General features: G+C 37.7%; 5 protein-coding genes across 5 annotated transcripts in view; 3 read left to right on the top strand and 2 right to left on the bottom strand.

Moving 5' to 3' along the window:
* Window positions 1-4,373: 4,373 nt before the first annotated feature.
* LOC131003179 (secreted RxLR effector protein 161-like) lies at window positions 4,374-5,102 on the top strand. The gene has a single exon (XM_057929661.1). It carries the CDS (start codon window positions 4,374-4,376, stop codon window positions 5,100-5,102), a length of 729 nt encoding a protein of 242 aa, XP_057785644.1.
* A 22,416-nt stretch (window positions 5,103-27,518) lies between these two features.
* On the top strand, window positions 27,519-30,168 carry LOC131003178 (pectinesterase-like). Its single transcript, XM_057929660.1, has 4 exons — window positions 27,519-27,951; window positions 28,108-28,512; window positions 28,931-29,263; window positions 29,804-30,168. Exons 1-4 carry the CDS (start codon window positions 27,519-27,521, stop codon window positions 30,166-30,168), a joined length of 1,536 nt encoding a protein of 511 aa, XP_057785643.1.
* A 13,561-nt stretch (window positions 30,169-43,729) lies between these two features.
* Window positions 43,730-47,824, bottom strand: LOC131003187 (uncharacterized; the record flags this gene model as incomplete). Its single annotated transcript, XM_057929668.1, has 3 exons — window positions 46,052-47,824; window positions 44,430-46,000; window positions 43,730-44,069 (listed from the first exon to the last, which is right to left on the bottom strand). Coding segments are annotated over exons 1-3 (3,675 nt in total), but the record flags the coding sequence as incomplete, so codon positions are not given.
* A 4,017-nt stretch (window positions 47,825-51,841) lies between these two features.
* LOC131003197 (uncharacterized) lies at window positions 51,842-58,076 on the bottom strand. The gene is made up of 5 exons (XM_057929675.1): window positions 57,647-58,076; window positions 57,151-57,346; window positions 54,860-55,510; window positions 53,393-53,585; window positions 51,842-52,462 (listed from the first exon to the last, which is right to left on the bottom strand). Exons 1-4 carry the CDS (start codon window positions 57,802-57,804, stop codon window positions 53,394-53,396), a joined length of 1,197 nt encoding a protein of 398 aa, XP_057785658.1. The 5' UTR covers window positions 57,805-58,076; the 3' UTR covers window positions 51,842-52,462; window position 53,393.
* A 12,241-nt stretch (window positions 58,077-70,317) lies between these two features.
* Window positions 70,318-72,089, top strand: part of LOC131003177 (uncharacterized) — a 2,524-nt gene continuing 752 nt past the window's right edge. Inside the window, exon 1 of the mRNA XM_057929659.1 lies at window positions 70,318-72,059. Within this exon, the coding sequence (XP_057785642.1) occupies window positions 70,318-72,059 (1,742 nt within the window). The remainder of the gene's footprint in view (window positions 72,060-72,089) is intronic.

Raw genomic sequence — 72,089 nt, 5'->3', positions numbered from 1 at the left:
GTTCTGTGTGAGAGACGAGAGAGAGGGAAAAAGGGACGGGTGAGAGAGAGATGAGAGATGAGAGAGGAGAGAGGAGAGAAGGGAAAAGTGACGGAAGAGAGAGAGAGGAGAGAGGAGAGAGGGATGTGAGTAATTTAAGGGATACTAATATTTGCTTTTAATCTCAGCCCTTGATTAAAATCGATCTAACGAACGATATTATGACTCTAGACTTTGCAAATATTTATGTTCTTGCTGAACTCTTTCCTATATATATATATATATATATATATATATATAGGGTTGGGTTCCGGTGGATCCCAATGCTTATAATAGATCCGTAGATCCAAATCTAGACCACACATTTATGACATGTGGCGCATCAAGATGGTGACACGTGGCAAGGCATTTCAAGGCAAAATCTGGAGAGGGGTAAAATTGGAATGTAATTTTTGAAATTGAAAAAAAAAATAGATTTTCTCAAAATAGGTATATTTTAGATGCATAAAGTTTCATACGAGAATGCATGAACTTTCATATAAAAATGCATAAAGTTTCATATAAAAATGAATAAGATTTCACCCCACCCCCCACACCCCTGAACCCCACCCCACCCCAGAACCCCACCCCACCCACCCCTACCCCCCCACCCTGTTGGAATAATAAATTATTAAACTTGATTTGTAGAAGGAAAAATCTAGAATCAAATAAAATAAAAGAAAGAAAAAGAAAAATATAGAGTATTCTAGAAAAACCTACTAAGTGAAGGAAATTAGAAGAAAATTCTAGAGACTATTTTAAACCATAAGTTAAGTCGGTCATTGAAGAAATAACCGACATTGTACACTATAAATATGTATTGTATCATTTCAATTTGTGATGTGAAGAAAAAGTGATTAGTGGAGAAATAAAATATTTCCTTGCTTTTCCTAACACACACGTCCACATTTCCAAACACTATTATACCTTTAATATAAAGTCATCCATCCAATCAATCCCTCCAAATTAATTAATTCTCCCACATATATATTTTCCATATTTCCAACAAAGTGGTATCAGAGCCACAAGATTCTGCTTGTGGTATGGCGAATTTACAATCGTTTCAAGTCCCCATGCTCAACAAGAGCAACTTCGACAATTGGAGTATCAAGATGAAGGCGCTATTGGGAGCCCACGACGTTTGGGAGATTGTGGAGAACGGCTACGAGGAGCCGCAGGACGAGGCCGCACTATCCCAACAACAAAAGGATAGATTGCGAGACGCGAGAAAGAGAGACAAGAAGGCTCTCTGTCTCATTTATCAAGCGCTGGGGGACGACGATTTCGAGAAAATCTCAAACGCGAGCACCGCCAAAGAAGCATGGGAGAAGCTCCAGAACGCGTGCAAAGGAGCGGAGCAAGTAAAAAAGGTACGACTTCAAACTTTAAGAGGAGAGTTTGAGTCTTTACATATGAAAGAGTCCGAATCGATATCGGATTATTTTTCAAGAGTCTTGGCGGTGTCTAATCAAATGAAAAGAAATGGTGAAAAATTGGAGGATGTAAGAATTATGGAGAAAATATTGCGCTCACTAACCCCAAAGTTTGAGCACATTGTGGTGACGATCGAAGAAACTAAAAATTTGGAGGAGATGACGATCGATCTCTTGTTGGGGTCGCTGCAAGCATATGAGGAGAAGCAAAAGAAGAAGCAAGAAATTTCAGAGCAACTTTTAAAGTTGCAAGTAAGCCCGAAAGAAAAAGAAGAAGGTTCGAGCAATGGCCATGGACAATTCGGGAGAGGACGTGGTCAAAGACAAGATCGAGGCAGAGGCCGTGGACGTGGACGAGGACGAGGAGGCTTCGTCAACAGTGGTGAAAGAAATGAGTTTACAAGTGGTCGGGGGAGGAGCAACCCGCAGTCGAGGTACGATAAGTCTTCAATAAAGTGTTATAATTGCCATAAATTTGGGCACTATGCTTCCGAGTGCAGAAGTGAAAAAGTAAGGATTGAAGAAATGGCCAATTATGCCGAGAACACGAGTGAAGCAAATGGTAGTGTGCTTCTGGCATATAAAGGAGAAGCTGGAAGAGATGACACGTGGTACCTCGACACTGGTGCTAGCAATCATATGTGCGGGAAAAGAAATATGTTTGTGGAGCTCGATGAGTCGGTAAGTGGCAACGTTTCCTTTGGTGATGAATCTAAAATTCCAGTTAAAGGAAAAGGGAAAATTTTAATTCGCTTGAAGAATGGAAATCACGAATTTATTTCCAATGTTTATTACGTGCCCAATATGAAAAATAATATTTTGAGTTTGGGACAACTCTTAGAGAAAGGTTATGATATTCACATGAGAGATTATAACCTTTCAATAAGAGATGGCAAAAATAATCTTATTGCCAAGGTGCCAATGTCTGAAAATAGAATGTTCTTATTGAATATTCGAAATGACATGGCAAAATGCCTGAAAGCGTGTTACCAAGATAAGTCTTGGTTGTGGCATCTTCGGTTTGGGCACTTAAATTTTGGCGGTTTGGAGTTGCTGTCAAAGAAGGAGATGGTGAGAGGTTTACCATCCATCAAGCATCCCGATCAACTCTGCGAAGGTTGTCTACTCGGGAAGCAGTTCAGAAAGCCATTCCCAAAGGAGTCAAGCTCAAGAGCTCAAAAGCCACTGGAGTTGATTCATGCTGATGTGTGTGGGCCGATAAATCCAAGCTCCCTGGGTAAAAATAATTATTTTCTGCTATTCATTGATGATTTTTCTAGAAAAACGTGGGTATATTTCTTGAAGCAGAAGTCAGAAGTATTTGATGCATTCAAGAAATTTAAAGCTGTCGTCGAGAAGGAGAGCGGACAACAAATCAAGGCCCTGAGGTCCGATCGAGGCGGAGAATTCACGTCAAGGGAGTTTCTAGAATTTTGCGAAGTAAATGGAATTCGACGGCCCCTGACAGTTCCGAGATCCCCCCAACAAAATGGAGTGGCAGAAAGAAAGAACAGAACAATCATGGAGATGGCGAGGAGCATGCTAAAGACGAAGAATTTGCCTAAGGAGTTCTGGGCAGAAGCAGTGGCGTGCGCAGTGTACCTATCCAACCGATCGCCGACAAGGAGCGTGTGGGGAATGACTCCACAAGAAGCCTGGAGCGGGAGAAAGCCAGGAATTTCCCACCTAAAGGTATTTGGGAGCAAAGCCTACGTGCATGTACCAGATGAGAGAAGGAAGAAGCTCGATGACAAAAGTGAAGCATTCATCTTTATCGGGTACGACTGTAACTCTAAAGGCTATAAGTTATACAATCCAAATACCAAGAAAACAGTGATAAGTCGGGATGTGGAGTTCGACGAAGAAGGAGTCTGGGATTTCAGCTCCAGCGGTGACTTCACCTATATCCCACAGTTAGAAGAACAAAAAACAGAAGAGCAAGTTGGAGAAGTCCAACAAGAGCCAGTGACTCCACCAGCTTCACCAGTGCCAGTCACTGAAGACTCGCCACCATCTTTCTTAAATGAAAGAGCCACACCACGAGCAAGGAGTTTGGGCGAGATATATGAGGATACTGAAAGGTTAGAAGATCTTACCTTATTTTGCCTATTTGCTGACTGTGAACCTGTTAGCTTTGAAGAAGCAGCAGATAGTGAAAATTGGCGAGTTGCGATGGATGAAGAGATCAAAGCCATAAAGAAGAATGATACATGGGAGCTCGTGACATTACCAAAAGGGCACAAGGCCATTGGAGTCAAGTGGGTGTATAAAACTAAGAAGAATTCCAAGGGTGAAGTGGAAAGATATAAAGCGAGGCTCGTCGTGAAAGGATATAGTCAAAGAGCTGGAATTGATTATGATGAGGTATTTGCTCCCGTCGCTCGCTTAGAAACTATTAGACTAATACTCTCTCTTGCAGCCCAAAATAGATGGAAGATTTATCAAATGGATGTCAAGTCAGCCTTCTTGAATGGGTATATAGACAAAGAAGTCTATATCAAGCAACCAATGGGCTACGAGGTAAAAGGGCAAGAAGATAAAGTCTTGAAGTTAAAGAAGGCCCTATATGGATTAAAGCAAGCACCAAGGGCATGGAATAGCAGGATCGATAAGTACTTGGAGGAGAATGGTTTCACCAAATGCCCTCACGAGCATGCTCTCTACGTGAAAGCCAACGGAAGAGATGTCTTAATTGTGTGCTTGTATGTAGATGATTTGATTTTCACAGGAAATAATCCAAAGATGATTGAGGAGTTCAAGAAGGCCATGTCAAAGGAGTTTGAGATGACAGACATTGGGCTGATGGCGTACTACCTCGGCGTGGAAGTCAAGCAACTCGAAGATGGGATCTTCATCACACAAGAAGGATATGCCAAGGAAATTCTCAAGAAGTTCAAGATGGAGGACTGAAAAGCAATCAACATGCCAGTGGAATGCGGGATAAAATTATCCAAGAATGATGGAGGAGAAAAGGTGGACCCGACATTGTTCAAGAGCTTGGTTGGAAGTTTACGGTACTTAACTTGCACAAGGCCAGACATTCTTTATGCGACAGGACTCGTGAGTCGCTATATGGAGAATCCAACCACTACGCATTTTAAGGCGGCAAAGAGAATTCTTCGCTACCTCAAAGGTACGCTCAACTACGGCCTATTCTATTCAAATACTCATGATTATAAGCTTGTTGGCTATAGTGATAGTGACTGGGCCGGAGACAATGACGATCGGAAGAGTACGAGCGGGTTCGTATTTTTTATGGGAGACACCGCTTTCACCTGGATGTCCAAGAAGCAACCCATAGTCACGCTATCAACGTGTGAAGCTGAATATGTGGCTGCTACATCCAGTGTTTGCCATGCAGTTTGGCTACGGAGTTTACTGGAAGAGCTTGGATGGCCACAAAAGGAGCCAACAACGATTTGCGTGGATAATAAGTCAGCAATCGCGCTCTCAAAGAATCCGGTTTTTCATAATCGAAGTAAGCATATTGACACCCGCTTCCACTACATCAGAGAATGCATCGCAAAGAAAGAAGTTCAAGTGGAATACGTGAAATCACAAGATCAAGTTGCAGACATCTTCACAAAGCCACTCAAGTATGAAGACTTTATCAAGTTCAGAAGTTTGCTCGGAATGACAAATCAAGTTTAAGGGGGAGTGTTGGAATAATAAATTATTAAACTTGATTTGTAGAAGGAAAAATCTAGAATCAAATAAAATAAAAGAAAGAAAAAGAAAAATATAGAGTATTCTAGAAAAACCTACTAAGTGAAGGAAATTAGAAGAAAATTCTAGAGACTATTTTAAACCATAAGTTAAGTCGGTCATTGAAGAAATAACCGACATTGTACACTATAAATATGTATTGTATCATTTCAATTTGTGATGTGAAGAAAAAGTGATTAGTGGAGAAATAAAATATTTCCTTGCTTTTCCTAACACACACGTCCACATTTCCAAACACTATTATACCTTTAATATAAAGTCATCCATCCAATCAATCCCTCCAAATTAATTAATTCTCCCACATATATATTTTCCATATTTCCAACACACCCCCCCACCCCCAAAAAAAAAAAATTTATTTTTTTAAAAACTGATTTTCTGACCACTGACCCACCCCTACCCCCCACCCACCCACCCCCCCCCCCACAAAATTTTTTTTTATTATTTTTTATTTTCTCAAAAACTGATTTTCTGACCACTGACCCCCCCACCCCCCACCCCCCACACCCTACCCCCAAAATTTTTTTTTTTTTTGAAAATCAGTTTTGAAAAAAATAAAAAAATAAAAAAAATTTTGGGGGGGGGGTGGGGGGTGGGGGGTGGGTGGGTGGATGGGGGTGGGGGTAGGCCAGCAATCAGAAAATCAGTTTTTGAAAAAAAAAAAAATTTTTTTGGGGGGGAGGGTGGGGGTGGGGGGTGGGGGGGTGGGGGGGGCAGGGGTGGGGTGGCGAAACTACCAGATTTATTAAAATGAAATGCATTTTTTGTATAATTTAATGCATTTTTATGTGAAAACTTTATGCATTTTTGTTTGATTTTATATGCATGTGAAACATGCCTATTTTTGGGGGTGGTAATGGGGAGGGTTGGGGGGTGGTGTGGGCTGGATTGGGGGGTGGTATGGGGTGGGGTGGTGAAAATACCAAAATTGGAAAAATTAAATGCATTTTTCTGTTCAAAGTTATGCATTTCATGTGAAAACTTTATGCATCTTTGTGTGAAACTATATGCATCTAAAATATATCTATTTTGAGAAAATCTAAAAAAAATATATATTTTTTTAATTATTAAATCCAAAAATTACATTCCAATTTTACCCCTTCAGATTTTGCCTTGGAATCCTTGCCACGTGTCACCATCTTGATGCGCCACATGTCATAAATGTGTGATCAAGATTTGGATCTAGGGATCTATTATAAGCATTGGGATCTATATGATCCCATTCCTATATATATATATATATATATATATATATATATATATATATATATATATATATATATACATTTTTTATTTTACTCTTTCTTTTTCTTCAAAATTTCATTTACATAAGATAGCAAAATCGCAATAGAAATAAAATTAAAATGTAATATATTCTATTTCATTTTGACTTGAGTTTTTTATTCTATGTAGACAAATATTTTTTATTCAATGTACACAAATATTATTTTCAATATTCTTTTCACTTCACTTTTACTTTCAACTATCAATTAAATTCTAATTTCATTAAGTGAAACTCACGTGAAAATTACAAAAAAAAAAAAACAAAAAAAAAACCTCATGTATTTTTTTTATTAAATTGAAAGTTCATGTAAAAATAGCAACTTTTTAAAAAGTTCATGTATTTGTTTTTTGCCATAATCCCTTTACAATAGCCAATATACAAAATAACAAAAATACTATATACATCTCAGTTTGCAATTCTTTTCACACTTTTATGTGTATAAAACTCGTACCTATGTATCAGTTGTTTATTTCATTCTATATCTTATATCTTGTAATTCACAATTAAAAAAACTATTTATTTATTTAAAGATAAATAATATGTTATTTTAGTTTTTTTCTAACTAAGAACAATAATTGAAAGCGACTAAAAACTAAAGAGTTAATAGTACATACAATTTATTAACTAATGTCGGCTCGAGAAAGGCGAGATCATATGAACTATATATATATATTTTTATCATGTAAATATTACAATATATACTGAGTTTATTAAATAATTTCTTCACTGATAAGTGCTACCGTCACCATCTGACAAAATTTATAGAAATAAATTAACTTTCCACCTCTTTCTTATCACATAGATCAATTTATCCATTCCTGTTATATAAATAAGAGTGGATTTTTAAAATGACCACTTTCATATTGTAAAATTAAAAATTATCCATTAAGATAAAAATATTAAAAAATATCCAGTGTTACTAAAATATCCTTCACATTAAAAATTATAAAAATGTCCACTTTACATCACCCCTTTAAAAAATCCCACAATTCACAACCAGTGTGAATTCACAACCAAAAATTTTTGGTTGTGAATTCACATTCACAACCAGAATTTTTTGTTTGTGAATTCACAACCAGTTGAATTCACAATCAAAATTTAATTCACAATCAATTTTTTTTGGTTGTGAATTCACAACCCAAATTTAATTCACAATAAGAATTTTTTGGTTGTGAATACAAAACCAGTCGAATTCACAACGAAAATTTAATTCACAACCATAAATCCTAAACTCTAAACCTTAAACCCTAAACTTACTATAAACCATAAACCCTAAACCCTGAACCTTAAACAGTCGAACTCAAAACAAGAATTTTTTTATTGTGAATTCACAAGCCTAAGGCCACTCTAAATCCTAAACCCTAAATCCACTCTAAACCCTAAACCCTAAAACCTAAACTCTAAATCTTAAATCCACTCTAAACCCTAAACCCTAAACCCTAAAATTTAATTCACAACCAGAATTTTTTATTTGTGAATTCACAATCAAAATTTAATTCACAACCAGATTTTTTTGGTTGTGAATTCACAACCTAAATTTAATTCACAATAAAAAAATTGGTTGTGAATTCAACACCAAACGAATTCACAACGAAAATTTAATTCACAACCGTAAACCCTAAACCCTAAATCCTATCTACACCCTTAACCCTAAACCATAAACCCTAAACCCTGAACCTTAAACAATCGAATTCACAACAAGAATTTTTTGATTGTGAATTCACAAGCCTAAGCCCTAAACCCTAAATCCACTCTAAACCTTAAACCGTAAACCCACTCTAAACCCTAAACCCTAAACCCTAAACCCACTCTAAACCCTAAACCCTAAACCAAAATTTATTTGTTGTGAATTCATAACCAGTCGAATTCATAACTAGAATTTAATTCACAGCCATAATTTATTTTGGTTGTGAATTCAAGTAGTTGTGAATTTGGGGTTTTAAAATTTGAATTCACAACTAAAACTAGAATTTATTTTAGTTGTGAATTCGAGTTTTAGTTGTGAATTCATAGATTTGGTTGTGAATTCAAGATTATTAAGTTGTGAATTCAAAGAGCTGGTTGTGAATTTAAGAACTTTAAGTTGTGAATTCATCGAGCTGGTTGTGAATTCATAGATCTAGTTGTGAATTTATGAACATTTAGTTGTGAATTCATAGATCTGGTTGTGAATTTAAGAACATTACGTTGTGAATTCAAAATATTTGTACAAAATTGTGTGATTTTCATCAATTTCTTCACTACTTATAATTTTTTTTATTAAATTCAAATTGAATTTAACTCTTCCTCAAATTTCTCTTTAAAACAAAATTCTTCTCAGATTTCTTCATACAAGCGCACAACTCTCAATTTCTAAAAACTCCAATTTAGAAACCACTCTGTATATCATATTTCTCTGTAAAATATCAACATATTTCTAGAAGCTAGAAACTAAACTACAATTCTAAATCATATCCCATGAGCTTTGAGTTTCACCTATGGTACAACACCCTATCAGTTTCATAATCCAATACATATGGTAACACTTGTTCTGCTAATATAAAAGAAGAAGAAAAAAAAAGGGCAAGAAAATCCATAGTTCGTTGAATACAACAAATCATTCTCAACAGCAGCAGGCAACCAAGATTGAATCTATAGTAAACTTACAAACAAACATATCGCAAACATCAAGCTTTGACAAAAAGCAATGCAAAATATATGCAGTCTTATTCCCTCGATGGGAAATCACAAGAAAACAAAGCACAACATGCCCTTGGAGTTTCACAGCTCTAGGCAACACTCACAGTTTGAGTAGGAACCTCTCTCATGCTTTTGCACCTATTACATTGTTCTCGTGAGGCATAATTGTGATTATTGCAATTTGAACACATCCAATCCCCATCACGCCATTGCTTTGCTCCTTTCCCAACAAGTGCAGAATTAATATACTGTAATACATACGCCGCCTACTCTCCAGATCTGGAGCAAAATGTCGAAGACAACACCCCAGCCGCCGACTCTTCCCTTTCCACTTCAACCACCCCAAGGCCACCAGGTCTATGTGAAGGAATATTAAATTGAATTAACGTTCCGTTTGCCCGATGATCGTTTCTTGGATTATTATTAATTCATCATACAACGATTAATCCTAACATGCTCCTATGAATTAACAGCTGCACACAGGTGTTAGGATTTACTTACTTGTGAATCGGATGCACAGATGATTGATGATCGTATCGAACAGCTCCAGTTCTGATCTTCTGAACTGTATCCCGCTCAAGTCTCACCGTTGGATGGACAACGAACTGTGAGAAATCCCAAGACAGAAAGCTCCCACGTGTTTCCTGCGCCTACTCTCAGTTCTCAAACCCTAATAATTATCAGTGTGTTTTTCCTGAGAGCTGACAGTTGTATTAAATAATACAGAAGGGGGGAGGCGCCACTTTTAGGGTGTGGGGCGTTTTCTGGCTCTATCTGGCTGGGAGACTTTGGGCCAGTCCAGGGACCAGATACAAGGAATAAAGATGGGTCTCAAATAAATTAATTATCTATGGTCAGCCCAGACCATAATTAATTTATAAATATTAGTTCATTCCACTAGAGAACCAATATTGACTTACCCCTTTATTGCCGGTGATGAGTCGGGGCTTGTATTTAGACTTATTAAATCCTCGGATTTAAAATATCCGACATCCATTAATTAATTAGAGCTCTGACAGCCTAAATTAATTAATCTCTTTGTAATCCTTAAGCAGTACCACTCAAACCTTATTATTGCGTCTGAACTAAATCAACCTGCAGGGTTTAGCGCAATAAACATTATTGAGCTCCTTAAGGGGATGTCATTATCCTATACGGATACGAGTACCAATACAGATAATCAGATATCATATATTAACCGCTATCACCCAAGATACAGAGTACTCAAGTTACTATATAACTCTTGCTCATAGTAAGTCAAAGTGATAGACGAATCAATATATATATATCTGACATCTTATTAGTATTAAGATCTTATAAGTCACCGAGATCTCTAATTCTTCACTTAAGTCAGATAGAAGAATATATCTCACTGTGGTCCTATCAATACGTATTACGTACCAGTATAGATAAGTAGTCAAGACAAACTACTTCCATCTATACCGCAACCTAAACCAATAACTTGTCCTAGAGTTATTTCGGTTGTGATCATATTATATCTCTTAAGGTTAATCCAATTATATGGTTTTATGTGATCTACAACACACCATATAATCTACTTATATAGAGATAAAGAACATACATATGCAATCATGAACCCAATCAGATAGGAGATTAAAAAGTGAAAACAGGAATCATTGTATACAAGCATAAAACGTTCTTGCTTTCAGTATACAAATCCAACAATCTCCCACTTATACTAAAGCAAAACTTTTAGTATACAATGTGTCTAAATACTAGCTATTACAACATCCACTTCACTCTTTGTTTCTTCTCCCACTTATACTGAAAGTTTTCTCTCTAAGTGGGTGGCATCAACCGCAGCCCCATCCCTCGAGCATGCTTCTCGTAGGCCTTTTGCGGTAAGCTCTTCGTGAAAGGATCAACTAAGTTCTCCAAGGTGTTAATCTTCTCAACTAGCACATCTCCTCTACTTACGATTTCTCGTATGATGTGGTACTTTCTCTCTATGTGTTTGGTCGCCTTGTGGCTCCTGGGTTCCTTAGAATTTGCCACTGCACCCGAGTTATCACAATAAATTATGATACTCTTAGGCAAATTAGGTACCACTCCTAGATCCAAGAGGTAGTTCCGGAACCATACAACCTCTTTAGCAGCTTCGGAAGCAGCTACATACTCGGCTTCCATGGTGGAGTCTGCAATGCACTTCTGCTTTGCACTCCGCCATGATACGGCTCCACCTTCCAAGGTAAACACATATCCAGAGGTAGATCTCTTCTCATCCCGGTCAGCCTGGAAATCCGAATCGATGTAACCCAAAGGAGATAGACTGTCTGACTGGTAAACTAGCCTATAATCTCGAGTCCTCTTCAGGTACTTGAGAATATGCTTTACCACAGTCCAGTGTCCTGGTCCAGGGTTCGACTGATATCTTGCAACCATGCCAACGACATAGCAAATATCAGGTCTCGTGCAAAGCATTGCATACATGAGGCTACCTACGGCGGAAGCATAGGGTATCTTTCTCATCTCCTCAACCTCACTAGGCGTCTTAGGACACATGTCCTTAGACAGAGGAATGCCATGTCTAAAAGGTAGCAAGCCTTTCTTGGCATTTTGCATGCTAAAATGAGCAATCACAGTATCAATGTAGGTCGCTTGAGATAAGCTCAACATCCTTTTCTGGCGATCACGGACAACCTTGATCCCCAGGATGTACGCTGCATCTCCTAAGTCCTTCATTTGAAACTGTTCGGATAACCACTTCTTTATGTCCGATAATAGCTCAACATTGTTGCCAATGAGGAGGATATCATCTACATAAAGTGCAAGGAAAACCACGTCACCATCGGCATCTAAACGGTACACACAACTCTCGTTTTCACAGCGAGTAAATCCATAGGATTTAATCACCTCGTCAAAACGCTTGTTCCATGACCTCGAAGCTTGCTTAAGTCCATAAATGGACTTCTTCAACTTCCAAACAAGATGCTCTTCGCCCTTCTTCACAAACCCTTCGGGTTGCTGCATATAGATGTCCATTCCTTCTTCAAGGAAACCGTTTAGAAAAGCGGTTTTGACATCCATTTGCCAAATCTCAAGGTTCATGTGGGCTGCTATGGCAAGGAGTATTCGGATGGACTTAAGCATGGCAACCGGCGAAAAGGTTTCATCATAATCTATACCCTGTTCCTGGGTATAGCCTTTCGCCACCAGTCTAGCTTTAAAAGCTGCGACTTCGCCATCCGAATCTCGCTTTCTTTTGTATACCCACCTACTACCTATAGCTTCAAAGCCATCAGGTAGTTCAGTTTTCTCGTATACACCCATAGCAGTCATGGATTCTATTTCAGAAACCATGGCGTCGTACCAAGAATCTGCATCTAGATCTTTCATCGCTTGTCTATAGTTATCAGGGTCGACATCCTTTTGTTCATCAACAGGAAGAAGATCCGAAGATTCTCCCAAGAACATAAATCGATCGGGTTGAACTACAACCCTCCCACTACGACGAAGTGGTGGTGGTACAGCTGTGACAATGGTTTGTGCAGTATCATGTGGTGCATTCACTTGCACACTTGGCTGGGGTGATGGAATCGCCTGTCCATTGCCTTCGATTTCTTGAAGAACAATCTCGGACTTAGACTTGTGCTTATCTATATAATCCTATTCCAAGAATCGTGCGTTGGTGCTAACAACCACTTTCTGATCCTTAGGATTATAAAAATAACCACCTTTCGTTCCCTTAGGATATCCTATAAACAGCATTAATTCGCATCTAGGTTCCAATTTCTTCGATTCCTTGTCCAGCACGTATGCAGGACAACCCCATACCTTTATATGGCTCAAGCTGGGCTGGCGCCCTGACCATAACTCGATAGGAGTTTTAGGAACCGATTTGGAAGGTACTAGATTGAGCAAGTAAACCGCTGTTTCCAAGGCATATCCCCATAACGAAATAGGCAATGATGCATAACTCATCATTGATCGTACCATTTCCAAAAGAGTTCTGTTTTTTCTCTCCGCTACACCGTTCTGTTGGGGAGTACCCGGTGCAGTCAATTGAGATGTAATCCCAAAATCTGACAAGTATTGCAAAAATTCGTTTCCGAGGTATTCGCCACCGCGATCAGACCGCAATGACTTGATAGATTTACATGTTCTCTTCTCCACTTCTGCCTTGAATTCTTTGAATTTCTCAAAGCATTCAGACTTGCGTTGAAGTAGGTAAATATACCCAAATCTTGAGTAATCGTCAATGAAAGTGACGAAATACTCATACCCTCCACGAGCTTTTGTGGACATTGGTCCACACAAGTCAGAGTGAACCAATTCTAACACATGTGAGGCCCTAAACCCCTTGGCCTTGAAACGCCTTGCCGTCATCTTTCCTTCTATACAGGATTCGCAGGTTCTAAATGGAACAGCTTGAAAGTCTTTCAAGACTCCATTTGAAACGAGCCTTTGGATCCTGTTTAGATTGATGTGGCCTAACCTTAGGTGCCACACATGCGTATATTGTTCATGAGAATAATACTTCCTCTTATTCGGATTAGGACAGATTTGTGATGTAGATGCAACATGGACAGAATTTTTAATTGGACATGTAATAGTATAGAGAGAGTTGTTCAAAATTCTAGAATAAATAGTCATGTTATTTTTCATGATAGAGACGCCTCTATCAAAAGTAACAGAATATCCATCCAAAAACAATTTTGAAACAGAAATAATGTTCCGCCGAAAATCCGGCACATATAAAATATCTCTCAAAACTAAAATGTCATCACCAAAACATAAAGATAAATCTCCAATAGCAACAGCTGCGACCTTCGACGCATTGCCCATGGAGATGGTGATCTCATCACTTTCCAGCTCCCTTGTCGGCTTGAAGCCCTGCAAGGTGTAACAAACATGATCAGTTGCCCCCGTATCCACTACCCACGAATGAGTAGAAAACAAAGCTAAACATGTCTCAGTTACTAAAACTTGTGACGTACCTTGTCCCTTTACCTTGAGCATCGAACAATCTTTCTTCCAATGCCCAGTCTTGCCGCACTTGAAGCACTTCCCTTTTCCCGTCGGCTTCTTCACGCCGCCGCTAGGGCCGTCCACTTTGGCTTTGCCACTCCCACTAGCTTCGTTGTCATTCTTGCCTTTTGGACCCTTCCACTTCTTTTTCCCGCCTTTCGACGAAGAAGTAGATCCTTTGGCAGTGACAAGAACCTCTTTCTCTTTTCGCGTGCCCATGACTCCCTCCGCCGTAACTAGAGCATTCAACAACTCATTGAGAGTATAGTTGGCCTTGCTCATAACGACGTTGAGATGGAAGTTCTCATAGGATTTGGGGAGAGTGTTGAGGATGATATCGACTTTGGCTTCGCCTTCGATACCCCCTCCTAGCAGATCAAGCCTGTCAAACAAATTTATCATATGCATGACATGATCGTGCACAGAACTACCCTCGCTCATAACACATGCTAAGATTTCTCTCATGATGTTAAAGCGGGCAGATCTTTCGGACTCCCCATAAACCTCAGAGAGATTTAACATGATCGTAGTCGCATCGTCCATGCCCTGATGCTGGAGTTGCAAAGTTTGCGACATAGTCATCATAATATAGCACTTGGCCATATTATTCGACTTGTGCCACCTCCTATGCACCTCACGTTCCGCATCAGTTGACTGATCAGTTAAGGCCGCGGGACGTGGAGTGGTAAGCACAAAACTGTGCTCATCAGCGTCAAGAATATACATTATGTGGCGTTTCCATTCGGTATAGTTAGGACCGGTGAGAGGATTGTTTGCTAGAATATTAATTATCGGAGACATAGACATATCTGAAAGTAAACAATTTAAACATGTAAGAACATGAAAGCATATAGTTCGTAACAATAATATTGTAACCTTTTGATAAAAACAATATTAATGAAACCTCCAACGGCTCAAGGAATCCCATGTGCAAGCCACGCTGTGTGGACGTTTACACACGAACTCCTCAACCAGACTATTCACCTAGTCATTTAATTCCCATGTCAACTTAACCTTTTGACAAAAGAAATTAATAGTTGGCACCTTAACCAGACCATATCATCATCAAGAAGGGACTCCTCGGGGAGTTGTACATTGTACTTGATATGATATCTAAGCAATGACCACATTTTAACCTTGAAAATTAAATTCTCGAAATTGACATACTCACTCGGACCATGCCGCTTTCAATTTAATTTTCATGGTTATCTTATTCAATTCCATTCTCCAAAGTACTTATAAAAATTATACAAACGTTTACTGCATAACTCCCACTACTTTAATGGATTCAAATATTTTAATAGAAATCTCTTCTGACAAACTTATGAAAAACAAATATGAAGTAAGCCACGCTATGTGGACGTTTACTCATATTGCTAATCACTTTGTCTAGAGACCGCATGTGGAGGTCTAAAATAATTTTAAAGAATTAAAATTATTAAAACTGCTTAGTCTTTTTAACTTCAAAAGGTTTGTACATGCTCAAGCACATAATCCTAATCATGCTTTTCTAGAACGCAACATGTAAAACATGCTCACAGAATTCTAAAACATGCTTAAGAAAACGACAAACCTACTATCATGCTTGTCTAAGCGCAGTTAATAAAGCATATTAACAAGCAGAGACGAACAAAAGCAAGTTAAGAGCATAAGAGATTAACACCACGGCATGCAAAGAACAGAAATAAAGAATTAAAATTCTTCGTGACCCATTCGTGGAATCCCAACATCTATTCTATTACATTTAAAACAGAAAAGAAAGCCCAAAAACGTAAACTTGGCCCGAACACTTCAAAACAGGCCCGTCTTTGGAAAGTAGGGTTTGAGCCCCCTAGGGTTTGGAAGAAACTCGGCCGCCTAGGATTTGGAAGCCCTAGGCGCCGCCGCCTTCCTTGGAAGCCCTCCCTCCATCGCACAGCAGCCGCCCGGCGTTGCAGTAGCCCGGCGCGCGCAGCGCCCCGGCGCTCGTAGCAGCCCGGCACTGGTTCGGCCTCCTTGGCGTCCAGCAACAGCACGGCAGCAACAGCAGCAGCAGTCCCCGGCGCGCGCGGCAGCAGCAGCAACATACGACAACAGCAGCAGCAGCAGCGGCAGCGCGCCGCCCGCCGGGCGCGCAGCGCGCAGGCGCTGCCCCGGGCGCGCACCGCCCCTGCCGGCTGCTTCCCGTCGCACGCCCCGCCACAGCCCGCCTCGCCTTGGCCCGCCTCATCTCGACGTCATCTGGCAATCTCGATGACAGCAGCACGCGGCAGCCCGGCAGCCTGACCAGGCGCGCGCGGTTGGATTTGTATACTGAAAGTAAGAACGTTTTATGCTTGTATACAATGATTCCTGTTTTCACTTTCAAATCCAACACTATGCTCTCCACAAGTTGAATCCGACGACTCCAAGTTAGAATCGAGAGCGAGAGATAGACAGAGGCATCGCGGTGGTGGTGGTTGTGCGGCGCTGCCGTTGCGATTGCCAGAGATCTACCACCGCAACTGCGGCTGCGTTTCTCCACAAATTGAATCCGATGACTCCAAGTCAGAATAGAGAGATGGCGGAGGCGACGAGGCCGAGGCGACGGCGCTTTGCCGGCGATCTGAGCTCGAAAGGAGGAAGGGAGAGAGAGAGAGAGAGAAGGGCGAAGGGAGTGTACGAGAAGAGAGAGAAAGAGAGTGGAGAGAGAGAGAAGAAAATGAGAGAATGAGAGAAAGAGAGAGAGTACATATTTTTAAAGGAGGGTATTTCTGTCTTTTCAATCAAAAAGTGGATAGTTTTTATTATTTTTATCTTAGTGGACAATTTTTATCTTACAATATGAAAGTGGATAGTTTTATATATTAACTCTATAAATAATTGTTACTTTTGGCACATACATCTACATCCTCCTTAAAAAATCATTTGTAGTTTCTCTTCTTCACTGAAAAATCATTTGTACTTATATAAAAAATTAGTTAACAAATTTTTAAATATATTAAACAAAAACAAATAATATCTTTAACATTAACACATTTTTTTTATTCGTTATGCGATTATAATTTCATTAACAAATTTACATTGGCATACTTCAAAAGGCACTTATAATTTGAATTTGAAAAAAAAAATAACATTTTATTTTATTTAGTCAAATCATAATCAATTACTTTCAATTCCCCAAAAAATTACTATACCATTTTTCATAAAAACACGACACACCCATAATTTCTTCCCAACTAACCACATTTCTGATTTTTTTCTAGAGTATTTAAAAAAAACAAAAAAATTAAACACACATACTGACCACATTTCAGCGTACTTACCAACAAAAGAGGAAGTTTAAGAGACTCCTCTGTCTCATTTCATACACACAATAGTTGTTCTTTTTCACAAATCTCCATCATCTTCCTCTACACACTTCTCGCCGCAGCAGACCATTGATCTTCTTGCCCACTTTCGCGTCGCCTGGCACCGCCTCTATCGTTGCTTCTACACCACTGGCAACAGGTAAATCGAATATCTACCAAAAGAAATACTCAATGATCTTGTTCTCAACTCTATTTGTTTATCCTAATCTATATACCAAATCACACATCATCTTGTTCGCATCACAATATAATCTCTTTCTTATTCTTTCACTGCAATCACTGCATTTCATTATTTTTTCCCCCAATTGTATATGAAGCACACTATTTTCATGTTAAGGCCAATACCCTGCTTTGTTACTATGGCATTTTACATAGATTGTTCTCTTGTTTATCCGTATGTTTTGTTTTTTTTTTTTTTTGCTGAGAATGCTCTATGATCTTGTTTATCCTAATCCATAAACCAAATCACGTACACAAATGATCATATACACATCACAATATGACGTCGCTTCAGTGCATCTCATTATTTTTCTCTTCATGTTCTTACAAATACCCTGTTTTCTTACCATAGGTTTCGCATACATTGTTCTTTGTTTATCCACATGTGGAAACATACTCTGTTTAGTTTTTCACTTAGCTATTTTGTATAATAGGATGGTAGAACCCTATTTCACAATTAGTTTGAGGCACGGGCACCAATCAAGGTTCAAGACTAAGTATTTGGTAATTCTAAACTCTAACAAAACCTTAATCACATTTCAGGCTTTGATATTCTAGTCAAATAAAATGTAACCATTTCGCCTCATTTGTCTAGATGATTCCTCAGCCATTTCACAAAGCCTATGAAGAGTTCTTCAATCCCAAAATGACACTAAGGTTAGGCCCCAACAACATAAGAGAAGTGACAGTAGAAAAACTAAATTTGGGCAACAACAACATACCAGTTTGGGCATTCACAATTGGCGTTGAAGGCATCATAGATGATTTCAATCTTGAAAACATGGATCAATTGAAGTTCACATTTCGATTGGAGAACATAATATTTGATATGAATGTAACTGATTCCAAAGGCTTGGCAAAAATGTTGAACACTGATATGGCACTCCCACCGGCTGCTCCAACACTTGAAATAGGATTCAACCCACCTCTACCACCAGCCAACCCAAGACATCAGCCACCTCCACTACCACCTCTACAGCCACCTCAACAGCAAGCTCCACAGCAAGCTCCACAACCAACCTCCACAGCCACCTACTCCACTGCCCAACAGTCCAATGTTTAGCTTCAAATATAAGAAACACTTATATTACAAAGTGGTAAGTTCAACAACTTTTATTCTATACAACATAAACAGCTATATAGTTAATTCATTTCTTCATTGAAATTTGCAGACGGTGCCGAGATCATTCTACTATGCATACCTTAATCGAAAGAAACATGCCAGGCTTCAATTCGGAGATGCACAAATCCGCTGGCCAATCAAAGTTCATGTTAGGCGTCATGAAAGCCCTATAATGGAGTTCACTAAGGGATGGAGAGACTTTGCACTTGCAAACAGCCTAAGCCTACACCAAAAATGTGATGTCACCTTCATTACTGCTAATCGTGTGGTTGTTGTTCGAGAGGCGCCTTTCTAACTGGTAAAACTTGCATTTAAATTGTACATATTATTTACTCTTGCATTCAAACTAATACACAAATTATTGTGCAGGGTCCAATCTACAACTAGGTGGAAGTTTTATGTTTACTGAAGTTATGAATGTTTCCTTTTGTTTTCTAAACCCCATGAACCTGTAATACTTTTGTTGAACTCCACTTATATTTTGTACTAATTGTTAGGTCCGGAGGGTCTCGAATAAGTGTATGGATAGGGAATACACATATAGGCTATTTTTCAAAAATAAAACTCTAAATACAAACTGACTCAACCTTTTTAGTGAAAAGAGTTTTGTCAAAACAAGGTTGACGACTGATACTGAATACTCTTCAGTAAAGAGTTATCAATTAAGTCAAAGACCTTAACTGATACACGTAAAGCTTCAGTCGAGTTTGTTAAATAGAGAGATGTTATGAATCTTACTGACTATCTGAAGTTAGATCAGTTAGACTAATAACACACGCAATGAAAAACTTTTATTTCGAAATAGCCTATGATTATAAACAAGTTATCAACAGTTAAGTTTCTCTTTGCAATTAATTAGTTTTCAGTTTAGAAAGTAAAAGCACAAGTAAGAAGGTAAAAACTGAAAGCTGTAAATAACACATAAATTTTTACGTGGTTCGGAAAACACTTTCTACATCCACGGTCGGTTGATCAGACCAACAAATTCACTGGGCATGTGCTTACGGGTGCACAGCAAACCGATGCGTGTGCTTACGGGTGCACAGCAAACCTGAATGTGTGCTTGCGAGTGCACAACAAACCGAAACAACTGAAGAGCCTATCTTCAGTACCAACACACTGGGTTGGATTTCTCACTCCTAACGCACACTGGGCACTAAGATCTCACGGAGACAGAACACTGGTCTGAACTCCTTTTTGACACAAACTCTCAATTCGGTCCGTTGAAAAGAGGTTTGAAAACTTGCCAACTAAACCACAAAGAACAAGTTCTTTGCAGTCAGTTTTATCTAGGCTTTAGATATACAATATTTACCTAAGTTCTAAGAGAATGTATGTAATCAGCAGTGACTGATTTTTAGCTTTGTGATTCTCTTCTTCGATTCAAACTTTGCGGAAACTTGGTTTTGCTGAGTAACGAATTCGGCAGCGTTTCAGTTTATGTTGTTGAATCGGTGAAGATTGAAGTGATCCTCGAGCGCAATTTATAGGAGACGTCTTGAATAGATCCGTTGGCGGAGATGGTCTTCAAGATTTCTTCCGTTAGAGAGTAATTTGAACTTGGGCTGAGGCTTCAATCTTCGAGGTTCCTTGTTTGGTGAGAACGGCTACTTTGAAGAGCAGGAGATGGGACATCTCTAAAAAGGTAATCACCAAAAGGAATGACATCTGCAGAGAAAGAACGATTCTAAGATCTCTGCATTTAATGCGACTGTATTTTTGGAGTGCGTGACTTTCTTTGAGCTCTAGAGGTTCAGTTTGAGGAAGAATGTTTAACTGATACTTGACTTTAGTATCAGTCTGCTGAATCCACGTGGCGTGCATTAAGTAATCAGTCGAAACTAATCCTTCGACTGGTAAGTCAAACATCAGAACAACAACTAAACTAGAAAAAAAAAAAAACTCTAACGCTTGAGTTCGAACAGTTCTAGTCTATTACAAGTGAAACCTTGATTTTGGTATCATCAAAACTAGGATTAGGATATTTCATTAAGTTTCCAACAATTTTCCCTTTTTGATGATGCCAAAACCACACAACAGTTCTCAGCAAGAAAAAGACTGAACTCAAAGCACAAGCTATTAAACTGGGTGAATACTATTCCCCCTTAACAATTGAACCTAAAACTTGCACTTTGAAGGAAGAACACAACAGTTCAAAGAAACTGAACGAAGACAAAACTGAAAGATAGTAATTAGAGCCTGGACAAAAAGTTATTGTCTTCAGGTTGAGATCAAAAAGAAGTTCTTTTTCATTAACAAAAACTGATGAGAAATCAGTTGAGGTACAGAGCAAAACATACAAATGAGTAAAAACAACAAAGAAAAACACATGGAAACCCGTGGACTCCAGCAGTCTGCTCGTCTACGCCTTGAACTTCTTTGATCTTCATCTTCATTTTCATGTTCCTAAGCTTGTTCATTTCACACTTATTTTCCATTGACTTGAGGTCTTACTGGAACGTCATCCTAAAACTTCTGGTGATCCTTTTGCTTTACCATCTTTAGTCTTTCGAGAAGATGCAGAGAACCATCATTTTTAGAAGGTTTTTCTCTGACTTCTACTTTCACCCTTTTTGGCAACATTAAAAAGAGAGTTGATGATGGAAGCTATGATCAGATGGTACCCAACTCCTATTCTCAGAAACTCGTGAGAGGATTTGAGAAGTGGATGAGTCCAGAGATGCAGAAGACGAAGACGCCAGTGGGAAGGAAGATGAAAAGGGAGACGGAGAAGAGAAGGAGGCTGGGAGGTGGAGAATATGAGGGTTGAAAAGGAAAGAGGAGCGTGGATGTGGAGAAGGTGAGAGGGGTAAAGGTGAGTATGCATAGCTCTTTGGAGATGGTCGTGTAAGAGCGGCTATACATACGGACCTTAAATGGAGGATGAGAGGCTTATGAAGGAGAGAGAGATGACTAGGTTGGAGAAAGAGGGAGAGTACGGGAGAGGGATGTGGGAAGGAAAAATCAAATCAGTGACAGTTGTGAGGACTAGCGCTGTCGATTTGCCGGCACGATGTCGTTGTTCAAATAACCATGTGCGGCTGGGGATGCCGGCATATAACGAGAGAAAGCTCGTTGTTGTTGCATGCCATGGAGGTGAGCAAGATATGTGAGATGAGCTTGATGACCTCCTGAAGCTTAGAGCCTTCTTGGCACCAGGCATTAGGATGGAAGACACTCTTGTCGCTGGATATAAGTGAGGGTATAAACAAGCTTGATGTCGGAGAGACGTTGAGATCCAGTGGAAGGGTCCTGTGAAGACTAAGTGTGTGAGCGTCATTCACCCACTCCATGACTTCGTTGTCATTGAACTCTTCTTTGTCGGAATGAAATTTTTGTGCAACTTTTGAAAGTAAAAAAAATTCTCACAGACAAGGCTGTGGAGAGATGTTAGTTGTTGAAGAAAACAATTGAGGGCAATGAGGCATATATAGACTATATTCCCAAGAAAGAAGATGAAAAGTTTTTCGAAAAAGGTGCCTAAAATCTTTTTGAAGAAAAATTTTACGTCTACCGTCACTGCAGAGGACGGAAGCTTCAAAAGGTAAGAAAAATCATTGCAATTAGTCAAATTAATGAGATTTTCAAGATTTTCATTTTAGAGGCAAAAGGGTTGGAAAGATGTTGAGTAAAGGATCAGGACAAGTTAAAATAATTTTTAAATCTTCTTAAAAGTACTTGTCCTTCACGGATATTTCATTTTCCAACAATCAGTTAAAGTTTTTGAAAAATACTGATCAGTTTGAGAAGGATTTTTGAAGACTATCAAGGACTCATAACTGAATTAACTGATTTACACAGGGTAAGTTGAAGATACTTACTGATTGACTGATCATTGTAGTCAGTCGATACCACTGCTTCTGGTTGACTTATAAGAATAAGTTCCCCCTCAGATGTAGACTCATCTTCTTTGATTGCCACGACAGCAGTTGAGGAGCAGCAGTTGGCTGAGCAACAGTCATCGTGACTGCAGTTGAGATCTTCAAAAGCTGCATCACTCTTCAGGAAGCTGCACCAGTTGATGAGGGCGATCCTTCCACAAAGATCATTGAACCTATCTTCAGGAAGAGCTTTGGTCAGCAGGTCTGCTCTCTGAACTACGGTCGAAATCCATTCAACAGAGATGTTTTCTTTTCCACATGATCACGAATGAAGTGATGTCGGATTGCGATATGCTTGACTCTTGTGTGATGAACTGGATTCTGTGATATTGCAATAGCACTGGAGCTATTGCAATAAATTGGGACTTCATTTTCTTTGATCCCATAGTCCTTCAATTTTTGGACTAGCTATAGGAGTTGTGAACAATAGCTTCCCGCAGCAACCTATTCAGCTTCAGTTGTAGAAGTGGCGACTGAAGTCTGCTTCTTTGAAAACCAAGAGATAAGTTTGTTGCCTAGGAATTGACAAGTTCCCGAAGTTTTTTGCTGCATCCATATGAGCTTCCTTTGGATCTGACTGATATCTTACACAAACCCCGACTACATACGCGATATCTGGTCTGCTAGCAGTCAAATAGAGTAATGACCCAATGATTTCTCTGTATTTGGTTGAAGATACAGATTTTTCTTCTGATCCTGGATCTACCTTCCAGTTTGTGTTCATTGGAATCTTGACTGATTTCATGTGCTGAATACCGAACTTGGTGATCAGTTTTTTAGCGTACTTCGACTGATTGATCAGTATTCCTTCATTGGTCTGCTTGACTTGTAATCTAAGAAAGAAATTCATTTCTCCCATCATTGACATCTGAAACTTCTTAGTCATAATGTCAGCAAACTTTTTGCACATGCGTTCGGATTTGGATCCGAAGATTATATCATCGACATAAATTTGGACAAGTAGGAGATCTTCTCCTTCTTTTAAAGTGAACAAGGTTCTGTCAACTGATCATTTCTTGAATCCTTGTTCAACTAGATACACAGAGAGAATATCGTACCATGCTCTTGGAGCTTGCTTCAATCCATAGAGCACTTTCTTCAGCTTGTACAACTTTTCTAGTCCAGCAACCTCAGAACCCAGAGGTTGTTCCACATAGACTTCATCGGTGAGCACTCCGTTGAGAAATGCGCACTTCACATCCATTTGGTGTACCTTGAATCCTTTGTGAGCGGCTAAGAAAAGCCTGACTGCTTCCAATCTTGCAACAGGTGCAAAGGTTTCATCGTAGTCGATTTTTTCTTCTTGACTGTACCCTTTGGCCACTAGCCTTGCTTTGTTTCTCACCATGTGACCTTCTTCGTCTTTCTTGTTTTTGAAAATCCATTTCAAACTAATCACTTTTGCATCGTCTGGGCGATCCATAAATTCCCAAACTGAATTCCAATTGAATTCATTGAGTTCTTCTTGCATCGCGATAACCCATTGAGTAGACTTTAGAAATTCTTCAATGTCCTTGGGATCTGTAGATGATAAGAAACAGCTGAAATTCTTATCTTCATTGATGCATGATTTTTGCCTAATAGTTCTTGTTTTGGGGGTTTGATTGTGCTAAGTGTGAGTTAATTATTCTGGATTTTGGTGCATTTATGAATCTGTTTGATGCTTTGTAGGAGACTTTGATTAAGATAGTAGGAAGAATGTTATGTTGGAGATTTTAGATCAGAAATTGCTTATTCGGGCTCAAAGCGGTGCCCTGCGCTGATAATCACTCGCCAGCGCTGACAAGGCTGCAGCGCTGACAATCCCTCACCAGCACTAAGAACACTCCCCAGAGCGGTCAAGGCAGCTAGAGCTGACCAAGCTCGACAGAGCTGAATTTCATTCGCCAGAGTAGATTTCCATAGCCAGAGCTGAATTCCAGAGCTGACAGAGCTAAATTCCAGAGCTGACCAAAACTCGCCAGAGCTGCCTACGTCTCCAGAGCTGTCAATCACGTGCAAGGTCGCCAGCGCTGGCAATCACTCGCAGGGCCGTCAGCACTGCTCCAGAGCTGGCAATCACTCGCCAGCGCTGTCGTGACTTGCCGAGCACTTTTTCCCAACCTGCACTCTCCAATGCGCACACGACTCTATCTTTTAGGCCCAGATTTGCTGGGCCCTCTTGATTGTCTTTAGGGTTGATGAAAGGCAGTCTATAAAAAGGGTTTTACGGTTCTTGATCATAATCAATCTTCTGCCTCCGGCACATCAATCTTTTGCCTCCGACACATCAATCTTCAGCCTCCGGCATCAAAAACAGTTTAGGGTTTTTTCTAGTTTTTGAGTTCCTTGAGTTTTACGAGATTCTGTTCTAGTTAGCTTTCAATTTCCATTTATTAGCTTTAATTCTCCGTGTCGAAGTTGTAATCAGTGACATTAATTCCATTCTCGCGACGTTATTGGTATTTCTTATTTACGTTAACTTCTTTGAATGTGCATGAATTATGTTGCGCTTTCAATTTGCAATTTCATTTATGTCAAATTAGATTAGAAGTTTTTATTTACAGCTATTTAAACTGTTAGCGTAGTAGCTTTTAATTCCTAGTAGCCTTAGTTTATCTTTTAATTCTGCCTAGGGTTTAATAGTTTATTTTCTAAGTTTAGTTTTAAGTTGAGATTTCAATTCCAATCATTAGTTTAAGTATAATAATCAAACCTTAAAATTTACTGCTTTCGCTGTGATACAATTAGGAGCCCTGTTGAATCTTCCTTGAGAGACGACTTGGGTTAGCTTACATACTACAATAGATCTCGTACGATTGCGAGTCAATCTAGAATAGTGTGTAGGTTGAGTCAAATTTTGGCTCCGTTGCCGGGGAAGGTTTTAGGCGTTTTAATTGTCACTTTGTTTTCTGTGTTTATTTGCTTTGTTTTTTTTTTCTTTTTCTTGTTTCTGTCACTCTCTCCCTCCGGTGCGTTTGATCCGTGTGTTAAGTGTTGTGTATGCAGGGACGCCGTAGTCTGAAAAGAAAACTAGTGTCTCATTTGGACAACACTAACACGGGTATTTTCAGAAAGAATTGCAGCAAGGAATTATTTTCTGAAGGAAAGGAGCGCGACAGAGCAGACGCGGGATTTGAGTCGAATTCTGAAGGAAATGAGCGCGACAGAGCAGACGTTGGATCTGAGTCTGACTCTGAGGGAAAGGAGCGTGACAGAACAGACGCTTTCTACTCTGACACCAGTCTGGAGGATACAGCGAGCTCTGACTCTGACCGTTCAAAGCAGTCCTTAGAAAAAGAGGAAGAATTAAATAGATTATTATTATTATTATTATTATTATTATTATTATTATTATTATTATTATTATTATTATTATTATTATTATTATAAATTAAATAGATTATTATTATTATTATTATTATTATTATTATTATTATTATTATTATTATAAATTAAATAGATTATTATTATTATTATTATTATTATTATTATTATTATTATAAATTAAATAGATTATTATTATTATTATTATTATTATTATTATTATTATTATTATTATTATTATTATTATTATTATTATAAATTACACAATTGAATAGATTTTTTTTAAAAATCGTACCACGGTGGACTCGAACCCGAACCTCAAGTCTTAGAGATTAACCACATACCGATAGACCAATACACGTACACAAAACTAATTATCTTGCTATGCCTTTTTGTGGGACCAAGAGAAATCCATAAGGACCATAACCTCAAATTCTTTATATTTTCTTTAGGACAAATATCATATAACGTTCGGTCGCATGCATTTGTAATAAGATCATAAAGTTTAAAACTGTTGATAAATTTACACATAATATTTAAACATTTTTGCAACCGTATACGGTCGGTCGCATGCGTGTTATAAATGATTAATGTAATATCCACACAACACTAATTAAAGAGGTGATTGTTACGATGAAATGGAAAATGTGGTGACCATTTTTTCGTCCATTCTCATTCATATGATTGGTAAAAGGGAGAATCAGACTACTACATAACATGACATAAATAAATCTCGCAAAGAGACCTACTCATCACGTGCGGTGAGCTCGACAAATATATTATTCACCAGTTTAATTCTTTTTGTTTTTGAGTTGAACACACACGTACTTAACATATTTCACACGCCAAACTGATAAAGTCTAAACCTAATTTGAGTTGGCCACATTCGATATTGAATATGAGCCCCAAATAATTTTCTTTTGAATGCTATTTGTTCTTCTTGTAAAATAAAATATGGAAAGAAACCAACTCGATAAGTATATCAAGTTTATGGTAAAATAATAATATGTACAGGGTGTGTATCCATTGGAAAATGTAGATAGCTAGAATTTATAGCTCAAATTTCCAAAAGCCCACAAATTGTCGCCTTCTACAAAACTTGAAATTCTAAAGAGAAAAAAATAATAATTCTGGATTGATGCAAACGTCTGAGATATGGATAATGTTGTATAGTGTAGTAGTGTAGTGTACGTGTAAATGCGTATCTTTTGACTCTTAATTAATGGCATGCAATAAGTGAAATATGGGAAAATATATTGCATGGGAAGGAAATACGAGTTTACGTAGTATTGTTTTGTTTATGCTTTAGATTCTTGTGACGTGTTTAAGATAAATCTTACCATCGAACCAAATAATGGATAATGGATACACATATCACATTCGTTTCCTTCCATTTATACATTTTATTGTACCAATATATAAACCCCATTTCATCTTTCGCAATTTCATTTTCATACATTCATCACTACTCGAAGCTAAACTACTGCATCCAATTAATAACATATGATTTCCACAAAGACTACTAAGATAATGGTGGCCCTCCTCCTAGCGGCGTGCATGGCTGCCGCGGTAAGCTCCAGCGCCGGAACCTCGGCGATCTTCAATATTTGCGCTGTCACGAACTTCAAGGAGACCTGCCAAAAGAGCCTCGCCGGAGCCACCGGCACTCAACCTAAGGACCTTATAAAGACGGCGCTCGACGCGGCCGCCGTGGAGCTTCACAGCGCCGTAGAGAGCGCGGCCACCTATAGAACAGCATCGGCGGACGAGATGGCGCAGGGGGCGTTGATGGTGTGTGAAGAGATGCTCAACACCGCCATCGATGATCTGAGAAGGTCGTCCGACAAAGTAGACAAGATCGAAATGGGACGGCTGAGCTACAACATCGCCGCCGTGAGGAACTGGCTCAGCGCAGCCGTCACGCACAAGGAGAATTGCATTGATGAGCTCGAGACCACCGCAGGTACGTACCTAAAAATGAAAACTAATGTTATACATTATCAACGTTTCTAATTATAATGCACGGACATTTCAGTCATATATATATTACGTATGAAACAAGCCCTTATATATTATATGTTTTTACTTATATTAACGTATGTTATGTTTATGTACGTAGGCGAGATCGGTGAGAAGGTGAAGGGGATGCTGGAGACTTCGAGCGAGTTGTTGAGTAACGGTCTAGCAATGATCGCCAACACCGAACCAAAGCTACTCGGGGAAGAAATTCCTCCTTCAGATGCGGATGAGGTGCCGTCACCGGCGGCTGTGGCTCAGAAACTGACGGTGGCTCAGGACGGCAGCGGGCAGTTCACGACCATCAACGACGCCCTCAAGAGCTTGCCCCAAATGAGCGACGCACCGGTTGTGGTTTTGGTGAAAGCCGGTGTTTACAAGGAGTATGTTGTGGTTCCCAAGGGCATGAACAACGTCGCTCTAATCGGAGATGGGCCGTTGGCCACCGTCATTTCCGGCAGCAGGAGTAACGCTACTGGTTATCGGACTTCTGACTCTGCAACTCTCAGTAAGTAACATCGCGTATTCAACCCTAATTTCGAAGAACCTAGCTAGGGTTATGTATAGCATAATTGTGTTGCTTCCTCTAACTTAATTGTGTCTAGTGAAGCCAAAAATTCTACCAAACTCATAACGAATAGTAACTTAATTCATTATTTTCTTAAACACATATATATAGTATGGCCGATGCTGATTATTGTATAATAGTTAATTTATACAAGTCAACATCTCATGTTAACTGCATATATTTAATAATTTGTTGTTTAGAATTACAACTCACACTTACATGCAATAGTAATGGTGGAGGTCATTGGTTCGAGTCCTCCGTCACCGTCATGCGGTCTACTTATATAATTTATCAATAAAAGAAAAAATCCTAATAATTAACCTAGCTAACATATGGATGGCCATATATTCCACTGCAGCCATCAGAGGAGAAGGGTTCTTGGCGAAGGACATCGGAATCGAGAACACCGCCCCGACGACCCAGGCCGTGGCGGTTCTAACCGCCGGCGACAAGGCCGTGTTCCACAACGTACACATCGACAGCCTCCAAGACAGCCTCTACGCCAACTCGTACCGCCAGTTCTACCGCGACTGCCGCATCAGCGGCACCATTGACTTCATCTTCGGCGACGCCATCGCTGTCCTTCAGAACTGCGAAATCGTGGTGCGCAAGCCCCTCCCCAAGCAGTACTGCACCATCACCGCCCAGGGCCGGACGGAGAAGACCGGCGACGGTGTCACCGTGATCCAAGGCGTAGGGCCGGCCCTGACATTCTGGGGGCCCTAGGCGAAAGGAAAAAAAAAGGCCCCCTGAAAAATGAAGCTTCATAATTTTATAGCAAACTTGAGATAGTTGCATATATAACTAACATTATTATAAAGTGCAATAAATCATAAATTAACGATCAAATAATTATAGAAATAAAGTAGATTTTTAATATTTTGGGAACAAAATTATCAATAACCTCTTCAAGAATACCCCATGTTTAAAGTATAAAAGTGCTAATACATTTAACCTTTTTTGAGATGTAGTAGAATGCAAATATATTGATTTTAATTTTAAAAAACTTCTTTCTACTAAAGTTACAATAACCAGTATAGTCTTTTTTTAGGGGACAATAACCACATTATAATCAACAATATTCTATATGCAATAAAAATATTAGAAAAATAATCTAAATTTTTTAATAAGATTAATATTAGTGGACTTGTATTTATTTTGGGGCCCCCTAAATTTAGGGGGCCCTAGGCCCTTGCCCCTTTGGCCCTATGCAAGGGCCGGCCCTGCCAAGGCGGCAACATCACGGCGGAGGAGGCCTTCCTGAATGCACAGCCGCCGGTGCAGGCGTATCTGGGGCGGCCGTGGAAGCAGTACTCGAGGACGATCATCATGCAGGCGGACATCGGGGGGTTCATCCAACCGCAGGGGTGGGCGCCGTGGAATGCGAGCAACTTCGCCCTCGACACGCTCTTCTACGGCGAGTGGGCCAACAAGGGAGCCGGGTCGGATCTCAGCAATCGGGTCAAGTGGAAAGGTATTCAGAATATGACGCTGGAGATTGCGGAGAGCTTCACTGCTGGGAAACTGTTTGTGGATGATGAGTGGGTCAAGAACACTGGGGTTCCCTATGTTGCTGGAATGCTGCCTACCGCTTAATTAAGTACATAGCTACACCTACTTATTAATTAATTAGTTATTCATTATTATTAGAGCTATTTAATTATATTTTGAACACCTTGACAATATTTTGTTAATATGTTAATGAAGATGGTGTTTTAATGTTACTTACATGTGGTTCATGGATGGGATCTCATATATTTTGGGTGTTCCACTATCAAATTCGTTATTTGAATAAGATTTAGTTTAATATTACTCCATCCGTCTCTCAAAAATTTACCCTAAAGAGAATGATACGCATTTTAATAAAAGTTTATAAAAATTATTTAATGATGAAATCGTATATAAAAATAATGTTTTAAGAGTTGTAATTGTAAATGTCATGGCGGAGTTATGTACAAAAATAGAAAAAAAGGGATTTGGAACAAATTTTTTGGGGACACCCAAAAAAAGAAATTGGGGCAAACTTTTTGGGGACAAAAGGAGTATAATATAATGGATATATAGTAATTAACATTTACGGAATTTAAATTTTTAAAAATTGTATAACCTACTTAATTATGAATTTCTCAGTCTTATATAATAATTAATTATTAACTAATAAAATTAAAATATAATGCTAAAAATTGATTATATACCCTAATTTGTATAATAAATTCTAGTTACTAAGTATAAAGTTAAACTAAAACACAGAAATTGAAAATTGAAAAAAAAAATTAAAAATTGAAATTGGTGCATAATGGAATATCAAAAAGTGGAAATACATGGATTTCAAGTGCTACATTTGCACATCTTAAAATTAAGTGTTTAGATACCTACTTAAATTTACAATTATTAGCTAGGGTTTATTAATTTTATATGTTGCGTGCATGAAATGCTGCCCAAATAATTATTAATTTAATCATCATAAAAACTTGATTGCAACTGGTTGCATGGAGCAATAGTATTGCACCCGACTCAGACCGACAGACCCTAACTCGCAATGGCTTGACCCGAATCCCTTGAAATTAAAAAAAAAAATGAAAAAAAAGAAATTAAAATCAGTAAACCCTAGCAGCCTCTATTTCCTTGCCCCCTCTCTCTCTCCCTGCTCTCGTCGTTTCTCCTTCTTTTCCAGCGAAGGCCACTGCCACTGCCACCATCGGCGTCTCCCTCTCTCACCTCTCGCCTCTCCAAGCTCACCATCCTCTCTATCTCTCTCCTTCACGCCCGACGCTCTCTCAATGTCTCCTCTGCTCTCCGCGCACAGTCGTCGGCAGCCGATCTCGCTGCTGCACTTCTTCATCCCGACTCACTGGCTGCAGTTTTCCATTGTCAGCCACGCTCAGAATTGAACGCTTTCTCGCACACCTTTTTCGGGTGAAGGACTCAAATTTTCTTTTCAATATCACATGCTTCGGATCCATAATTTTCCAGAATTCAAATATTCAAAGTGCCAATCGCAATGTGAAACTATGGTTTGAGTTCAATTATTCAAATATTCAAAGTGCCAACCTTAATCTGCAAGCTTTTAGCCATTTTTATCAGCAGATTGGAATCCAAAATGGGGATTGCAGCGGCGGCGATCAGAATCAATTAGGGAAGGAGAATTCGCAAGGATCGCGGCACTAGCTTTCCTCCATTCTCATTTGTTTAATTTAGATTGATTCACGACTATGATTGAATCATCGGAATGCAAGCTGCTTAAGATTTTCGATTTGTTTGAAATTAATACCATAGAGAAATGATGAAGCTGCGATCATTGATCTCATATCCATACCGCCTTCGTTTTGCTTCTTCTCTTTTCTGCTCAGCTCAATTCAATGCCCATGCAAACAGGTAATATTGTCTTCATTTTTCTAGGTTTTTTTAATGCTTTTTATTTTTTTGTGTGTGTGTTTTTTAACTTGCAGTGTACGTGGAGTAGAGTATGTATGTAGCAGGGTGGAATGAAGTTGGTTGTGATTTTAGTTTGTGGTATCCAATTTTGAGGTATGTTGTCAGATAATTAATGTTGGTTGTATTAATTAGTATAATGATAATGAGTTGCAGTGGGCTTGCTTGTTTGTTACAAGTTGGGAAAGTTTATTGTAATACAACATATGAGCTGCATCTCATTACACACACTAGTGCCGCACCTATGTTATGCACGGGTTATGAATCATAAATTTTTGCCAGATAAAATATTTAATATACTTTTGGTTCTGTAAAAAAAGTGGCGCAAATTTTAGTGAAAGTGGTTAAATATGTTAGGAGTTTAGAAAGACTCCCACTATAAAGGTAGTATTAATAATAATAATAATAATAATAATAATAATAATAATAATAATAATAATAATAATAATAATATATTGTGGGTGGAGAGAGTGCCTTATCATGTGGTAGAATAGGTCAATAAATTAAGGCCCAATTTGATAGCCTTGTTATAGCTGAATTGCTTCCTTTCATGGGCTAAAATTCCTGTTTGACAGTCAAATAAAATAATCTAGGAAGCCCATGTAAAACGCTTGGTCCGGGGCTAAATCACTGTTTCACCAAGGAAACACAACCGAGCCTCCCCCCGGGTTAGCTAAGCTAGAGTTCCAAGTTTAATTTTCTTTCACAAAATTGCCCCCAATTCATCCTCTCTCCCTGCCTCGTTTCTTCTTTCTCTTTCCCTTTGCCTATTGAAACCATAATGGCATGTTCAAAGCATTTTCAAGCAAATTTCTCGACACCCACCGTTTCCTCTTCCGCTTCCAACCTGCCGGACACCCGTCCCTCCTCCGCCGTAGCCTCACAGTCATGTCAGCTGCCGCCGTTAAGCGTGTGGGTACTCACAACGGAAGCTTCCACTACGACGAAGCCCTCGACTGCTTCATGAACCCCCTCACGAAGAAGTTCTCCGAAGCTGTCGCGACCACTCGACTTAATTGAGGATAACTAAGCCGGGAAACCGTGACGAAGGGACACAGTTATCGACGGCGATAGAAAGGGAGTTTCTGTCACGACCGGACTTAATTGAGGATAATTAAGCCAGGAAATCGTAACTAAGGACACAGTTATCGACGACGATAAAAAGGGGGTGAACAAATAGTAGAGGATCGAACTAAAATTTGTTTACAGAAGGGAAAATTTATAATACACCTGATGTTTAGTCACAAGACTCGAACAGACTTGTAGGTTCAGATAAATCTGGCTTAACTGAAAGAACATAAAACCTAAGAGTACGCAGCGGAATAACATAATCTGATTACATGTATGAAGACATGTATCCAAGAGTTCATTCATTTAACTTGTGACAAAAGCTCCGCTCTTCACTTCATTTCCATCAGCCACTGCTCAACCTGCACATTTAGAAATATATGCAGGGCTGAGTACAAAAAGCACTCAGTGGGCACGTATGCCTAAGTAAACGTATAAACATGCATCGTGAAACGATAAATTGTCATGCCAATATAAACAGTACAGCAAGGGAGTTTTCGTGAAATAGGCCCAAGCTTACTAAATTCATTTGTGATTCTTAAAGTTCGTCTGATCAGACTAAGTTCTCTTGTATTCTATCATATCTGGAACTGTGTGTCGGAGAGGTGGCCACCTCTCACGAACACTTGACCGGCCAACCCGCTAGATGACTCACGGTCATTGGTGTACACTAGTTAAGGCAGGATAGCTATCAACTGCTCAAGACCCGAATTCGATTACATCATTGGCAAAGCCAAAGCAGATAGATATCATACTAAAATTGAAACATTTTATGGCAAGACAACACTTGAAATAACTTTAATTCAAAGTTTTTGTAACGAAATAACTTGTTCAAACGGTAGCATTAAACTTGTTTGATAGATATATATAAAACTGAAATTAACAGTTAAATCATCTCATGCATTGATTCGTATAAGGGGCCTACGATACGCAGGGGATCTCCATATACGTATAGTAAAGTAATGCCTACCTGATAGCAATGCTTTGCTTCAGTTCAATAACTCCTTGACTAGCTCTTACTCTTGTGCTTAACCTAATGCGAGAACATAAGGTCAAATCTTAGCTCGATTATTCAAATATTCAAAGTGCCAACCTTAATCTGCAAGCTTTTAGCCATTTTTATCAGCAGATTGGAATCCAAAATGGTGATTGCAGCGGCGGCGATCAGAATCAAGGGAAGGAGAATTCGCAGGGATCGCGGCACTAGCTTTCCTCCATTCTCATTTGTTTAATTTAGATTGATTCACGACGATGATTGAATCATCGGAATGCAAGCTGCTTAAGATTTTCGATTTGTTTGAAATTAATACCATAGAGAAATGATGAAGCTGCGATCATTGATCTCATCGATACCGCCTTCGTTTTGCTTCTTCTCTTTTCTGCTCAGCTCAATTCAATGCCCATGCAAACAGGTAATGGGCCCACATTTTTTTTTGCTTTAATACTGTCTTCATTTTTCCGGGTTTTTTTAATGCTTTTTAAATGTGTTTGTGTGTGTGTTTTTTTTAACTTAGTGTACGTGGAGTAGAGTATGTGTAGCAGGGTTGAATGAAGTTGGTTGTGATTTTAGTTTTTGTGGTATCCAATTTTGAGGTATGTTGTCAGATAATTAATGTTGGTTGTATTAATTAGTACAATGATAATGAGTTGTATAGTGGGCTTGCTTGTTTGTTACAAGTTGGGAAAGTTTATTGTAATACAACATATGAGCTGCACCTCATTATACACGTATCTGCCCCAGTTTTTTGGATTCCACTTTTACTTTTCTTTTAATTACTTACAAATCAATATTTGTTCAATTAAAATGAATGCCTCTTTGTGAATTGCAATTTCTAGTTGAATTAATCTTGAAATATGGTGGGGAATTGTTAAATATTAATTAATCAAAATATATTAACAGTGTAATTTATTAAAAAAAAATAGTGTCATTAAGATATAATAAAAGTGTCATTTACTAATATGAAATAATATCATTTAGATAAATTTAAAGTGTTATTTAAATATAAATGTAGTATCATTTATTAATGCATATATTGTTATTTACTAAGAAAAATAGTGTCATTTACTATGGAAAATAGTACTTCATCTGTCCACGAAATGAGTACTCATATTTCCTTATTCGTCCGTGTACAAAATGAGTACACATTGTCTTTTTTGGCAAGTGTACCCCACAAAACTCTTTAATTAATACACTAAAAAAGGTGGGACCCTTATTCTATTAACACTACACTCAATATATTTCTTAAAACTCGTGCCGTACTCAGCTCATTTCGTGAATGGAGGGAGTATCATTTTTAGATTTATTTAAAGTATCGTTCACTAAGAAAAATAGTGTCGTTTACATGGGCGGAGCTAAGGGGTGGGCAGGAGGGGTTACTGGACCCCTCTGGGATTTTTAAAATGAGTAGAGTATTTTTGTAATTTTATAAATATATTTTATAGTCATTGTTGAGTTATTTTATATGAGTAGGGGGTGATTAACATGTAAGCTTTATAATTGAATCGACATTTTAATGATGTAAATACATAATTAATTAATACATGTCGTGCTTGAATCCTAGAGATACATTTTTTTTAATTTGATATTGAAAGCTAATTTGCAGTAATTAGGTGGTATGGACTGGCCCAAAGTATGGCGGTCGCGCAATCACCCCAGCGGCCGAGTAAAAATGGCTAATTAGGCATACCACCTAATTAATGGCCATACTTTAATGTTTTAATATTAGGGGCCAAAAATTGAATTAATGCTCTGTTTGCCCGATGATCGTTTCTTGTTAATTTATCATACAACGATTAATCCCTAACATGCATCTATGAATTTAATTGCTGCACGTTGGAGTTCAGAAATACCTGAAGAATTCAGAAGAATTCGTCAAATCGCAGCTGAACAGACCAGTCAGCTTCAAGCCTTCGTTTGAAGCCTCAAACGTCCTCAAATCGTATTCTGCCCAGAAATACGACTTCTTCGTCTTCGAGAGAGATTTCCGTGGCCGCCTGTTTCGCCTGAATCGGAGTTCTGTGGAGGAAGTTATGGCCGTTCTCCCGAATCTGCCAGAACTTGATTTCCTGTGAAAATTCTGACTCCAGCTCTGATCTTCTGAACTGTATCCCGCTCAGGTTTCACCGTTGGATGGACAACGTTCTATGAAAGTCCCAAGAGAGAATGCTCCACACAATTTCCTGCGCCCCACACAGCTCTCAAAACGCTAATTTTATCAGTGTGTATTTCCTGATAGCTGACAGCTGTATTTATAATAAAATAAATACGTAGGAGGCGCAGATTAGGTGTAGGAGGCGTGTTCTCTCTCTTCTTGGGCTAGGAGACTTTGGGCCAGTCCAGGGACCAGATACAAGGAATAAAGATGGGCCTCAAATAAATTAATTTATCTATGGTCAGCCCAGACCATAATTAATTTATAAATATCAGTTCATTCCACTAGAGAACTAATATTGACTTACCCCTTTATTGCCGGTGATGAGTCGGGGCTTGTATTTACACTTATTAAATCCTCGTATTTAAAATATCCGACATCCAATAATTAATTAGAACTCTGACAGCCTTAATTAATTAATCTCTTTGTAATCCTTAAGCAGTACCACTCAAAACTTATTATTGCGCCTGAATTTAATCAACCTGCAGGGTTTAGCGCAATAAACATTATTGAGCTCCTTAAGGGGATGTCATTATCCTATACGGATACGAGTACTAATACAGATAATCAAATATCATATATTAATCGCTATCACCCAAGATACAGAGTACTCAAGTTACTATATAACTCTCGCGCATAGTAAATCAAAGTGATAAACGAATCAACATATATATCTGAAATCTTATTAGTATTAAGATTATATAAGTTACCGAGATCTTGATTCTTCACTTAAGTCAGATAGCAGAATACATCTCACTGTGGTCCTATCAATACGTTATGACGTACCAGTATAGATAAGTAGTCAAGACAAACTACTTCCATCTATACCGCAGCCTAAACCGATGACTCGTCCTAAAGTCATCTCGGTTGTGATCATATTATATCTCTTAAGGTTAATCCAATTATATGGTCTTCTGTGATCTACAACACACTATATAATCTACTTGTATAGAGACAGAGAACATACATATGCAATCATGAACACAATCAGATAGGAGATTGGATAGTGAACTTAGGAAACATTGTATACAAGCATAAAACGTTCTTGCTTTCAGTATACAAATCCAACAGACTCAACAAAAGATGTCGTTCAGAGTCGTAGCATAAAGGTCTTAAGTTCAGGAAACAAAAGACAGATACTGGCTAGTTCTACTGTTCTGACCCATTTCTCGACGTCCGTGGGATCACCCAGACCATCGAACGTTGGAGGCTTTTCCTTACGAAACTTTTCCCAGCAGTACGCTCTGGTGCTACTTGAGGGATAGGCTGTTCAGGGATGAATCCCCTGCCGCGTCCGCGACCACGTCCTCATCCCTTACCGCGTCCTCTTGGCGCATCTTCCATTGTGATCTACGGATGATATCAACACAACAGTGAGACTCATTCCGCATGCATGCATACAAGTATACATACATAGATATACACAAGGTATATCGCTTCTATAGTATAACCCTGTGAAAGGCCTACTTTATGTGGAAACTTATCTATCTCAGTGGAAAACTCAAGTGAATCCTTAATCTCATTTCATTGCTTCTACGTTAAAACATATCTATGTTAAACGTCTCTATCTTACCAGTCCTTACTTAAATCGATCAAGCGGAGCTATCACGACTAACATTCCCAAGGTATTCTTGGGTGGCACTCAAACAGTTTGTAAGAGGACCCAGCATTCTGATCGTATAGGCATTGAACCTAAAACGATAACATAAACTTTCTCATTCGTTCATTCATTCATTTGTTTCCTTTGAAACCTTTAAAACACGTGGACAATAAATGTCCCATTCCTTAAAAAGTTTGCTTTTGCCGGAAAGATTCAAGGAATCTAACTCGACCGTTTATCATTACTTCGTTAAGGGCTCGGTAGTCCCAAACACGAAATAACATTCATTGAGTCGTTATGGGTTCGGGTAGTCCCAAACACGACACTATCGTTAAGGGTTCGGGTAGTCCCTAACACGATATTAACTTGGTTATATGAGTCGAAGACTCAAAATAACAATATGAAAGCGATTAGCAATTCATAACTTATAGCATATGGAAAAGCGATAAGCAATTCGCATAGCATCATTCATTGAAAGCGCGCACTTCTTGAAAACTCTCAAAATATTTAAATATCTTTGAAACTTTTTAAATCGTACCTTTCTTGCGGCAGTGTGACGGCGAGCTGAGGTTCAACAACTTTCATAGAAGTCTAGAGGCACTAATCTAGACTCAACATTAGAAGCTTTTGGTTATTATCAGAGACATGAAAGAAAACTTATGCTCTGATACCACTCTGTCACACCCCAATTCTTGAAACAATAACTATAATCGGGGTACGACTCATCATTTAAAATGAACAAGGGAAAAACCTAGTGAAATCCGAATAAAAGGGATAACAATCGGGCTTAGCCCCTTTGGATGAAGAAAGACAGGTATTCAAGTAATACAAATCAATCAACAAACATAATAACTTCAGGATCACAAGTTTAGTGTCATGCATCAGATAACAAACATTTATAGAATGTAATACTTGCGAAATTATAGTCTCGACTCAACAAAAGATGTCGTTCGTAGCATAAAGGTCTTAAGTTAAGGAAACAAAAGACAGATACTGGCTAGTTCTACAGCGAAAGTCAAAACACGGAGTTGAACCCTAGCCTCAGCTCGTCCCGTCAGCACCATCCATTAACCTAAAAAATATTTGAAGATATTTGGGCTAAGTACTAATGTACTTAGTGGGCTGCAACTTTAAAATATTTCATAATCTGAAGAACAGTTTATCCAATCATACTGACATGACTTAGAAGGTTTTTGAAGTGAAAGAACTTCTAAGCATGTTAAAACATTTCATTTTATATATGTATATATACTTAATTTGCACGCAGTTGTCACACTCATTTCTGTTACTCGCTATGATCCCGGACCTTTTAGCCACCGACGGATCCATTTATCCCATTTACTTGAACTGAGGGCGTAACCCAGACAAGTTTACTTTTGACCTCGGGACGCTACCCAAGCAGGCCCTTACTTTACATACTTCGGAACACATCCAGCAAGCATTCTTATAACGTCTCTTAGTTAGTGTCCGAATGGAGATCAAACCCACCGAGTCAGCTAACGGTGTACACAATTCTCAAATAACGTGTTAGGCTATAAGAGAACCTCAATTGATTCGTTGTGGCGAGCATTAAACAGAGCAGAGTGCACATAAACATTTTATTGGATAAACAGTTTATATTTTACGAACATTTAAGCTCATTAGCTCAATCATACATTTGAAAAATAAGCCCACCTGTTTAGGCAAAGCCTGTCGTTTAACTTATCTCTGAATCGGAATAGCAGTGCTAATCCTCCTGATGTTCAAGGCCTACAAGAAATCTATTCTCAATAGGTCTCCTTAAATCTAAACTCAAGTCATGGTAAAGTGCTTAACATTCTATGATTCACTTAGCCGGGTTTTCAAAATTTAATGAATAAATAAATGGAAACATTTTTCTTGAGTTAAGAACACCAACAATATTCTTACTCTTCTTTCTTGTGATTGGAGTTTTAAGATCCAATTAAATCATGATGCAATGCATGACTCATTTCATACTTAAGCATAATAGTCTACTTAAAAAGCACAAGTCCAAGATACATAAACAAAGGCAGCCCACTGCCGCCTCTGCCCCCCCTCTCCCCCCTTTCTCTGCTCTGCTGTTCAGCTCTGGCATTCAGCTCTGGCGGTCAGCTCTGTCATTCAGCTCTGGCATTCAGCTCTGGCGGTCAGCTCTGGCCTTCCAGCTCTGGCCTCCCAGCTCTGGGAAGCTCTGGCCTTCCAGCTCTGGCTTTCCCAGCTCTAGCTCCTTTCCCAGCTCTGGCATTCTCGCTACTCTGCTCAGCACTCATCTCCCTACTCATCTCTTCATCCCCAACCTCTGAACATACGCCGACTCTCTCTCTTTCTCAGCCTACCAGTACAGCTCTCGTCGATCACCTTCTTGGCAACGGCGAAGCGCCGTCACCTCCCTCTGTTTCCGACGACCGCAGCAAGCCACGGCCGCCACCCTCAACTCTCATCTACTCTCGACTGATCCACCCACAACCAACTCCACAAAATAAAACACGCACAAGGCACGACTCTAAAGCAACATAAATCAAGACTCTACCTTTTTCTTTCAAAAGTTATGCAGCTAAGATACATATAAACACACAAAAATATGAACATGAAAAAGTGTTTCCTAATCGAAAAGTGAAGTGAAGTAGCAGGGGAGTTAAAGGTGGAACCTTTAGAGGTTTGATCAAATACTGATGGTCGGCTGCTTGAAATCGTTGGGCTGCTGTTCTTGAAGCTCGGCGTGTTGGAAACGAGAGAGAAGTGAGTGAATGAGAGAGGAGATGATTTTCATGAAGCAGCGGAGGAGATAGATATTTGAAGAAGGGAAAAAAAGTGAGGCGGTGGAGTGGAGAAAATATCAAGGATTCAAAGTGGGTTGGGCTTGATGGAAGATGATGGGTTGAGCCCTCATTCTTTTCTTGAAAGCAATTAAAAGCTTAAGGCCTAAATAAAATTAAAGCCCACTCATAAAAAGCTTGAATGCTTAATTAAATAAATATGCAATGCATATAAATTTAATAACTAAAATTTACAAATGCTTTTGTAAATCATCTTTGTTGGAATTAAAATAAATTCTTTTTCTCAAACCGACGTGAATCATCTTAATTCTAAGTTCAAAATTATTCTAAACTTAGCTCGAGGAAACGGGGTATTACATACTCTAAATTAAAAGTATAATTTAAATATATATGTAGTATCATTTATTAATGCATGTATTGTTATTTATTAAGAAAAATGGTGTCATTTACTCAGAAAAATAGTGTCATTTAGATATATTAAAAGTGTCATTTACTAAAAAAAATGTCATTTAGATAGAGTAAAAGTGTTATTTAAATATAAATGGTGTCTTTTACTAAACAAAATAGTGTTATTTACGTACATATATTAAAAGTGTCATTTAAATACAAATATAATATCATTTACTAAGAAAAATAGTGTTATTTAGATATAATAAAAGTGTCATTTACTTAAAAAAAATACTATCATTTAGATATATTAAAAGTGTCATTTATTAAAAAAAATAGTGTCATTTAGATATAATAAAAGTGTTATTTAAAATTAAATATGGTATCATTTATTAATGCAAATAGTGTCTTTTACTAAAAAAATACTGTCATTTACATATATTAAAAGTGTCATTTAAATATTAATATAGTATCATTTATTAAAGCAGATAGTGTCATTTACTAAGAAAAATAGTGACATTTAATTAAAAAAAATGTCATTTTTAGATATATTAAAAGTGTCTTAGTAAGAATAATAGTGTCATTTGGATATATTAAAAGTGTCATTTGTAATGTAAATATAATATCATTATTAACGCAGATAGTGTCTTATATTAAAAAAAAAATAGTGTCATTTACATATAGTAAAAGTTTCATTTAAATAAAAATATAGTATCATTTATTCAGAAAAATAGTGTTATTTAGATATATTAAAAGAGAGGTTAACAAAGAAAATTGTGTCATTAGATATAGTAAAAGTGTTATTTAAATATAAATATAGTATCATTTATTGATGCGGATAGTGTCTTTTATTAAGAAAAATAGTGTCATTTACATATATTAAAAGTATCATTTAAATATAAATATAATATCATTTATTAATGCAGATAGTGTCATTTACTAAGAAAAATAGTGTCATTTCCTATTATTAAAAGTGTCGTTTGTAATATAAATATGGTATCATTTATTAATGTAGATAGTGTCTTTTATAAAGATAAAAATAATGTCATTTTCTATTATTCAAAGTGTCATTTATTAATGCAGATAGTGTCTTTCACAAAGAGAAATAGTGTTATTTACATATATTAAAAGTATCATTTAAATATAAATATAGTACTCCATTTGTCCCCTAAATAAGTTCTGAGTAGGGGACGACACGAATTTTAAGTAAAAGTTGTTAAGTGTATTGATAGTTGAGAAAAAGTGTTATAATTAGTACTGAAAGTGGTGAAAATGTGTTATAATTAGTATTGAAAATGGTAAAAGATTGAAAAGTAAGAATAAATAAAGTATTATTAGTGGTGGGGTGTTATGTCCCAAAATTGATAGGAAGTTATTTGGGGGACATCCCAAAAAAGAAATATCGAAAATTATTTAGGAGACGGATGGAGTATAAATATTGTATCATTTATTAATGCAGATAGTGTCTTTTATTAACAAAAATAGTGTCATTTACTAAGAAATATAGTATTAAAGTCAATGTTAACTTTGACAATGTTAGATTGAATGCTGATAACATTTGTGTTGTAAACATTTTTGGGAACCAGCCAACATTTCAAAGTCTGCCTTGAAGCTGAATTTTGACTCTCCATTGATAACTGCAAATATTTAATCTTTACCTTTCTTTCACGTTGAATTATTGTTTGGTTGTAGAATAAAGGTTTGTGGTGGTTGACCACATTTTTTTAATAAGTGGAATTGTGGTTAATAATGGTCCAAAGTAGTGGGCAGTTTGTTCCTATTTTTCAGGACTCGTGATCTTTTCAACCAATATTTATGGTTGGTCGACTGGTAGTTTTCAGAAGTGTATTGCAGCAGTTATATGAAGCTTTTGGACGTGAGAAGTGGGGCAAACTAACCGTGACTTGGAAGTCTATAAAAGCGGCAAGAAGCTTATCTCATTCTTACGTTTTGGGAGTGCATTTTCACAACCAACTCGTCATTTGTCTTGCTGCAAACATGACACTAGCTGATAAGATCCTTGCCGATCGATCGAACACAACGCACGCGGAAGACTGAACTGGAACGGAAAGGATGGAAATCCCAAAACCTCTTAATCTAACCCACGGAATGAGGGTTGGTTGATCTCGCCGTTACGTCGATAAATTGAATTCGTCTTGGAAAAATCAAGAAGAATTCGAAACTCTCAAGAGAGAATAAAAACTCACAATTTGATTAAAGGTAGGCTGAAAATTCGTCCAACACATAGTAGCCTTATATATAGGCACAACTAAACCTAGTCTAATAAGGAAACAACTTAAAAACAAGCCCTAATAGGCCAAACAAGGCCCTTACTTTAAAAATCCGAAAATTAACAAGGCCCTAACTAATGGGCTGCGAAATAAAGCTAAGTAAATAAAAATTGAAGTCTTTCACACTTCGGCCCACTCGCACGTAATAAGATTAATCAAACACGGGCTCAATTCGCCAACTCCACAATCTCCAATTGGCTTCTTGATCAACTCTTGCTTCCAAACTTCTTCAACTAAGATCATCAAGCTCTCCTTGAACTTCTTGGCTCGAGCTCTTGTAACTGGACCAACAGGAACATGCACCGGGTCTTGCACCAACGAACCTTGGGCTGCATCATTCCCCTCCTCTTGAAGAGGATTTGTCCTCAAATCCAAAGCATCACCTACATCAAAAGGACTCAAATCAGTCACATTAAAAGAAGCACTCACATTATACTCACCTGGTAAGTCCAACTTGTAGGCATTGTCATTGATGCGCTCCAACACTTGAAATGGCCCGTCGCCTCTAGGAAGTAACTTGGATCTCCGCTGCAATGGAAACCTTTCCTTGCGCATGTGCAGCCATACCCAATCACCGGGCTCAAACACTACTTTGCGACGTCCTTTGTTGGCTTGCTCGGCATACTGCTTCGTGCGCCTCTCAATATTCAGCCTTGCCTTCTCATGAATCTGCTTCACAAAATCAGCCTTTTTCTTGCCATCAAGGTTAGTATACTCATGCTCAGGTAAAGGAGATAAATCCAATGGAGTCAAAGGATTAAATCCATACACAATCTCAAATGGCGAAAATTGAGTAGCAGAATGAACAGAACGATTATAAGCAAACTCAACATGAGGCAAACAATCTTCCCAAGACTTAATGTTCTTCTTGATAATAGCTCTAAGCAAAGTAGACAAAGTCCTATTCACTACCTCTGTTTGACCATCAGTTTGTGGATGACAAGTAGTAGAAAACAAAAGTTTAGTACCCAACTTACACCACAAAGTCTTCCAAAAATAGCTCAAGAACTTCGAATCCCTATCAGAAACAATAGTCCTAGGCATGTCATGCAATCTAACAATCTCTCTAAAGAATAGATCAGCTACATGAGATGCATCATCAGATTTATGACATGGAATAAAATGTGCCATCTTTGAAAATCGATCAACAACCACAAAGATGGAATCTCGACCACGCTTAGTCCTAGGCAAACCTAACACAAAATCCATAGAAATATCAATCCAAGGTGCTGTAGGAATAGGCAATGGTGTATACAATCCATGGGAACTCACCCTAGACTTAGCTTGTTTACACGTAACACATCGACCACAAATTCTCTCAACATCACGTTTCATATGAGGCCAAAAGAAATGCTCATGCAGAACAGCTAAAGTCTTAGCAATGCCAAAATGTCCCATCAAACCCCCACCATGAGACTCAAGCAATAACAACTCACGTAAAGAACATTTAGGAACACATAACTTATTCTTCCTAAAAAGATAGTCATCATGCCTAAAATACTCTCCACTAGCAGCTCTCGCACATGCTATATAAATCTCACCAAAATCATCATCATGCTCATACAAACTCTTGATACACTCAAAACCAAGCAACTTAGCATCTAAGGTAGAAATTAAGGCATACCTCCGAGAAAGTGCGTCAGCCACCACATTCTCTTTACCTTGCTTGTATTTGATGACGTAGGGAAACGTCTCAATGAACTCCATCCACCTTGCATGCCGCTTGTTCAACTTGTGCTGCCCCTTCAAGTGTTTCAACGACTCGTGATCCGTGTGAATGACGAACTCATTGGGCCACAAGTAGTGCTGCCACGTTTGTAAAGCTCTCACCAATGCGTACAGCTCCTTATCATACGTGGGATAACTCAATGTCGCCCCGTTTAGCTTCTCGCTGAAATACGCAATGGGTCGTCTCTCTTGCATCAACACTGCACCAATACCAACACCAGAAGCATCACATTCAATCTCAAAAGATTTGGAGAAATTAGGAAGAGATAATACCGGGGCGTGGGTCAATTTATATTTCAACTGCTGAAAAGCATCCTCTTGCGCCTTGCCCCACTTAAACTCCACATGTTTCTTGATGACTTCCGTCAAAGGTGCTGCAACACTGCTAAAATAAGGCACGAATCGCCTATAGAAGCTAGCAAGTCCATGAAAGCTTCGAACGGCTGCAATGTTCGTCGGCGTTGGCCACTCTTGGATAGCTCGTATCTTCTCCTCATCAACCTGTACACCCTGTGCACTAACAACAAAACCAAGAAACACAAGCTTGTCCGTACCAAAAATGCACTTCTTAAGGTTAGCAAACAACTTTTCCTTTCGAAGCACATCCATAACAGACCTCAAATGTTCAACATGCTCATCATGATTCTGGCTATAAATGAGGATATCATCAAAGTAGACAACAACAAATCTACCAATGAAAGCACGCAAAACATGATTCATAAGACGCATGAACGTACTAGGCGCATTAGTCAAACCAAAAGGCATAACTAACCACTCATACAAACCAAGTTTTGTCTTAAAAGCAGTTTTCCATTCATCACCTTCCTTAATCCTAATTTGATGGTATCCATTACGCAAATCGATCTTAGAAAAGACACAAGAACCATGCAACTCATCTAGCATATCATCTAAACGAGGGATAGGATGGCGATACTTTACCGTGATGTTATTGATGGCTCGGCAATCACAGCACATCCTCAAAGACGAGTCCTTCTTTGGTACAAGTAGAACGGGTACCGCACAAGGACTCAAACTCTCCCTCACATGCCCTTTGGCCAATAACTCGCCAATTTGCCTCTCCAACTCCTTTGTCTCCTCCGGATTGGTTCGGTAAGCTGGTCGGTTCGGCAGTGTAGCGCCGGGCACAAAGTCAATCTGATGCTCAATCCCTCGAATTGGTGGTAAACCGGCAGGTGTATCGTCGGGAAAAACATCATCAAACTCCTGCAAAACAGAATGAATAGAAGGGGGTAGAGAAGAGAGATCGTTAGTAATAACCAAGTTCTCCTGATATCGCAACAGCATGATCGGCCTCTCCTCCTGTACACACCACTTCAAATCACTAGCCCTAGCAAGAAATGACTTATGAATCAACCCATTCTCCTTCTTCTCCATGGGCTGCTCCTTTGACTTCACCTTGTCCGCCTCCTTTTGCAATTGTACTTGATCCTCATAAACTTGTTTAGGAGTAAGAGGAACAAGTGACACCTTTTTCTGCTTGTATTCAAATGAATATTTGTTGGTGAAGCCATCATGAATAACACGGCGATCAAACTGCCACGGTCGCCCCAACAGAATGTGGCTCGCTTGCATAGGGATCACATCACACACAACCTCATCCTCGTACTTCCCAATGCAAAACGGAACCTTCACTTGCTTCGTCACTTTGATGACGCCTGTCTCATTCAGCCACTGCAAACGATACGGCTTGGAATGCTTCTCCGTGGTCAGCCCCAATCTCTCAACCATGGCTCTACTAGCCACATTCGTGCAACTCCCTCCATCAATGATCACACTGCATACCTTGTCTTGAACAAGACATCTCGTGTGAAAGAGGTTCTCCCGCTGCTCTCGCTCATTGGGTTGAGTTTGGACACTCAAGGCTCTCCTAGCTACAAAAAGCTGTCCATTGGGCGCGAAAATCTCCTCACACTCCTCCTCATCATCGGTACCATCTCCATCCTCCAATTTCGTCATATCAGGATCGGTCTCATCACCATCCGTCACGACTTCGCCGTCATCTCTCATGATCATAATTCTCCTGTTCGGGCAGTCACTCATAATATGCCCGAAGCCTTGGCACTTGAAGCACTTCTTATCTCGATTTCGACCATCAGAAACGGCCGGAGTGCCCTGATTTGCTGCACCGGATCCCTCGGGTCGGGACCTAACGAACGGCTTCTTCTCCTCTCTCGGCGGTGCCTCCTTTTTCCATTGATTCCCTTTTGACGAGGAACCATTAGAAACTGGTTGCGATTGCCTCCAATTGCCCTGATTCTGGCGCTGGTTGCTGTTGTTGTTGCCCCTCCTCTTGAGTTGATTCTCGATCTTGATGGCCATGTGAACCATGTCCTCCAACTCAACGTAGTGCTGCAACTCCACCTTATCACGAATATCCCAATGCAGACCAGTCAAGAATCTCGCCATGGTCGCCTCTCGCTCCTCCACCACATTGGCTCGAATCATGGAAACCTCCATCTCCTTATAATACTCATCCACACTCCGACTGCCTTGCCTCAAAGTCTGCAACTTGTTGAAAAGCTCGCGGTAGTAATGATTCGGCACAAAACGCTTCCTCATCACAGCCTTCATCTCCTGCCAAGTCTGAATAGGCGGCTCATTGTTTCTCCTTCTACTCGTCACCATCTGATCCCACCAAACAAGTGCATAATCTGAGAACTCAATGGCTGCCAACTTCACCTTCTTGAGCTCTGAATAGTTGTGGCAATCGAACATAAGCTCCACCTTTCTCTCCCAATCAAGATACAATTCTGGGTCATTCTTCCCTTGGAAGGGAGGAACGTTCATCTTGATGTTGCCCAGATTGTTATCTTGCCACGTTCTGCCGCCATCATCCTCTTCGTCAAATCCTGTATCATCTACATGCTCCTCATACTGACGGTGGAATCGACCTCCGCCACCACCACGGCCTCCTCGCCCGCGGCGACCTCCTCGTGTGAAAGTGGTCTCTCGAGAATGAGACTGCTCCATCAGCTCGATCTTGTCGTACACTCCCTCGATTTCTGAGTGTAACATCTTGCCAAATTCTGAGCGAAGTGCCTCCACTACGAGTTTCAACTGTGGATCCATAACAGGGCCATCGCTCACATCCGCACCCTGTTCATCTTTCTTAGACATAGTGACAAAGAAAACAAGAAACGGTTAGTGAAACAAAATAAAAGGACCTCACCACCTCACAAACACTCGTGTATCACTCAAGATGAAATCACTCAGCGCTCGTGTATCACACAATTCAACGGCTTTTTTCACTCTAATAATCTCACTCTCTCGTGCCTTTTTCCACTCAATTTCTCTCTCAAGGAATCAAATTCCCTCAATCTACCAACTGAACTCAAAAACCAACTGCACCAACGAGATTGCCAAACTGTCTCAACGAGAGCACTCAATGAAACGTCCCACAAGAGACCACACCAACAACACTAAATGGATACGAAAAGGTGGGAAACCCCCAACGAAAACGAAAACTACCAGAAACGCAGACTGAACAACCCAAAAAAAGTACTGCGCAGAAACAGGCTCAAAACGCTCTATTCTACCCAAGGATTTCAGAAAACACAACGAGAAATAATCGAAAACTGGAAAAAAGTGTATGTCGAAACTGTCCCGAAAGGCTCTATACTACCCAAGGACTCCAGAAAACACAACGAGAAATAAGCAAAAAACGGGAAAAAAGTACGCAGAAACTGCCCCAAAAGGATCTATACGATGCCAGTGAACTATAGGAACAAGATGCTGTAAGAAAATTTTCGGAAATTCTATACTTTTTTTTTTTTTTTTTGAACCCTAACAGACTATAGGTTCTGAAAAAAAAAAATTTTCAAGAACCAAACGAAATTATGACGTATGGATTTATATGGATGTGTGTAAGTCGTATGATGATGGATGTGTATAAGCGTGTATGTTTATGAGTAAATCAGACCACGCAGATAACTGAATTCAAAAGATATTATGGTATTGAAATCACAGCAGAAGAAAAACAGACGTAGAAAACGGAACAGAAAACTCGGACGTAGAGAACCCTAAAAACGCAGAAAACGGAAACCCTAAAATTCTACCCTTGACACAGAAACGAAAACGAAACCTGGATACGAAACGCGGCTCTGGTGCCAAATGATAAGATCCTTGCCGATCGATCGAACACAACGCACGCGGAAGACTGAACTGGAACGGAAAGGATGGAAATCCCAAAACCTCTGAATCTAACCCACGGAATGATTTAGGCGAACGAATCCCTAAACCCCAACGTGCAGTTGACGCAGCAACTCGGGGACGCTGAATGACACCCGACGAGGGTTGGTTGATCTCGCCGTTACGTCGATAAATTGAATTCGTCTTGGAAAAATCAAGAAGAATTCGAAACTCTCAAGAGAGAATAAAAACTCACAATTTGATTAAAGGTAGGCTGAAAATTCGTCCAACACATAGTAGCCTTATATATAGGCACAACTAAACCTAGTCTAATAAGGAAACAACTTAAAAACAAGCCCTAATAGGCCAAACAAGGCCCTTACTTTAAAAATCCGAAAATTAACAAGGCCCTAACTAATGGGCTGCGAAATAAAGCTAAGTAAATAAAAATTGAAGTCTTTCACACTTCGGCCCACTCGCACGTAATAAGATTAATCAAACACGGGCTCAATTCGCCAACTCCACAATCTCCAATTGGCTTCTTGATCAACTCTTGCTTCCAAACTTCTTCAACTAAGATCATCAAGCTCTCCTTGAACTTCTTGGCTCGAGCTCTTGTAACTGGACCAACAGGAACATGCACCGGGTCTTGCACCAACGAACCTTGGGCTGCATCACTAGCTCTTCAAGTCTTGCTTTGACGGAGGAGTCTTAGGCAGCCAATCTGTAAAGCTTACTCTGTATTGACGGGAGGTCAAGGGCAATGATTGAAGATCGAGGATATCGAAGCGTAGTAGACTGTCTTTGTCTAAGTAACTTTTGTTATTCGGCTGTTTTATTTTTCTGTATTGATTCAGCATTTTAGTGCAGGTTCTAGATAGGTAGTTTTATCTTAGGCAGTCAATCTGTAAAGACAGATTACCAGAGATCTGAATCTGTACTTTGTATTGTTGATGATCATAGTTATTTTAGCCTTGGGGCACTTACGGGTTATAGTTATATAATTCGTGAAAAAGTATTCCTATGTGTTACTCATTTCCGCTGCATGTTAGCTTTGATGTTATTAACATTCTGTTGATAACATTCCTTTTAACATTACTCTTTCAAATTACACAATTTACTTTAGGTAATTTGGGGCACTAAATTCTTTCATATAGTATCATTTACATATATTAATAGTGTAATTTAAATACAAATATAATATCATTTACTAAAAAAAAGTGTTATTTAGATATATTAAAAGTGTCATTTACTAAAAAAATTAATGTCATTTAAATATATATAAATATAGTATCATCTATTAATGCAAATAGTGTCTTTTACTAAAATAAATAGTGTCATTTACATATATTAAAAGTGTTATTTAAAGATGGAAACGTTTGTAGGTCGTTTTTCTGCATTTTGAATGTTGCTAACACTCAACAACTCTCTAATCAAAAGGGACTAATGTAGATTTACAAAACCAAAACAAAATATAAAGTAAAAGATTCTTGAACCAACATTAATAAAAAGAAGAAAAAAATAAGAATGCCAGAAAAACATTGAGAACACTGCGAAATCTACTGGAAGACAATTTCCTGACTATCTTCTTGGCATCGGAGACGTCATCCTCCTCCGCTAGCTTCTCGATGTTTTAAAGGTATCCCGAGCTTAACATCTTCTTTCTCGCACTATTACTCCGCGTGAGTGACATCAAAATCGAAAACAGAAGCTTCTTATTACCGGAGTTGGGTTGGTCAGGAGCAAGTATCTACATCAAAATGTCGCTGTCTTCCACCATGAATCTCTTTATCTCCTCCACCGCCACGAGGTTCTTCAACATCCCTCACGCCAAGCAGACCAGCTCGCTCTCACATCTGCCGCAACAAATTTTCAACAGAGCCGGCATGCTATCGTGGGCAGAAACCGCCCAAGCGTTGTCAGAATTCCCCGTCATCTATCTATATATAATATAAAAGAGCAGTTTAACCGTAAAATTTTACCGCCAATTTTTCTCTCTCCTATAAAAAAACTATATTCTCTCTATCACAATCTATCTCACTATTTACTCATTAAATATCTATTAGTTAATCTATATATATAAAACATGCACGAATTTTTTCTACAAAAATTTCTCTCTTTACTATGCATTTTTTGTTTTGATTCTTTTTTAAAATTCATCAACTTTTACTTATAAAAAAATATACAATTTTTATTGAAAAATGATGGATAAAAAAATATGAGAAAATATTGAAAAATATTTTCACATCATCACCCAAAGATAATATTATCCAATATTGGAGAAAAAATAAGCTGCCCCGAGAAAAAAATCTGTTTTGTCAACAAAAAAACTCTTTCATAGTAAACATATGAAAATATTAGAAAAATAGTGAAAATATATATACTCTCTACTTTTCCATAAAAGTAAAATGCACCATGATTATTTTAACTAATTCTGTGTGTGCTCGTCAGCTTAAGATCAGAATTACAGGAGCAATATAAGAAACAAATTAAATCACTCACTGACTTTATTATTTGTGATGGCTATATGCATCCACAAATAATTCAAGTGTAATATATTCATACAGTGAGCTCAATATAGACGTAAAACCACAGGGATGGGATGACTGAAGAAGGCCATCGAGACAAAAGTGTACGTCGTTTCTCATCTCATCTACCTATTTTATCAAAGCAAAACAAGAAAAGGAAACATAACGATGCAACATGTACATACTTGTTCTCGCAGGATTGATTGTTCGGAGAATACATGTGTCGAGGCAAGGGAGCTGACTGAAGTGGAAGAACAGCATGGCCGATAGCCCCTTCTCACCACGAAACACAACCTTATCTTGATTCAACATTCATGGCTAAGGTTGTAGCATACAAAAACCTCATTTCCAATAATCTTAAGGCAATAACTAGATTATTCTACTTTACATAATTAGACACAATTTAGAATATCAGATTGTACTAAAATTCAACTCTCAGCTATAGCAGGAAGTACTTGACATTGGTAGAGTGCACAAACAATTTAGAATATCAGATATTGAACTCTTTTTTTCCTTATGGTAGAGTGCATAAACAATTTGGCATCAATGCTTCATTGAAGGAAATAAATATCTGCATAATTCTAATGATATGCATAGTTCTTCCAAGATAGGTTGCAGGCTAACAACTTTCATCACCGGTTTGGCCAAAAACACAAGCAACATTTACCATGGAACCTTGACAGAGTCATGCATAGTAAAAGGATGCTGAAAGAAAAACGTATGAACAATGCCCACTTTTGCTTCGGTATGCCATTATACTTCCAATGAGTGGAAAAATCTGAAACAGAATACCAAATATTAGGGCCTTCTGATTCTTAACAAATACTTCAAATATATTTATGACTTGAAAAGAAATGAACCAATGTCAAGCTCTATGCAATGTGAGTCTTGTCCAATGGAAAAGCAGTCAAATTATGCACTAGCAAGTATTCCCAATTTGATATAGATTATTAGCAATGCCAGTGAGCAGAATCTCATGGCAATTTATTGATCTAAAGTATTAGCAATACCCAACTCAAAGAAAAAAAGCATTAGCAATACCAGTGTGGTGAGCAGAATCTCATGGCAATTTATTGATCTAAAGCATTAGCAAAACCCAACTCAAAAAAAAGACCAAAGAAAAAAAAAATACTCCCTCCGTCCCATTATTTATGGCACATACCTTTTCGGCAGGGAGATTAAGGAAAGTAAGATTGTAGTGTAAAAGTGTATAAAGGTGTGTGGGCTCATATGCTTTGTAGTGTAAAAATATTGCCTAAAATGGAAATGAGCCATTTAACTTGGGACAACCCAAAATGGAATACATGCCATTAATAATGGGAAAGAAGGAGTACTTATTTATTAGCAATACCAGTCAGCCGACTCTCATGGCATCCTAAGAAAAACAGTATTAGCATACGCTTGAATGAAAGCAGGAAAGGGTTCTGATCCTGTGACTGATGCAAGACTGTATTTATTTATCATTATATCTATATATCAGTCAATTGAGAAACTTCATCAGCATGTTCTAAAGATCTTATGTGATCAATGAGGAATATGCAAGACTCTGCTTACAGTGCAATGATGCAGAACCTTATGCTAATCTTAAAGGGAAACAAGAATGACTGACTAGGGGACATGACTATGAAAAGCACACTGAGAAGACAGCATAAGAAACATCAGAATGTATTAAACAATAAACACAATATTATAAGCAGTAGAATTTTACCTTATGTTCCAAGATTGGGTGCTGAATTAGCAATAGGTGGACCATAAGAATATCTCCAGGACCCACATGCGTCGCATTTGTCCATCTTCAAATCATTTTCCAAAGTACAAAATCTGCAGGACCAGGATGAGCTTTTCATCTTATCCTTTTCGGGCTTTTCTGTTGTGCAAAGGCCGCATATTGGGGCCAACGGCTGCAATAATAAGCAATACTGATTATGAACTTGAAAGAAAGACATTAAGTAACTCGGCCAACTTCATGAAATGATTGAAATCTAATCAGAAAAACATTTCTAAGCATGCCACGTTCAACGACAAATATATACATGATGACACATTAGAAGTAACTCATTTATACAAGATATGTCAGAGCTTTCAGTGAGAACGTCCATTAATTTCAGGACAGATCTAGCAAATTTTCTGCCGCTAGAAATGGTTACGAGATATCACAGTAAGGCAATGAGATAAACTCAAAAAAGTACATACACACACTAAAGTAACTAGCCAAGGATTGCCGCAGGCTATAGCCCAGCTTGGATTTGTCCATGATAAGAATTAAAAGAGATGGGATACAAAAGAAGTTGTCTCTTGTTACGCAAAGTATTTCAATACAATAATTAAAAACATAAAGATGCAGTAGAAGTAGGATGCATAAGCTATACAAGTTAACACGATAAATACCCCTGAACCCAACTTGTTAAAGATATTAATTGATGCATATTTCACATATTTAATACCATCTTTTATCTATCTATATATATATATATATATATATGGGGTTGGGTTAACATAAAAATCAAAGTTATTGTGAGAAATGAGAACCAAATATCGTAAATGCACAATAATATACTTCTTATTGCATTTTACAACAATTGTATTTGAATTTTTACGTTTCTCATCTTCCTATATTACATAAAAACTAAATTGTTGAAATTGTACATATATAATACTCTCTCCGTCCATTAAAGAACTTCCTACGAGGGAGTGATACGGATTTTAAGAAAAGGTTGTTGAGTGCATCACCTGAGTTTGAATACTAGAGCAAGCGAAAATTTTATTTTTTTAAAGTGCATTAATTTTAACAACAGATGCATTGTTTGCATGTTCTCACAAAAAATGCAATTCTCGTTATAATCAATGCACTATATATATATATAAATATATATATATAGATATAGATACACACAAACACACACACATCTCAAGTGGTATATGCATGGTCTAAAACGAGCATTGCGTTTTGTTAGCCAAAGCTGTCTGCTGCAGCAAGTCTGTACATTACTGAAAGGTTAAAATAATAAAATATTCTCATCACAAATGCAAACACGTATAGAATGAACTAAAAAGGAAATATTGGCTGGAACAACCTGCAAATTGAAAACATTATCTAGCTTACATATAGAGTAAGGAGAACAATACCAAAAACATGACATTGGAAGAAATAAGAACAAAGGCAAGTTGAACTCACTGGATTCAACAAAGTGCATGTTGTACATTGCCATGTGCCAGAACTACTTTCATGCATTAGGTCATGGCTAGAAAGGGATGATGATGCTGGAGCTTCACCACATAAATCTTTATTAGGATGCATTTTATCTGGATAGCGCGTGGACCGATTTTCTGAAGCTGTATTTGTCAAGTCTATTAAAATGGGCTCTTGTTGTCTATCAACAGACTGGACTAAAGAAACATCATCTGATTCTCGTTTCCTTTTCACAGATTTTACATTCATATCATGTTCTTTAGATGCAGTTCTTGAGATTTCAGAACAGCATCCTTTATTTGAAGAGTTTGGCAGCGAATCAGTACAGTCTTCATCTCCAGATAAATCATAGAATTCTGACCCACACCATATGTTATCCTGAAATCTTCTTTCAGCTGCCATAGCAGCAGCTTGAGCAGGACTCATGGCAACCATGATAGAACTATCACCTCCAATTTTGTTAGGTCCTGAAGGTAGCAAGGATTGAAGACGGGCTCTATTTTCTGCAGCAGTAAGTGCAACCTGGCGGAGAGATGAATGACGACGTTTATGGGAGACTCCACCCAAACGCTTTCCAGGAAGATCAAATCCTTGTCCTGCTCCACTGATCCCTTTGTTTATGAAGTCTTCACACTCCTATGGACATTGAGTATTACATTAAACACCCTTTTGGAATAATGTAGTATTTTTGGTAAATCACATAATAGCAAAGCGTCACATGTTTATATAGATGAGAGATGAATTCACCATCAAATCAAAAATTGGGAAAAGATAATGCCTCACTCTTCACCAATGGTTCATAAAAGTAATTTATCAAGAGTATAGTACTGGATTTGTTTATCAGTTTTTTTAACTCATCATAAGTTACAAAAAAAATAGTCACAAAAACACACAAGTCTACAATGTTTAGCAATTACTCCATCTTTTACTGCTGCAAAAATTAAAAATATATTGTTTCATATGTCAGAAGTGCTAAAATAGTTTCTCCAAAAAAACAATTTGAAAGTATCGTTCAGGTTTTGCCTCAACACACATTTTTTGTTTTAACATATTTCTGCAGGATTAAGTTTAAAAACCAACTAACGCAGGAGAAAATTACAGACATTGAATTCTAAACATAAAAGTGCCACCATATCACAGTCATACAAAAAAGCATGTACCTTTAAGCTCACACTAGAGCGTCATGTCTAAAGTAAGCATGAAAAAAATGAAGCCTTATAATCCCAGTGATGGTTTTAAGTAAATAGAAACTTCTGTTGTGAGAAATAGGCAGAACCCATCACAGCAGAACAAACTACCACTGTTTCAGCTATATCAAGTACCCCCTAATCTAAAGCAGCTTCTCTTTACAACCAAGTTCCAAGTGCAGATATAGGTTGATTGGCCTGGAAAGACATGGAGAACTCACTCCACTACTGGTGAAGAGCATTAGACTAACGGGGAGATGGCACAGTTATGAGTAATGTGTTTGAACCAATTAAACTATAGTTAAAAAAAAAAAAATGATATTTGCCCTATGCCACATATCTTATCTTTTTATTACTTAAGGACTGCATGTTGCAAATATTCGAGTGAAATGACTCTTGTTCCACCATCCAACATAGTCACCATTGGTCTTCCCAATTTCATTTTTGTTATAATTGGAATATCAAATAGAACTTGAGATTGTTGGCAGGTATATATATGAGTGATGAGACTCAGTGGTCGTTTGGTTCAAGTAGATGAATGGAAAGGGAATGAAATCAAATAAAGGAATGAAATGGTAACAATGACCATTACTTTCATTGAGTGTTTGGTTTAACAATGAAAAGAAATCATTACTAAGGAATTCTCTTTCTTTTGTTTCACCTCTATTTTGAGGGGTAACAAATTGGGTGATTGGGGTACCCTCAAGTAAGGGCAATGGTTAACTCATTTTCCAAACCAAACAATAAGTAATGGATTCAAATAATTGAATCTCTTTCCAACCTCTAAAAACACCCAACCAAACGTGGGCTCAATGTGCTCCCCAATCACAATCCAGTTCATTTCCTGCAATTAATGCACTTTGTAATCACCGATTGACCGGCAATGATAAGACTATCAACTGCATATTCAGATTGGAAGACCAAAAGACCCATGCCACCCTCTCCCCCGGATATTGAACGAGCGTAGGTACAGTTCTATATAGAGAGCTCATTCTTGCTCTTCAAATGGTTGTGCTTTAATATATGCACTGTCTGCAAGTAGCATCAGGATATAGAATACAGGTGTAACACTATGTGCAAGCCATTTACCTTTCTAATCTCATCCCAGAGCTTGTAGAAGCTAGCATTGTGAGGGCTATGAACGTTGTGACACAGCTCATGCAGCATTGTATCAAGAACTTCATGGTAAGGAAGAAATTCCTCATCTCTGTCTGACCTCCTGAGCCTCAACTTGACATGTATACCACGCCCTACATTCAAGCCTAGTAGAGCCCGATTTTTTGGCCTGCAAAATTCACTTCCAATAATTACATTGTTCAAGAAAAGTAACTCAACAAGAACAATATTTCTCTTGAGCTAACTTTCTATCCTATTCTAATTGCTTTATCATTTAATACAAAAGGCCCCAACTTCGGAATGTCCACATCTCATAAGTGTTGAATTCATTAGTGGCCTTAACCAACCAAATGCTGAATATCAATTTCAATCTGCACACACACTTGAACTGAAAGAGCATTGTCTTGTCCGATAAAGTTGAAGTAAATCATGGCAATTGTTGGCATGAAAAGCAGCAAAAACGTCATACCAGAATTCAGAGAGTACTTTGACCCTCCAATTATGCTTACGCATGATGGGCTGAACCTGTTTTGCAATTCTGTCTAAAATCTTCCGCGCCTCTTCCTCTTTAGGTTTCCGCTTTAGGGTTTTGATTTCCCATACTTTGTTAAGATCGCCCAAAGACATTGGTGTCGACGTTCAAACCAAACCTCAGATGCAGATAGGTCTTCCTCAATTTTGAAAATCAGAGGCTATCGCGCATTCATTGAGCAACGGGATTGATTAGGGTTTCGGTCAGTCGGTTTCGTAAATGGTGACCTTCGATTTTGATAGAATGTAAATGGCGGGCTGAATTTCGAAATTTCAATCAGCGGTCGGAGACGAAACGTTTACACCGGCGACATCTCCTTCATGTCGTACATTATGTAAACTAGATTTGACCATCATGCGATGATAATAGTCATAGACTCATAGTTAAAAAAAAAAAAGTACTAAATATAATACATAATTAAGTTTGAAATGTTTACAAAAAATAGAGTAGTACACTAACAAAATAAAAACTTTAATATTTCATAAGATTAATTTTTAAAAACAAACATTTACGAATTGGCAGAATAATCACAATTAATATTTTTGAAAAAGTCATAGCCTTTTCTATATACAGATAATCTTTAAGTAAATAATACATGAACTCATATATATAATATAATATTGAACTAACTTCAATTAATACTACATATACTTATAAATTTTTTAGAGCAAACATATATATATATATATATATATATATATATATATTTAATTTTAAATAGTAAGTGTTAAATCTTTTTATAAATTTATTTATCCTTATATTCGTAAAAAACATTATACACATTATTGTTGATAATGATAATTAATTATATTGTAGGTGGATAAAGAGACTAATTTTTGTGGACGTCCTAAAATGATAAAAAAAAATGACTATTTTTTATAAACGAATGGAATATTATTTATTTTTTAAACAAAATATTAAACAAAAATTTCAATCTCCCTTTCTTATAACTTTAACAATTTTATTTTGAGCCCCATTGCGGTTTCTATATATCCATTTTTTTTTACTCATCACTTGAGATCTTAACTAATGTTTTTAAAATGTTATTTTTTTTTATACACAAATATATATTATCGCAACACATAATATGTAATCATCAATTTTTCATTTATTTATGAATAATAAAAGTGACAAGTTATTAAATTGAGAAAAAATTTGAGATAGCCAAAATGAATCATGGAAATCAATTTATGGCTACTTTTTGAAAAAACTTAAATTCTGGTCATATTTTACAAATTCGGACGTTTTTACTCTTAATGAGCTGGACCGGGTAGGATCAGACACGCGAGTCGCGTGTCGGGTCGGGTTAAGATTTTACTTTGTTTTATTTTGGTTTTTTGTTGGCACTTATGGTACTATTAGTGCCATAGGTGCCAACGAAAATCCAAAATAAAACAAAGTAAATGGTCTTTTTTGGCACTATTTAGTGCCACAAGTGCCAACGAAAATTCAAAATAAAACTAAGTAAAATGGTCATTTGAGCACTTATGGCACTAATAGTACCATATAATGCCATAAGTGTCATACGTGCAGCACAAATACAGAAACAACAACATCATTTAAACCCTAAATGGAACATCTAAACCCCAAATGGATAATCTAAACCCCAAATGGAATACCTAAACCCTAGGGGGAAGTGTTTAAAATGGTCTTTTTGGCACTTAGGGCACTAATAGTGCCATAAGTGTCATACGTGCAGCACAAATACAGATCAGATCAGATCTGCCGATGGCTGAAACAGAAGGAAGTGATGGCTACTGTTGCAGCGTAGATCAGATCTGCCGATGGAGGAGGCGGCGCAACGATGATCTGAAGTCGGAGGAGGCAGCGTAACGTCCGTCGCGATGACGATCTGGAGCCCGGATCCTCCGCCGCCGCGTTTAGACCGAGGACGAAGGGTAGGAAGAGGGAAATGGCCACCACCTGATCAATCCCTCCTCCACGCCGTCGATTTCAGAGGATCGGATCTCCTCCACCGCCGCCACCTCATCCTCCGCTCCGATGACTTCTGCCCAAGCCGCGAGATCTACGTGCTTGGCGTCGCTGCTGCGCAGCCACTAAAAAGAGAGAGAGCTCCGGTGACTTCTGTTCGGCGCCGCTGCCGTGCAGCCGCTAGAGAGAGAGAGAGAGGAGAGAGAGAGAAGGGTAGAATAGTCATGACATACAAAGAATGGTCAAAATTTATCTTTTTTCAAATGGTGGACAAAATTTGATGTTGTATGTTGAATAGAGCCATTCGGCCCAATTGTTTCTTTTAAATTTACAAAATATAACATGCAATAAAATACTAATACTAATATTATTAAAAGATAGTTAGAGAATATTATTGTGAGCTAAAGTCGTGGGTGGTTGCTTTAAATATTGCTGGAAGTTTTTTAACTACTAATTTTAATTTACCCTTTAATTGAATTTATTTACAAAATTGCCATTCAATTAATTTAAAATTAATTTGAAATTGAGAACTCCCTTTTAAATATAGTATAGATAGATTGGCGGTTAGAGCTCTCTTAAATAACTAGTACACCCAATCGTGCGATATACGATGAACATCAAAATTAAACGATATTTTTAAATAAATAAATATAAATATTAAACAAAATTAAAATACAAACAAATTCAAATATATTCTAAAAATGAAATAAAATAATCCACATCAATTACTGAATCCAAAATTTAAACACAAATTCTCCTGTGCACCCGGGTGTCATTTAATGTTAGTGTCATTTTCATATAGTGTTAGTGTCATTTCGCGGCAGTGTTATTTATATAACATGATAGTGTCATTTGTAAAATAAGATAGTGTTTGTGTTAGTGTTATTTAGTAAGTGTTAGTGTTATTTTGCACCCGTGTGCACGGTGCACCCGGGTGTACAGGAGACCACCTCAAATTTAAAAAGTGTAATCATAATTATTGTATATTGAGCAATTGAAAATTATTCATTAAATGTTAATTAATTCAAATATTTTGTTTCTTTATTGTATTAAAGAGTTCTAAAATGAATCAATATAATTTCCTACACCTTAGTTGAATATAAAAACAATCAAAAACTCTATTTTCATTATTTCATATATATATATATATATATATATATATTATTGTTACCGAGAAAATTTCTTTTATGTTCACAATATTTCCGGTTGTGAATTGATTTCTTTTCTCCATTCTCATTCTATGAATTTCAGAGAGCATGGCAAAAGTTTCTCTCTTTTTTTTTTTTTTTTTTCCTTTTACGATGTTTTAGAAATTAACTTAGAAGAAAAAAAAAAGCAAAAAGAAAATAAAACAAATCTCATTCTTAAATGAAAAAAAACAATGTTGGAAGATCTGGTGGAGGATCATGGGCTTGTTTGTTAGCCACGGATAATAGAGAGAGAATAATAAAAATTAGGAAGTGATGGAAAGAAAATGATAAAAACTGTATTCTCCATGTGAGCGAAAAAATAGGATAATGAAGTTGAAAAAAGTAACAAATTTTTTAAATAAACTGTCAAACTTCCGTTAACTATTAGGAAGACTCTGTTAGAAAAATGACGGTAAATAGGATGCCGTTAAACTGCTTCTTTATATATTATATAGACTAGCAGTTGCATGTCGTGCGATGCACGAATTTTTTTTTATATTTTAATACTTGTAGATGCTAAAATCTACGATTGAGGATGACGTCGGTACGTCTGGATCGGTTGGGCACTAGCAACCTGTCAACACAAGAATACGTAAGAACTTTAGGTTAAACATTGGGAGGGGGTGTCGACCGTAGAGCCTCTGATGCTCAAGTCAGTAACGGAATAGCAAAATAGAATTGTAAACAGAATGGAATAAGAGAGAAAGACAAGTTGGAATATGTGGTTATTCTAGGCTGTCGGCGGCGTTGGAGGGTGAAAACGGTGACAGCGGGTTGTGATAATGGACGATTGGAGGCGGAGATAGGCCAAGTTGGCTATTTCCGACCTGGAAGAGTAGTCAGCCTGGCGGCAGAGTAGCGAGAATTTCAAGAAATAGAGAGCAAGTAGGATTTCGTGTCCCCTTTATGACCTAGTATGGATGCTTATATAGGGGACATCCAGCCGCTAGAGTTTTTCCAGTCTGACTTCGTCAAAACTGCTATCTCCCAGGTTTGTTTCGATTTGGACGGGATCATAAAGATTTATCCCTTGATTGTGTTAGCTTGGTGGGAGACGTTTTTTAGGGTTTGTCGGCTGGGAGATATTTTTAGGGTTTGATGACTGGGTCTTGTAACTTCGTCAATCTAGGTTGACAATAACCCTTGGGCCGCATGCGATATATCCAGCTTGGTTGTGGATTCAAGTCGATCTATAGCTTTCCGGGCTAGATAGGCCAATTTGTTTGTCTGCTTGGGCTTTTTAGGGTCATGCCAGATTGGGAGTCAAGCTTGACGGACTAGCTTGATGGGCTCAGGCTGAGTGCAAATTACTCAGCCTGGCTGTTTAGCAAAGTTGGATTTGAAGTGGGATAGTCAACCCGGGTCGATCTAGGTTGATCTTGCAATAAGTATAACTTGACTTATCGGGCTGAGCTAACAAGTTTTCTTAATAATTGGGCCAACCTCATTATTTATCCAAGTTGATTCGAAGTTTGTCGTGCTGGGATGACTGGGTTGTTTGGCTCATTGGTCCAGCTCGGAGTTGTAATTGGGTTTGATCCAAGTTGGCGGATTTTGTCCACTACAATACTAACTCAATTATCATATTTATAATTTATAAACATAATAAAAAATTAATTTTAACTAAATATATTTAAGCTTAATATTAAAAAAAATTTAAAATATAAAGCAGAATTCACAATAACAAAAATTGATATTATGAAAAAACAAGAAAATTGATAATAATTTTTTTTGAAAAATAAAATTATTCAAACAAAGAAAATACGAGTGATGAGAGAGAATTTTTTAATTTTAATCTTTCAATAAATATAACTTTTATATTTTAAATCAAATTGAAGCTCTTATTGTGATCTTTAATTTTGTATGCATATTAAATATTTTATATTTAGATTAATTGGCAACAAAAAATATTTTTTATTAACTCTATTATTTTAATTGAAGTAGTCTATAATAACAATATTGTCGGGGGGAGAAAAAAGATGCAGACGTCCACACTTTGCTCTAAACCTTAACGCCGCCAACCTTGGTTGCCATGGATTCAGCCGCTCGTTCGCCGCTGACCGGATTCAAGGATAAGGGAGTGCTCAATCTCCCCGTTGTGTCCTCTAACTTCGTCTCTCATGCTGTGTCACGAAGCGGAACCCTAGGGCTCGCTAACCCTATTCTTGGGGCTTCATCCAATACAGTCATTGGGCCGGGATCTTCATCTATGATTCCAAGCAAGTCCGGCGAGGGTCCTACTCGATCGCCATCATCATTGCATGGGGAGAAGGGTTCTTATGCCGATATTGCTCTGAATAGGCCGGCTAAACGTCCGGACTTCCCTGCTCACCGTTATTATGCCTTACGTCCCACGAAGGACGGGGAACAGTTTTCTTTGAAAGTCCCTCGAGAGATGTATCTTCATAACGTGCAAGATTTTAACCATGCTCTCACCGGACGCTTATTATTACAGAAAGGGGATCAACCGAGATCCTCTATGGAACTCAAAGGGAAACTTCAACGTTTGTGGCAAACCTCTCCGGATTGGCAATTAATTCCGTTGGGAAAGGGGTATTTTACGTTACGTTTTATGAATGCGGAGGATAAAGCCATAGCTAAGGGGAAGCTTATTTGGGAACTGATGAATGCTTATTCGGGAATGCACGAAACACTTTTATCCGTTTAAGGAAAACTCGCCGTTGGCTAATGTCTGGGTTCACATCCATTATTTGCCAATGGAATACTGGAAACCGGAGATACTTGCTGGTATTGGAAGATTTTTAGGCCATCCACTGAAAATTGATGGGGCTTCGGCTGCCCGTGTTTTTGGATAATATGCACTTATATTGGTTGAAATAGATATGTCCCATACTCTTCATGAAAATTTTCTCATTTATGGAGGGGACGTCTTCTTCCATGTTGAATTTGTTTTTGAAAACTTGCCTTTGTATTGTTGTTGTTGTAAGATTACGGGGCACTAGTCGGATAGATGTCACAAGAATCAAGATAGAGAAGAAGGCGGTAAGGCTGTTGATAACACTTGATTTTTCATGTTCATATGATGTCAATTTTATAGAAAATTGAGTGTTGGATAGTTGTTTTGTGCTTAAATTGTTTTATCTTGTGAAATAGTATGATACTTGTTCGAACTTTGATGAATTTTACATAAATTTTGAATCTAAATTTGGATTAGTGGTAATTATAAAAGTTGTAGATCATCACGATATGTGTTCGTGAGCACAAACAGATCGTAAATCGGAGTTCGAACAAGAGAGATATGGCCGAAACAAGAAATTCGCGCGTAGTAGTAAATAGTGTCTGACCGGAATTTCTGAATTTTCGGGTTTTTTTAGATTTATCAATATTTTAGAGTTCTGTACTGTATTTATCCATGTGCCTATATATATATATGTGTGTGTGTGTGTGTGTGTGAAGGAATATTAAACTGAATTAATACTCGATTTGCCTCGAAGATCGTTTCTTGGAATATTATTAATTTATCATACAACGATTAATCCCTAACATGCTCCTATGAATTTAACAACTGCACGTTGGAGTTAGAAAATACCTGAAGAATTCCTAAGAATTCGTCAATCCGTCGCTGAACAGGTCAGCCAACTTCAACGCTTTGTTTGACCCTTCAAATGACCACCAATCGTATTTTGTGCAGAAATACGACTTCTTCGTCTTCGAAAGAGATTTCCGTGGCCACCTATTTCACCTCAATCGGACTTCTGTAGAGGACGTTATGGCTGTTCTTCCGAAATTGCCAGAACTTGATTTCCTGCGAAAATCTGACTCCAGCTCAGATCTTCTGAACTGTATCCCGCTCAGCTTTCACCGTTGGATGGACAACGTTCTATGAAAGTCCCAAGAGAGAATGCTCCACACGATTACCTGCGCCCCACACAGCTCTCAAAACCCTAATTTTTATCAGTGCGTTTTCCTGAGAGCTGACAGCTGTATTTATAATAAAATAAATACGTGTAGGCACAGAATTAGTGTAGGAGGCGTTTTTCTCTTCTTCTAGGGCTAGGAGACTTTGGACCAGTCCAGGGACCAGATACAAGGAATAAAGATGGGCCTCAAATAAATTAATTTATCTATGGTCAGCCCAGATCATAATTAATTTATAAATATCAGTTCATTCCACTAGAGAACCAATATTAACTTACCCCTTTATTGCCGGTGATGAGTCGGGGCTTGTATTTAGACTTATTAAATCCTCGTATTTAAAATCTCCGACATCCATTAATTAATTATAGCTCTGACAACCTTAATTAATTAATCTCTTTGGTAATCCTTAAGCAGTAGCACTCAAACCTTATTATTGCGCTTGAACTTAATCAACCTGCAGGGTTTAGCGCAATAAACATTATTGAGCTCCTTAAGGGGATGTCATTATCCTATATCGGATACGAGTACTAATACAGATAATCAGATATCATATATTAACCGCTATCACCCAAGATACAGAGTACTCAAGTTACTATATAACTCTCGCTCATAGTAAGTCAAAGTGATAAACGAATCAACATATATATATCTGACATCTTATTAGTATTAAGATCTTATAAGTCACCGAGATCTCTAATTCTTCACTTAAGTCAGATAGAAGAATATATCTCACTGTGGTCCTATCAATATGTTATGACGTACCAGTATAGACAAGTAGTCAAGACAAACTACTTCCATCTATACCGCAGCCTAAACCAATAACTTGTCCTAGAGTTATTTCGGCTGTGATCATATTATATCTCTTAAGGTTATTCCAATTATATGGTCTTCTGTGATCTACAACACACCATATAATCTACTTATATAGAGATAGAGAACATACATATGCAATTATGAACACAATCAGATAGGAGATTAAAATAGTGAACTTAGGAAACATTGTATACAAGCATAAAACGTTCTTGCTTTCAGTATACAAATCCAACAATCTCCCACTTATACTAAAGCAAACTTTTAGTATACAATGCGTCTATTTACCAATCACCTAACACTTCTCCCACTTATACTTAAAGTTTCCTAAGTGGGTGGCATCAATCGCATTCCCATCCTTCAATTACCATTTGCGATAAGCCTTTTGTGAAAAGATTAGTAGGTTTCTCCAATATGTGAGAATTTATTCTATGAGCACAAAAACCTCGATTTACGAATAATCGTATAACTTGGTACTGCTCCATGTGTTTGACCCCTTGTGATTCTTGGATTCCTTAGAGTTTGCAACTGCACTTGAGATACCACGAAGGTGATGCTCTCACGCAAACTAGGAATCACCCTTAGATCCTGGAGGTAGTGGTCAAACCAAAAGGTTTTACCTCCCAAGGAAAACACATAGCTCGAGGTAGTTATTCTTTGTTCCGGTCAGCCTGGAAATCCGAAATCGTATAATCCAAAAAGGAACTAAACTGTCTAACTAGTAAACTATCCTTATTCTCTAGTTATGAACTTGAGAATATAATTTACCACAGTTCAGTGTTAGGTAATATGGGCCGAAAAAGGAAAGACAAATAATGCACTCAACCCAATTAATTAGAGGATAATGTTTAGTTAATTAGTGGTGTTAAGTAAGAGTATGGTGGGCCCATTTGGTAAAGGATTGTAATTTTAAAAGTAAGAGATGGTATATATGTCCAAAAAGCAGAGTGAATAGTTAATTGGTGGACAAAAATTTAGAGGCAAATGGGTAGTTGATTGGTGAACGGAGGGAGTACTAATATTTAAATTGTAATATTCTTTATTACTATTATTATTATTATTATTATTATTATTATTATTATTATTATTATTATTATTATTATTATTATTATTATTATTATTATTAAGATGAATAACTAATTATGATAACAACGTATTAATTAAAACGAGTATGTGTAATTAATCAAGTTTTAAACGAGTGTGAATATATACATTCTAAACATACCAATGTGGTTGAGCCCTAACTTCACAATTTTGATTTATTTAATGCTATGCAACGACCAAGAATTTTGAAAGGTTGAACCTTAATTTCATTGTTTCGCTTCATTGTCGTGCTCTTCTATGATCAACAACTCAAATGTGACTAAAAACTTTACCTAAATAAAAGTTATTCTATAAATTTTTACTTATAAACTACAATGTAAAATTATTCTTTGTCAAAATTCGACGACAAGTGGCGGATTCAAAAAAAGCCAAGGGAGCTTAAGCACCTACTAAACATTTTTTCCTTTCTAGTTATTATTCTTTTAAAATTATTGAATTATTGATATTTTATGTAAATCTTTGGATAATAGTCTCCATTACTAAATTGAATTATAAAAAAATTATCTTTTCGAAATCTCAAACTCACTGACGACATACAACTTACATATCATATCTCAAATATTGCCGTGAAACTGTTAACATTAATAACATAGCTAAGATTTTATAAATGTATCATACAACATAAATTAATAATCCGTCAAATTTGACGGGCTACAAAACTAATTTATTAATATATAAAAACATAGTTTTAAAACATTTTTTTTTGGCGCCAAATTTGACATTTTTTTAAAAATATATAATCACGCGATCATAAATTATTCTAAGAAGTGGTGGCCCATTTTTTTTTTCCTTAGTAGATTAAGATAATCATTCACTTATTTGGTAGATAGAGTTGTTGAAAAATTAAACCGAGCTTTATTGATTATTTTTTGTAGTTTATATTTTAACTATTTCTTCATATCATTCTTTCTCATTCAATTGTTATGTCAATAATCTTTTCATTTTCTTTTATGTTAGTTTTAATTCTTATTCAATTTGATTTGTTTGAGTGATAAAAAAAAATTAAATTCTCAATTACTTTTTATCCATAAATCAAATTGGATGCAGCTGAGATCACGGTAGGCTCCGAGCAACAACATCATTTTGATCTGAAGCAGCAGTTTCACCAATCCAAAAATCCAAGAACTTCAAAAAAAGAAAATCAAATTCATAAATCCAAAAGGCTAAGAACTTTTTGAGAAAGAGAATTGCATTTGTAGAAGAAGACGAAAAAGATGCAACACTGGATCTCCAAAGGTACCTGCTAATTGATACTCCCTCGGTCCACGAAAAAGTGCCCTACTTACCCCTTTTTTTTTGTCCATGAAAAAGTGCCCTGTTTACCTTTTTGTACATTTATACCCTTTACTTTTCAATTTATTTACAACTTATGTCATTAATAAATCCACCCTTTTATTTAATCTATGCAATTAACCCACACAATTAACTCACTAATTAAAACTACGAATCCAACTCCCCCATGCCTAATTAATCCCATTTCCCCCAAAATTAAATTACTCTTTCTCTGAACTCAAACAAGTGGAAGAAATACACACAATTAGGGGTGAGCAAACCCAACCCGGACCCGTCGAACCCGCCCGAACCGACGGATTCTGTCCGGACCAGACCAACCCACTATATGTGTTCGATCCAGATTGAGTCTATTTTCTAGGACCGTCCGGATCGAAATCCGATCGAACCTGGAACCGACCCATACTCTAAATTTAATATTTAATTTATATATTCAATCTCATGTTTTTTAGATGCAAAATGACATTAGATAAAACATGGAGTCTTTCCTTGTTTGAGTGAATTATATACAATTGGAATTTTTTTTGCGGAAATAACATTAGATGCTAAAAATTATTGAAGTTAGATCAATCTCATGTTTGACTTCATACGTCTCAATTCATGATTTTGCTTCTTTTAGATTTTGAAATGATGATACTTCATCAATATTATGTTGTTGCTGCTTCTTAACCGATTTTGAAATGCTGCTGCTTCTTACGCGATTGATGAATATATTAAATGAATTGATTATTGATGATATATTAATGTACAAAGAACTAAACTGCAGCTGTAAATTAATTGGTTATTATTGTAGGTGATAAAATGTCGATAATATGGAAAAAAATTAAGTGAGAAATAGGGAAAAAAATAATTTCGGCATCGGCGGGTCGCATCCGGAATAATAAATATGTTCTGAAAATTAAATCCACTTCACGTGTGAATTCTAGTTGCCAACTAATAAATTAATTTCTATAATTATACAATAAAATAAAAATTAAATAGTCTTTAACATTAAAATAGGCATAAAAAAACAAGAATGGATATGTTAAATAAAGACACAAGAATTAAAATAGGCATAAAAATTAAATAGTCTTAACATTAAAATCGACATCAATAAAGAGTAGGATTGTTTAAACTCTCAACAACTAAAAGACAATAAAATATGTGACAATAGACACTTGTAGCCAAAAGCATATAGTTTATGACTTTGGTAGCCACCACTTTTAAAGTATGACTTTAGGGGTCAAAATGGAATGAAAAGACAATCTCACCCTTACTAATTATTGAATAAAAATAAAGAGAAATTGAATTTACTCCTCACCCACCTCCAACTGCCAACTCAGCAGCTCTTACTCCTCACCCACCCCATCTTCATCGTCTCTCTCTCTCTCTCTTTCCATTTTCATTTTGGCTTCCATTACTCTTTCTTCCTCACCATTAATGAAACTGCCGATCTTATTCTTCATCGTACCTTTGATTTTCGTAGGTTAAGATGGTTCGTACAGCTAAATTAATGTGATAATAAATGAGGATGTAAGGTAGGTTGGTGAAGAAATGGATGAAAAGTGGATTTGCGTTCTTCTTCCTCATTCTTTTATTTTTTGGTGGAAACCCACGAAAATTTTCTCCAAAAAAATAGCGATTTTTTTATTTGAAAACACTTGGGTCGGACGAAATTCTTTGGGCATTCTGATTGTATTTAGGTATGTATGTTAAATTCATGGCAAATGTATCAATTGTATGTCTTATTTTTCGATTTTACTGAGCGGTGAACAGTAATTTTGCAGAACACAGTTGTATTTGTAAATGACACAGTTTAAAATATATTGATATCAAATTCATGATTTGTTGTTTTGTAATGAAAAAATATAGTTTATTCACGTCTAAGACCACATTGAGTGTGAAAAATATAAAATAAATGGTTGATTTTGAGGACACAGTTGGGAGCTATGAATGTGTTCTCAACTGTTCTTAACTACACAGTTAGAAACTCAGTTGCATCCACAATAAAAAAAATGTTGTGCATTGTTGAATTATATACACAGTTGACATATTATTTATGAATTAGCTTAATTATTACTATTTGAATTTGTTAATTAATTATTATTTGAATTTGTTAATATATTCATTAACAAATTATTTGAATTACAAGCTCGTAAAAATCTTAATAATTTATTATTCAAAATTAATAAATATTTAATTTTGTTAAATTAGATAGTTAATTGACTAATGAAGTATATTATTTATTCTTTTATTAATTAAGTTACATATTTTTTTATTTATTTTTTAAATACAATATTTATTTTCTACACAGTTGAGTATAATACGTACACAGTTGATTATGTAAATATTGTGCACAGTTTAATTGTATATACATGCATGATATATACGTACTCAATTACTTTACGTGATTCATTTGCAGATATGTCGTCGCGACGTGTAGCAATTCGTCACGGTGGTCATTGGGAGAGATCTAATTACATAGGTGGGGACGAGGTTCTTGTATACATGCATGTGGGTTTGCTATCATATGATAATCTAGTACGAGAGATTAACGAGCAACTGGATTATGGTGAAAGCGCCTCTGATTTTTTGTTTCACTACCTGTCGAGCATGAGCGATGGTAGGAGAACAAAAGTTGCTTTGAAAAATGATACAGATTTTTTTCGATTGCTTTTGGAACAAAATGACTATCCAATAGTATATGTGGTCAAGAAAGGCAAACAATCAGCTAGAGGTGTAGAAAACCGCACTGAATCAAGGCGTTTTGGAGATGGCAAGCGTCCAACAGTCAACGCGCATACTCAGATAGCCTCTTCCGATGACGACATACCCGATGACGATGATGCTGATGATGATATAGTGTCTATAGATGATGAGATCGTGGACAAGCGTCGTGAAGAGATAGTGTTGTCGGCAATCCATGAATTTACAGGTTGGATTCGCCATCCTGGTCACCTCGAGAAGATGATTGGGAATTGTAAATTTTCTTCTAATGATCGTCATTGGGACAAAGACGTGCATGCTGAAGATGACGATCCTGATTCGCGTAATGAACTCCGCAATTGGTTGATTGTCATCCCAGATGTTGATAGTGTCTTACCATTATGTTGGGATGAACCCTCGTTTCCAAATAAAGATCAACTTGCGGTGAATGCCACATTTCGGTCTAAGGATGAGTTGGCAATTGCTGTAGGGCTTTATCACATGGAGGAAAAAGTGGAGTACGCGGTGGATCGATCCACCGACAAACGTTTGGGTTATATATGCAAACATGACGACGATTGCCCTTTCATGTTGCGTGCAGTACAGAAAGTTGGAATTTGGAGAATCATTAAGTTCATTCCGGACCACACTTGTCGTTCGAATTTGAGTCGCACTGCTCCGAGAATGCTGCCGTCTAGAGTAGTTGCTGCATACTTTTCACGTAAATTATCGGTGGAGAGGGTTGTTCTCATACCGAAAGAGATGATTGATGAGATGCTTAGGCTATTTGGCATTGAGATGGGCTACAAGTTTGCTTTGCGGTCCAGGGATATTGCTATAGAGATGATGTATGGCGCGTTCGAGCAGTCTTATCAGCGACTCCCGACTTATCTATACTTGTTGAGGGAGCGTAATCCTGGGACCCTATATGATGTTCAGACTAGTACTTTGACGGGTGAGTTCCGCTACATGTTTTTAGCTCTTGGACAGTCTATTCACGCCTTTAAACATCATTTGAGGCCTGTCATTGTAGTGGATGGAACCCACCTTAAAGGAAAGAACAAAGGGGTTCTATTCATCGCAGTTACCAAAGATGGGAACGAAGGGGTCTTTCCTCTTGCAATTGGTCTTGGTCCTATCGAGAATGACGAATCATGGACATATTTTTTCTCGATGTTGCGTATGAGCCTAGGAGATCCGCCGGATGACTTACTGATCGTGTCTGATCAACACACGAGCATCCAGAGTGCCATTGAGTCCATATACCCTAATGTTTCTCACGGGTTGTGCTTTTATCATATACAAAAGAACTTGGCGCGATTTGGCCGTCACGTAGCTGAAATATACAAAAATGCAGCCTACAGTTATCGACATGAAGTATTTAACTTCAATTTCACTGCTTTGGAAGCCCACAACCCGGCGGGTGCATACAAAAGGCTGACGGATATTGGGGTTCAAAGGTTAGTTTTCTTATATATTTATTAGTAATT

This window comes from Salvia miltiorrhiza, unplaced genomic scaffold (genome assembly GCF_028751815.1).
Source record: "Salvia miltiorrhiza cultivar Shanhuang (shh) unplaced genomic scaffold, IMPLAD_Smil_shh fragScaff_scaffold_8_1, whole genome shotgun sequence".
NCBI lineage: Eukaryota > Viridiplantae > Streptophyta > Magnoliopsida > Lamiales > Lamiaceae > Salvia > Salvia miltiorrhiza.
This window is presented reverse-complemented; position numbering and strand designations above follow the sequence as displayed.

What these genes read in the sequence shown, in the direction of transcription:
- LOC131003179 (XM_057929661.1), top strand. Translation starts at nt 4,374, where the DNA reads ATGCCAGTGGAATGCGGGATAAAATTATCCAAGAATGATGGAGGAGAA.
- LOC131003178 (XM_057929660.1), top strand. Translation starts at nt 27,519, where the DNA reads ATGGTGGCCCTCCTCCTAGCGGCGTGCATGGCTGCCGCGGTAAGCTCC. An exon ending in TTCTGACTCTGCAACTCTCA is followed by an intron (nt 28,513 to 28,930) that starts GTAAGTAACATC and finishes ATTCCACTGCAG; the next exon opens with CCATCAGAGGAGAAGGGTTC. An exon ending in CGGTGTCACCGTGATCCAAG is followed by an intron (nt 29,264 to 29,803) that starts GCGTAGGGCCGG and finishes GGCCCTGCCAAG; the next exon opens with GCGGCAACATCACGGCGGAG.
- LOC131003197 (XM_057929675.1), bottom strand. Translation starts at nt 57,804, where the DNA reads ATGTCTTTGGGCGATCTTAACAAAGTATGGGAAATCAAAACCCTAAAG. An exon ending in AAAGTACTCTCTGAATTCTG is followed by an intron (nt 57,347 to 57,646) that starts GTATGACGTTTT and finishes TGAATTTTGCAG; the next exon opens with GCCAAAAAATCGGGCTCTAC. An exon ending in CATGCACTTTGTTGAATCCA is followed by an intron (nt 53,586 to 54,859) that starts GTGAGTTCAACT and finishes TTATTATTGCAG; the next exon opens with CCGTTGGCCCCAATATGCGG.